Source organism: Miscanthus floridulus, chromosome 1 (genome assembly GCF_019320115.1).
Source record: "Miscanthus floridulus cultivar M001 chromosome 1, ASM1932011v1, whole genome shotgun sequence".
NCBI classification, from domain to species: Eukaryota; Viridiplantae; Streptophyta; class Magnoliopsida; order Poales; family Poaceae; genus Miscanthus; species Miscanthus floridulus.
In genome coordinates, this window is record NC_089580.1 from 162,433,993 (window position 1) to 162,504,639 (window position 70,647).

Sequence of the window (70,647 nt, forward strand, 5' to 3'; positions counted from 1 at the left end):
ACCCAAATACCTAATCATATTGGAACATTTTTTTTCTTGGCCTGTTTGGCTAGTTACCTCACCATGCCGCACCGCAGTTATGGCCGCGCCATAAGTTTGGCGATCAAATCCTTCGCCAGACCTTTGGCGTGAAAATTGAATGCAAAGCACTACGGACAAGCTGGAGCAACTACGGCACACCAACCAAAGCTATGGTTACGAAGCAAACGGTAGCCCAAGCTACGGTTGTTTAGTTTCACCCTAAATTTCCAAAAAGTATTACAGTACCTATCACATCGAATGTTTGTGGCCTATGTATGGAGTATTAAATGTAGACGAAAAAAAACTAATTGCACAGTTTGGTGGGAAATTGCGAGACGAATGTTTTGAGCCTAATTAGTCAATGATTGAACACTAATTGCCAAATAAAAACGAAAATGCTACGGTAGCCCCAAATTTCAACTCCCTGAAACTAAACACGCTTAAGTTAACGTGCCAGACTTTAGGTGCGGTAAGTTATGGCTACATATCAAACGGGCCTTGATCTTATAGAAAACATGGACCCTTGGAACAACACAATGGCTTTGATGGTTAATTGACAATATAACTATTAGAACCAACGACGCTTGCTAGGATAAATATCTCCATCAGATCTCTTATATTTAGTCTTCTATAAGTTGTTTTAGAAGAGTACCTTGTAATTAATTTATGATATAAAAGGATAATATTATAGCAGATTACATAAAATTTATCTACTATATTTCTTTGAAAATAGGGGAGATGTCCTTTATTTAGGAGAAATGTTGTTTTTCTAGAAGATCACTTAAAAATTATAGTACAAAAGATGAGATAGGAGATTTGTTATAGCATCTGCATATCTTAAAATGTTACTTTTAGGGTATATAGTTTGGATAGGATATACGAAACTCGTAGACAAAGATCAAACAATCTGACATCTCAAAAGAAGATCAAAGAACAACTCTACGCTAGGTTAGACCAGGCGAAGCCACGGACAGTGCTCGGTTCACAAGTCACGCCGCAGTGAGACGTGAGAATTGAGGGCCTATCGCCGTATCGGTGAGAGTGAGACCGCGAGTCCACTCGAACTCGATTGGCCCTTTGACCACCGAGGACCTCGTCTCGTCTCGTCGACCGGTGCGGCGCTGCGTCCCACGGACTCACGGAGCAAGCAGAGGAAGGAGAAGGGGAAGCGAGCGAATCTTTTTTTTATCTCTGGTCGGCTGCCCCTGCACCAACGATATCGACGACGGGACGTCTGACACCGAGGGAACGGGACGAGGAAAGGGGTCAGGGGCATCATCACGCCTACCGGATACCGCTTCGCTGTCCGCGCGCGGGGCGACGTCACTTCTTTACATTGCATTTTTTTTCTTTAACTTGTTATTTGTACTTATAAAATATTAGAATGAATCAATTCTCAGATTTGTCTTAATCAATGTTTTTAAGTCCAACTAAATCTATCTACAGTAAATAATATTAAGATTTATGGTACCAATTTTTTCCGTAATAGGTATCCTTTTCTGGAATCAAGAGATCATTATATAAAGAAGTCCGGGGTCTCATGAAACCAAATTGAATCACAAAACTGATCATCTAGCCAGAATATGAGCTACCACATTTCAGCATCTATTGACATGAATAAAATCGAACATAATAGATGACTTGCCTCATGCTTGATGTCATGGGATGATGGAAGCCACCAAAGAGAGTGATCCCTTCCATTTGATTGGAGCTTCGGGATCACCCAGACGCAACTAGAAGCAATTATCACCTTATTATATGGGATATTTGAGACGAAGCGGACAACATGCCTGAGAGCAATTGCCTCTGCAAGTTCAAGATCAGTGGTCCTTTGCATCCCTGCCTAGAAGCAGCCAGAAAGACATCATTGTTTTTTTAAGTTTAAAGTCACCGTTGTGGTCTCTGGTCACTAAACCAATGTCTCTCTGATTCTGTAAATAAAGCAGCATCAACATTCACCTTCACTCATCCTTTAGGCGAGCCCATTGTTTAGATTTTGCAGGGTCACACCTTTTGGAATCGATTGGTTTGTAAAGATGTAGCAGAACCATTTCAGTCTATGCTTGTATTTTGTTTGCAATACCGTAAGGATGCACCTAGAAATTACCATTTCCGACATTATTTTTGTCCTCCCAAATATGCCATATAGTGATTGTTAAGATGTGGCGTCTTTCTCCAAGGATTTTGCTAAATAATCAAATAGCCATTGCTTGGTAGAGAAGAAGTTCTTCAAACGCCTTGTTAAGCCACATCCTTGTTTCAGTTCTCTCCAAATTTCATCAACGTATTGGCAAGCAAGGAAAGCATGTTCTGGAGTTTCTTCTCCGTCACAATAAAAACAAGTGTCAGGTGCTAGGGCATGTCTCATTTTCAATGGATTTCCCGTCAGTAAGCAATTGCTTGCAAGCCTTCATAAAGCAATTTTCATCTTCAGTGAAGCTTTGATCACCCACAGTCGCTTCCACTTTTTTTGTTGTGCATATTTGGTTTTATGTTGTACCTTTCTCATTAGCACTTTCAGTAAGGTAAAAGGAACAACATATGCTAACTTTACTGTATATATATCTAATTAACATAGTAAAAACAATATACATATCTAAAAAAGACAAAACAGAGTAGTATAGTATATAAATTGGTGGATGATAATGGAGACGGGGATCCCGATCTTCCGTCAGGTGATGGTAACTATCGTTGTGGCGGAGAATGACACACCAATCCGGCTTCAGATCGAAAGATCGAATCCTGCAATCTTAGCACCACAGCTCCTCTGGTTATCAACCAAGTCACGGACCAGGTTGACCTTACCAAGAAGGCTAATCTTTGCCTGCGCAACGAAGAACACAAGCAAGAATAAGAAAGAACACAACCAAATTACAGATGAATGATTATCTCACGAAGTTGGGGTCTCATAAACCGATGAACGGCGAAACTGTTCTTGATAGAATAATCTAAGCAAAACACAAACCCTAATGATGGCGGCGGCGTATGATTATAAAGGTCTTAGGGTCGTCGCCTACCCTGGACACGTCCCCTAATGGGCCCAAACACGATACACGGTCCAACGGACCAAAAGAAGGTGTCGTAGCACCCTGGCAGATTCTGGACGCTGACTTGTTTCGACGACCCCCGTTGATTCCGAAGAGCTTTTGACGTGAAACAACTTGGATTGGCTTCCTTATCAAATTATCTTTACATCCATATGTGAATCATCGAAAACGGAGTCCGGATGCGTCCTGGGTGACCAGTTTAAGGCAGACTGGTCCTGGAGGCCGAGGTAGACTCGAATTCTTGTTGGACTGGGCCTCCGGCTTGTGTTGGACGTCCTTGCTGGTCATCATCACATCCACCACTTCCTCTAAGTCCTTTATGACTCTCTCCAATGTTCCTAAGCAAGATAACATCATTAGGTAGTAGTCTATTCTCAAAAGTATGAAAAGTATCGCTTAAGAACGAGCTCACCTCTAAATTGAGTTGTCGCTTTCGAGTCCGGATCATTGGACCTTGCATGACGATTGGAGGATCAGTGGGTACCTCTGAAGAAGTGATGTCCTCATCAGATGATGCAATGAAATACTTTGATGATTAAACAGAAAAGTTCCCTTACTTAAAACAAGATAACAAAACAGATACCGTAATCCATATGATTAGGAATACCGTAATCCATATGATTAGGAATACCGTAATCCATATGATTTGGAAAAGTGCGAAATAATAAATATAGAGTTGCTTTTGTGCTGTGTAGTTGCAATATAAATCGTGCACTCCTACTTGTAGTTCTAGTTTTGACAACAACTAGCTTGCTACTGGCTAACTCAACTGCTACACTCATGGCCAAATATTCTTAGATGACCGCGGTGAAAAATAGCTGCGTAGTGTGATGAATACCCCCGTAATAATGCAATGACCTTACTGGTAGGAAGTAGCGAGTTAACAATACGTATAGTACGCAAAAGCCATCAGATCTTAGCTGTATGTTTGATGTCATCTAATTTAGAATTTACCGTAGACATTCGTATTCTCTCACACGCTTTCCTGAAAGGTTTGACCAAGAAGAACACTAGACTTAGGTCATGTTTGTTTCTCTTATAATCCGTATTTTTTAACTTATCTTTATAGTCGTAACAATGTTTTTCTTTCATAATAAATCAGTCAGAACACTGTTTTTTTTAGCGAAACGAACTGGGCCGTCCAATAAGGCAAAAACAATATGCATAGCAGTATTTGGGAGAGTACGTTTTCCTAACAGCTTCGAATTTGAATTGTGACCGAGATCAAGAGAGGGCTTGTGAGTTGTGACACACGCGTACCTTCAGATCTCCCTTTTTCTGTTTTCTCGTTGCGTTCACCCTGCCAATTCCTTTCATCAGATATTTTTTAAAAACCGAAACCGCCGTAAGAGGCGCTGTTCACCGGATTGCGCAGCCGCAGCCAAAACAGCCGAGCACAGCAATGCGAAAGACCCGGCCCCAGCGCTGGCGGAGACCACCCCACCCCCGCACCTACCCCAGCTTCCATTGTTTTGTCTGGTTCCGCACACCTGAAGACCGAAGGAGAAGCGCCTGACCTCCTGCCCCATCATTTTCACCCCACGCCTATAAGTATCAGCTCCTCCATCCTCCTCTCCACCCCTTTTCCCCCGCCTCTCCGCCGCTTCTTCCGCGTGCCGCGTGCGGCGTGCGCCCCGCCGCCCTCTTCCCCCGGCTCCGTGTTTGTTCCTCTTCTCTTCTTCTCCCCCGAGAGAGAGAGAGAGAAACCCCACAAAAATCCCAGGACGAGAGGCTGATCGTGGAGAGACGATATCGCCACCGACGAACGGCGCCCTCTCGCTCGCCTACGCGCCGTCCATGATGCTGCGGGCGGGCGCCCTGACGAACCCGCCGCTCCTCCCCTTCGGCGGCTTCACGGATGAGGACTTCCTCGCCGCCGACGCCGCTCTCCTTGGCGGGGTTGGTGGCGCCGACCAGACCCTCCTCCTCCTGCCCTCGTGCCCCTGCCCCGGGACGAACGGCGGCGGCGGCGGCAGTAGCTCCGCCCAGGGTCTCGGAGCAGCAGCCCTGGTGTGTGAGGTCACGGCCGCCGTCGCGGCCGGATCCTTCTCGCTCGCGGGCCAGCCTACTGCGCCTGGGCAGGTTTCGTGGGAGGTCACGACTGCCGTCGCCGAGGACCGCACCACCAACTTCTCGCCCTCACCACCGTCCCCGGCGCTGCCGCTCGTGCAAACCACCTCCCAGAGGACCTCCATCTACCGCGGGGTGACCAGGTACCAGGGTGCGTGCGTGCGTGCGCGCGCATCGGTCGCAAGTGGAGTAGTAGATGATGTTCTTAGCGAGAGTAAGAGTGGTTAGGGAGTGTAATTAACGGCTATCACGTGACTAACCGCTCGCACGTGTGGGCCAGGCACAGGTGGACGGGGCGGTACGAGGCGCACCTGTGGGACAACACGTGCCGTAAGGAAGGCCAGAAGCGCAAGGGACGCCAAGGTAATTAGCCCCGCCGTCGACCAATCCTGATTCCTGCTGCGCATCTAATAATCCTCTCTGAATAGTGTTTATAATAAAGCTTGAGACGGCGATTACCGCGGCGTGGCCGGGTGCTAGCTGTGTGCTGGGCCGGGCCGGGCCGGGACGGGCGGGATTTCTCTTGTGTTTTGATGGGACGCCGCCGTCTCAGGAAAGGATGAAGTGACCAGCATCCCTGCGACCGCAAAGCCATGATGACCACAGGAGACCCACACCACTCGCGCATAGTAGTTCCCGGATTCTCTGCGGAGCCGGGGCCTTCCCTTTTGAGACTTTTGACCGTGCAGTTACTAGTAGGTGTTAGGCACATAGATATGCCTGTTTTGTTTCTCTTGTGCCTAAACGTCGGGGTAAATCAGTTTAGTTGCCGGGGTTTATGAGCGAGGATGAAATGTTGGTAGTAATCCCTTGGCGTCGGAATCATCCTGGCGCGGGCGATCGGGTACGTACATGCCAGTTCAACTTGGCAGGGTCAGTGATGCAGCTTTTGCTTTTGCTTTTGCAATTTCAGTTTTTGGCTCATGCGTCTTTCTTCGACGCCAAGTTTCCCGTTCTGTTTCGGCCGGCCCGGTGTTACGTGGACAGGATTTTGAATTTTGAAAATGGAAATGCCTGGTCACGTTGCAACGCTAGCTGGAGTGCCAACCGCCCATATTCGCCCGCAGCGACGACGTGTTTTTCAGTTGATGTTCACGGAGGCCTTGTTCCTGGTGGATAGGTTGTTAGTCACTGGCACTGCTGCAGTGCTGCTGCTGCTGCTGCTGGGGAGTGGCGAACAAGGCTTCCAATCGTTTGCAGCTGCCATAAGTGGAAAGTTTTTTATTTCTATTTTTTTGATTTATTGAAATTGAATTTGGAAGTGTCTACTCCCTCGGTCCCACAAACAATGGCAAACAAGGTTTCCAATTGTTTGCAGCATGCTCTAAGGGCCTGTTTGGTTCGCCTAGTAGCTACTAAATTTAGTAGTTTTTAGTTACTTTAGTAACTTTTCAACCAAACACTCTGACTAAAAGCTACTAAAAGGGCTTTAGTCATCTCTAGTAACTCTGAAGTTACTAAAAGTGACTAAACCGTTTAGTAGCTACTAAAGTTTAGTAGCTCGAACCAAACACCCCTTAAATCTGACTGCAGCGAAACTAGTGCTATAACTTCACAATGAATTGCCGCACTTGGTTGCTGAATTGCTGTTGTGTATGAGAAGATCACAAGATGACAATAGGAGTTTAGAGTAGAAGGTGAAAACAATTTGAAAATTTTTGTTGTTAAACTTCATGTGGGCTTACCACAGATTTTACACATGTACCATGACTCGTTTTGAAATAAGATACAAACAATACTCCCTCCATACTAAAAAAATCAAATCATTTTGGATAAGGCTTGGGTCAAATAATGGGAATATAAATCATGAATAACTTTTAAGTTGTTGAGTTTGGAAATATGAAATCCATATGTATAGATTTGTCTTGAAAAATACTTTCACAAAAATTTACATATATCACTTTTTGATAAATATCTTTATAAAAATAAGTAGTCAAAGTTATGCTTTGGAGACCGTGTTGCTGTCCAAAACGACTTTATTTTTTAGTATGAAGGGAGTACAATTTAAGCTGAAGTTGAATGCACGCTTAGTTGTTCTGGGAGCCATTTTGACTAGATTTTAAGCACGTGCCTTTTGTTTATTACCATATTGAAAAAAAGAAAGGTTTTGTCATTGCACTAGACATACATTACATGGTTCTCTTGCTCTTAATTATGCCTACCTGGTACAGTATTTCTTTTTTTTTTAAAAAAATGAAGTTGCCAGTTTGCATTCATGGATGGCAACATTTGGTCCTGTGAGTATTTGCTCAATTAGGTGCTAAGGCTCTATATATGAATAAAAATTGTGAAGTACTCCCTCCGTTCCAAACTATAGTCACTTTAGCTTCGCCCTAAGTAAAACATATCTAAATTTGATCAAGTTTTTAGAAACATATATTAACATTTATAATACCAAATGAATGCACTATCAAGAAATTTCATAGTGGATTTAATGAAACTAACGTGTTGTTGTAGATGTTAGTGCATTATTTTATAAAACTTGGTCAAACTAAAGAAATTTGACTTAGGAGTTAGGACAAACAAATTGGAATAGAGGGAGTAGTTCATACTTTTCAACTTTGCAACTGTGTATTTTCTGTTCTCTTTTCGTTCTAATTAACTAACTGTGGTTTCTCATGTCTACTCTGTTTATATCCATTATCCTGCCGACTATATGCGGATTTTCTGCAGTTTATTTGGGTACGAACAGTTACCTCTATCTTTTGTTTTCTAACTATACATTTTTAGCATATTGTTAAGTAGAAGCTTAAAATACCTGTGGTGCAGGTGGCTACGACAAAGAAGATAAGGCTGCTAGGGCATATGATATTGCAGCTCTGAAGTATTGGGGTGATAATGCTACTACTAACTTCCCTGTAAGTGTTGTACTTCTCTTCGTTTCTGAACAGTCAACACATCAGTTTTTCCAGTGTCATGAAGGTGAGTTGTGTATCAATAAATTACAAAGCAACCATCACGGTTCAGTTTGGATATTGCACATAATAAGGCATCCTGGTGCTATGTCAAGAATATACAGGCATGCATTGAAAACCATTAACATTTCACCTTTTCTTTTACAGAAAAGGAGCATAAAATTTCTTGTTTCAGCCTGCAGGTCATAAATTTCTTGTTTGCACTCTGAAAATCAACCCAGTTGTTTAGCAACATTATGATTATATACCATCTAATTTACCAAAATCAGATTCCTACACCAATACTTGTTCCATTTTGAACTTAATATGCTGGCTGTGAATTGGGCATATACATATATCATATGTTCTTTCTCCATTATATAACACAAACAAAACTTTATAGATGTACTCACATCTTTGCTCATGACATATTGACTGAAAACGGAGCACTCTTTCCAGAGAGAGAACTACATCAGAGAGATTCAGGATATGCAGAACATGAGCAGGCGTGATGTTGTAGCCTCACTGAGGAGGTATTTTTATAACTTCATACTACTGCAACTACGTGATGTCCATGGCTGCTTCCATGCGTGCTTACGTATTCAACGTGTCAATCTTCAGGAAGAGCAGTGGCTTTTCTAGAGGAGCATCAATCTACAGAGGAGTAACAAGGTAAGTTTCAGTTACAGGAGGCCATCATTGATCGATATCCTTTTTAGCGGTTGTTTTCACTTGATTTGTTTTGTCAGGCACCACCAACATGGACGCTGGCAGGCAAGAATCGGCCGTGTTGCAGGGAACAAGGATCTGTATCTTGGGACTTTCGGTAAGGGCCTGTAATTTTGATGTCGCATACCATAGATCCTCAATGAATTTAGCCTCTCTGTTTTTTTAATCAGAGCATGGCATGGAAGTACCCTTATGGACTTATGTATAGTATAGCAGTCTTGTAGCTTTCTTGAAAATAAACGGCACATGTTTCATTGTGCAAATGCAATGGTTATTTTTATGAGTGATTTGGTCTTGTCATGACTCATCTGGACTAATACCATAAACCCTGCTCCTTGCAGCAACCGAACAAGAGGCTGCAGAGGCGTACGACATCGCGGTACTGAAGTTCAGGGGCGAGAACGCCGTGACCAACTTCGAGCCCAGCCGGTACAACCTGCAAGCAATCGCTCAACGAGAAATCCCCATCCTCGGGAAGAAGCTGATTCAGAAGCCAGCTCCGGAGGCAGAAGACCAGGCCGCTCTGAGCGCTCCTTCATTCTCCCAGTCCCAGCAGTCGAGCAACAGCCTGCCACCGTATTTCCTCACCAACCTCCTCCAGCCGCTGCCGTCTCAGCCCTCACTAGCTCAGCCTCTGCCGAGCTACAACAACTTGGGGTTCGGGGAGCCCAGCTTCTACCGGCCCTGCCCCTGCCCCTGCCCCTGCCCCTGGGGTAACCCAGAGCAGAAGGTGCAGCTTGGCAGCAAGCTGGAAATCGTCAACGGTCTCATGCAGCTGGCCAACTCTGCTGCGAACTGACAGTGCTTATCTGAAATGCCGGTGTTTTGCGTGGCAACTGCGAGGAGGAACTGATGTTTTGCTTGGGTGGCTTGGGGGTAGGTTCATGGAACTGATAACCTGAAGATAGCGGGGTATAACATACATTGTGCCGTTTGTTTGTCGTTTTCTGGTGTACAAAGGCATCCAAGAGTCCAGTTATGCTAGCTAGATGCTGTATTGCTGTTAGCGGAAACAACACTGGGGGTGTGGTCTACCGGAATGGCTTTGAGGCATTCACCTCAGACGAAGTGCTAGATTGTTTTATTTTAATCAATGGGAAACATCACTGGGTGACTGCGTGTGCGGTCTCTCACGGAATGGCTTTAAGGCATTCAGGTCAGATGAAATTAACAATGGGTCATTTTCGAACATGAAGCGTTAGCACATTGTTCTGGGCCCTGCTTGGTTCACATCTAAAATCTGCCATGCTAAAGATTTGACAAGCCAAAAGTTAGATTAAAACATTGCCATATATTTAGCAAGTCAAATATAAGAGTTTGACAAGTTTTGCTAGTAAACTAAATACTAGATAAAATTATAGCTTGCCAAATCATTGACATGGCAAATTTTAGAGGCGAATCAAGCCCCTGATGTTCCACTGTCAGTTACCAATAGGTATTTGAGAAAATTGATACGGATGACAATACCCGTAGTGGCATGCTAGAGGCCGCACCTTCTTCGATTTTTGTAATTTATTTTATTATTACTATCCAAACATTTTCATGTGACACCTCTATGTGACACCCCGATGTGACACTCGTAAACTTTAACCTCTGAATTTAAATACCACCATAGTTGTAGAGCACATCGCCTGCATCCCATGATGATGCGCGCGGACCCTGGATTTAAACACCACCTTAGTTGTAAGCACATCGCCTGCATCCCATGATGATGCGCGCCCGCCGATAGCCCCTGGTTTTTTCTTTGATCCCGTCAGTATGCCAGTTGCCATCGAAGAACGCAGCTAGCAATCCAGTTCAGATCACCCGCCCGCACCCAAACTGGGCGCTAGCCATGGGCAATGATTTTGTGGTGCCAGGTTACGCTAACGGCTCTGGCTGCCGTTAGGTCACGGCCAGACCAGATTCACACACCACCATCACCATGGGCCCATGGCTGCACCAGGCAATGAACTCCAACTAGCATTCAATATTTCGTCATCATAGATTATAAACGTCAAAACAAACGATGTTCAGGGTATCAAGTATTCATGGACAACAAATTTACTGTGTCGAAACACTGAGTTCAAATTCACTCTTTGATGGTACTCGCCAGAAATTTATTCTGCTAGGAGCAAGCACATTGCTGGCAAATGACACAAGAAACTAGTCCCTACTCAACACAGCAAAATGTGAAATGACATAACCGGGAAGAGTCATCTTTACGCCTTCACTTGAGGAGGAGCATCGCCTTGGAGGGTGGGGTCAGATTTGACAGCATCCAGTGTCTTGAAGAACTCCTCAGGAAGAGCAACAGGCCGGTGCTGAGGAACATGCTTAGGAATTGGGGTGTCGTCTTCAATCACCTCACACTCATAGTCATCAGGAACACCCCACGGATCCCATTCTGCCATTCATTCAAACACAGAATCACATTAAAACAAACCGAAGCACTTTGCATCAGCCAACAAATACATATATGCTGGAATTGAAAGCCTAGAATATCAGTTTGCAGACAAGCGGCATTGCAATATAGCATCAGACACGTGTTCATAATCAAGGAATAGATGAATAGATGAGAAGTAAACCAGTGTAAGTGTTGGCCACCCAGCGTTAAAGTAACAATAACTTGCAAGTGATAAATTGAAGGTATCCTCAAACCCATGCACTCAACAGAATTTTTGAAACTAAAAAGTCTGTTCTTCAATTATCACACTGATATATAAAATTAAAGTTCTGCAGCTACATGTGCATGGCAAAGCATATACGAGCGCACTGTTGAAGCAGAAGGTATTCACAGTGTATTGCTATTACCAGCTTGATCTGCATTCTTGCTAATGCTAAAAAACTAAAAGCAGAATAAGAAATAAGATTAAAGGGCACGTAAAACACTGGGATTTATCTCAGTTATACTCTGCTAACTCAGAGACAAAAACAGACTAACTAAACCCATTACATTTTTTCTCAAAAGATATGAACATCGAAGACTGTCACCTTCATCAGAACTACCAGTCTACCACAAAATAAGAGGTTAAATGTTCCACAATAAATTTAGTGGTATAGTACAAAGGATACAGTGTGATATATATCAGAACCTAAGACATCAGTTTAATACTCTGATACACTGCTCCTAATGGGAGGAAACAGGCAGTATAGGTGGCCATTTCCAGATGCAGCACGCACCATGAGACCAGAGGCACACAAGATTCCAGTAGTATTTTCAAGTGCTGATTGCTGATCAGTCCATAAAAAGTTCACTATCATTTTTCCAGAGCCATAGACTAATGAACAATATCAGGAAGGGTTCTAGCCTTCTAGGGATCATAAGGTAACCTCACACCAACCTCCCATCTATCTACAATTCCAAAGGCTCCAAAAAATTCCAATCCTACCTCAAACTATTATCAAACGATAGCATTTGTCCTACATGACCTAACCTATTACGTGTATTGTATTATCAATGTCCCCAAATCAGCGAAGCCACCTATCACATAAAACTTACACATCAAATATATCAATTACACTAACTACTGCCTACGGATCAGAAAACCATAAAAATGGAATAAACTGTAGAGACAACGGGGGTGACAGGAAGGTAGCCAAGAATCACATACCAACCATTTTGGCGATGAGCTTGAGCTCGTCCTCGGCCTCCTCGATGAGCTCCTCGACCTGCCCGCATTCGATCCGGTCCTCGATGCGCTTCCAGTCGTCCTCCTCCTGGCAGATCTGGAGGCGGTGATTGGTGAAGGACTCAACGGCCTTGCGGTAGCCCTCGTCTTTGGGGACGGCTTCGATCTCCTTGAGCGTGCGCGTGTAGAGCCCGATGAGAACCTCCCGCGCGTTGGGCACCACCTCAAGGCCCACGATCCCCGTCGTCTCCTTCACGGGGCGCGCCGCCCTCAGCGCCGCCAGGCCGCCCCCGCCGGTCAGGATCCGCCGCAGAAACATCTCGCCGTCGTCGCTTGCGGCGGTGGTGGTAGTGGCGTCTCTGTGCTGAGGTGCGGGGAGGAGTCGGGCCGTCGGGGAGACTCGAGGGCTGCTAGATTGGGGAGAGTTGGTGTGGTTGTGTGGGCTGGACTCGCGGTTGAGTGGGCTTTCATTCTCTTTCTTCGTTCAGGTGGCGTGGGCTTTCTTTCTCTCGCTGCAATATAGATTTAGAGCCTATTTATTTCCACTAGAGATTGTGAAAAGCAGATTGTGGATTGTAAAAAACTTGGATTGTAAGAGCAACTCGAGTCTTTTTATATCTCTCTTATTTCTTATCTTAATTAATATATAAAGGAATATAGATTTTGGTAAAAAGATATCCTCCAATAACTTCTTTAATTAGATCTGTAAATAATGTTATCCTCTATTCTAGATTTCTCACTAGTGAAAGATGAAAAGCGGGACTGGCTTTCTAGAGCGCACACGAAACATAAAAAGGCTATTAGAGTGTAGAAAGATATAGAGTGATTTTTATTCAAATGATCTCTAAACAATGATTTAGAGAGTGGATTAAGAAAGACTCTTGGAGATGTTATAATACTTTGGATTGTAAAGAGCTATTGTTGTTTGGCATCGTGGATTGGGATGGTGGGATTGTTATCATTTGCTATGCAATGTCTAGAGTACTCCCGAACTTGCCTAAGTTTATATTCAGTTCTTTTATTTATTTTAGAGTGTTGTTTGTCGTTGCTTGAACTAAAAAATTAAAAATATAATTAATACATCATCCAAAAAAGCGAAGTATGTAGCATAAAAACAATACATGATCCGATAAAGATGTTTCGTCTCGAATGTAACTTTCATCTTAATCACACAAGTCAAAATTTCTATCCCAATTAACTTTATTAAAAGGATCCTCCTCCATCTATTGTTTTAAAAAATGGCAATAGAACTAATATTGTTTACTATACCCCATAATAATATATGTTCAAGGTGAAAACTAACAGAAAGTAGCAGTATTAGAAACTCTAGCTAAAACACGGTTCTTAATTACTACTTGCAATCTCATTTGGAGTGATGATTTCACTTTTTTATATCTTTGCATAGATTTATGTTGCGTCTCAAATTTTACATAAGCATAGACATTTGCATCATCTACCCATCCACATTTTTGTGGATTTTCCGTGCATATTTTGATGCATTTTTTTAATGAAAGCATGGGACGGGGCGGGGGCACTGGAGATGTTTTCGTATACCCCATTTTAGCAACAAAATATTGCAACTATTGAATATGCTCTAAGACCTTGTTTGTATAGCTTGCATGTTGTTATACTACAACTGAAACAAATAAGTTCCAAATTATAACCAGATCTTAACAGCCAACAATGATCTACTTCCCCGCTAGCTTACATATTGTAACAGTCTGCAATGCGATCCGTGATGTTCAGACAAAGTAGCAGGGTCCAAGTGCATATTGTAACAATACTAGTACCTGGGGCGCGCGCATTCGCGCGTCCGTGAGGTGTCGCGGCAACCAATTGCAGGGATCTAAAGTCAGTGTCTTTGTGCGAGATAGAAGTCTAAATATGGATATAGGATGGCGGTCCATTAGTACATCGAAGGTTAAAAGGTATCTATATTACAAGAGTATTTGCTGCTATCACAGTACATACGGGTTATATAAAAACTACAATAATTAGAGGCGGTAGTTGATAAACTTCTGGGCTAACAGACTCTGTTGGAGTAGCTGTTTTGGCGTGTGCGCTTGTCTTCAGAGGCAGCCGCTGGCGCTGTTTGTTTCCTAACTGGATTCATCAGCTTCGGAGTTGCGCTTTGGAGTAGCTGTGGTGGAGCATTGTCTGCAGAGACACAAGTTTCATAACCGCAAATTAGTAAAGAGTTGTATGTGTAAATAACTGATCGGTTGATTAAGTATTAGCATGGACTTACGGTTGTAGTAGGAGTCGTCTTCAGGTGGATGGAGATGTGGGCCTGCACAAGCAACTGCGTGATATTAGTGTTTGTGTTAGAGCGAGTAATTGATTTGTGTGCCTAATTATTTTTGTATGCAGACAATGATAGCTGGTGACTTTGTTGGGTACGAGGCATTAGCTTTTTTTAGGTTATGTGGCTGTACTTATGGGACGTGGTAGCAAGTATAAATATAAGGAGTTGTTTTTGGAGTTCATGAGCTGTGGCTGTACCATGTGGATGAGATGTGATCTCATCATCGGAGTAGGAGTATACTCCCTCCGTCCCAGAATATCTGTTGTTCTTGTTTCCCGAGAAACAACTTTAACAAAATATATATTAAAAAATATTATTATTTATGATACATAATTAGCATTATTGGAAAGATCTTTGGATCTAGTTTTTTAACAAATTTATTTAGAGACACAAATGTTGCACATATTTTGTACAAATTGAGTCAAAGTCGTGGCACGGACACCGAAAACGACAGTTAAATTGGGACGGAGGGAGTAGGTCGCGGCGGTCTGACGTATCGAGCACTAAGTCTCCTGTATGAAACAAAAGGAGAAAAAAGAGTTATTGTGATAAAGCAAGCATAGGTAGGTGGACGTACTAATTCTCGCTGCGCTGTTAATCAATAATTACCTCGAATATGAGAGATGCGTTCCTCTGGTGGAGGGTCCCTGCCTTGCATTTGCTCTGTGAGTATTTCATATTTCAGTGGCCAGATATCGATAATATCATTGGTCGCTGGTGCGTTTCTGAGACCTATGTGGGCCTGGAGGGGCAGTGCAAAGAGCTGGCCATGGACTGTTATCTCATATTGGAGGGTAGCAGATATGAAGTTTATTTCATTGATAGCGCAAAGTCTATCAAACAGTCGGTATAAGACTGAGTTGGAGCATAGGTGCGGTGGCATGCCCGAAATGTAGATGATGAGTCGCTCGTATGGTTCGTTTGTAGGGGGTATCCTTAGCGAGGTACAGATTTAATGGATTGGATCTGAGCAAATCCTGTAGTGGAACTGAGGTGGCACCGTGTTGTGGTTTCCATGGCATGAATACAAAGTTGTTATTGTTGATGCTTATGAAACAGTTGGTTAGCAGGTGGGTTTTGGCGGCTGGTGTGGGTAGGCGAAGGAAAAATCCTGGCCCATAGTAGGATATGCTTTCGAGGGCTATGGTGATTCCATGATGCTGGTAGATTGCATCTCAGCTCATAGGCATTGCATGGGAGTGAAGCTGTGTCTGGAGCAGCTACCATGATGGCATTGGCAAAAGAGTTTGTGTCAAGATCTGTCAGATCTGTGTTGTCGATGATTGTGAGATTGGAGAAAGGGCGTCTTGGCATATATATATATATATATATATATATATATATATATATATATATATATATATATATATATATATATATATAAACAGTATTAATGTAATATCTAAGAAATTTCTTGGCATATATTGAATAAAGGCCGTCTTTGTATCTATTAAAAAAAAGAAAAGGAGCACCATTGTATGCTGTCTGTAGTGTGCAGGGAAGAACTCTACAGTTAGATTCCTGTGGCTGTTCTGGTGCCTAAGCACCGATAGGTTGTTATGGTCTACCTATGAGTTGTAGTATGACTAAAATGATTTGTGGAAAATTTGGCTTCTTTGCTGGTTACGACGGTAACCATGGGTGTATGAATCGTAATCCTAGATATTAGGCTGAGCAAGGAATGAGGGTGAGGTGGAGGATGTATACCTTGTATCCGTGGTGGATAGCAGCTACGCGTCTTCTTTTGTCGGAGATAAGAGGCTCGCCGCGTCTCGTCCCCGCATCGCCGCGGCCACCAAATCGGGGCTATGGTCGGCCTGGGCAATCGCCCGCTGTGCGCTCGCCCGGTGCCGTCGCTTCGCTTCTATGTGGGGCCCGCCCTAGGTGAGGCCGCCACGTCTGCTCCTCGCGCCGCCGCGTCTGACCACCATAGCCAGGGCTGAGGCTTCCTTCCTAGGGGCTGCGAGGAGCGAGGGGCGTGGAGGAGGAGGAGGAGTAGCCGCTGCGTCGCCGCTACCGCCTCAGATGGGAGGAGGAGGAGAAGGAGCAGGGAAGGACAGTGCGGCGGTGGACGCCGAGGTCAGCACCGCCTTGGTTGTCTGCTGGGTTGGTCGAGGCGTGGATTTGGGGAAAGCGAGTGGTGGGGTGGGAGTCGTCGTCTATTTCAAATAAGGAGGTCGGGGCCTTTTTTTATGACTGGGACGGTGTGGTAGGGATGGATATTTGCTTGATGGGCCTATGCGGCTGGTGTTTTTTTCGGTCCAAATGGGTTTTGGTATAATGTTGTGTAGACTCTTTTTTTTCTCTGGTTTCACGACATGGTCAATCATATTTTTGTGGAAGAAGTGCTAAATAGCTGAGTTGAGAGAAAAAATAGCAATGGTAGCCGTCATGAAATATTAAAAAAATGATGCCATGCTTCCTTCCTTTTGTGACTTCTTAACTGGCCTTCAATCAAGATAGAGAAACACTAACATGAAGGACAACATTGCTGCAGTGTGGTGTTTATCATCTCGGTGGACGAAAACTAAAGAGATTGCATGCAGATGCCGCACCATCATTATCTGTACAAGATCATGCATGCATGCATGCAATGGTCTATCCTTAACAAACCAGGAAAAGATCATATTGTCGGTGACTGGGCTCTGGATACTGATATATACACAATGGACAATGGTTAAATATGAAAAGGTTGCTCGTACAGGGCAACACTCATCTACTGGATCATTCGAACGAATTCAACATTCAATACGTAGAAATCATGACAGTACCATGCATGTAGTCAGAACGCTGAATCTGAATCGGTGAGCCATTGCAAGAGTACCTTACAATTTCATTCAAAACAGCACCAAGGCCAGAGAATCAATTCACACCCATGCTACAACAAAGGATATATAGTCCACAAATGCAAGACCATGCGAGTCTCGGCGGAATGAACGCTTGCCATTTCAGAATTACCATGATAGACTGATAAACCTGAACAGTCTGCTCTGTTCCGAGCACGTCGTCATAGGCTATAGCAATAGGTACAGGCTGATCCCTATAGCAACAGTCACAGGCTGATTGCTATAGCAACTGAACGTCCAATTAAGAATCAGGGATTGAAGCTATAGCAACAGTCACAGGCTGATTGCTAAAGCTCCAAGCTGCAGGACAGATGAAAGTACAGGAAATAGTTAACACTACATAATATGTGGTTCAGCCTGATGTGTTTGCCATTACAGGAAGTTTACATGTTTATAACATGCCATAGTTTAAGCGGAGATAAACTGAGCTGATCATGACTACAACCATAGAATATAAAAGGAGGCTGAGAATTATACAGGGAAGAGGCTCCTATTTTAAGTTTGGAGTTGAACTATTCTAGTCTTGACGAATATTCTACCATATGAAAGAAGCCTGGGAACTGTACAGGGAATAGGCACCTTTCTAAGTTCATGTGATTACAAAGCACTGGTACACAGTTTCATACTACAGACAACAAGAGTTTGGAGCAAAAGCCTGGAGCATTCGGTTACATCATCGGCGTTACCTGTTTGGGAAAATTTTCTTTAGTTAGTGTAAATGAACAATGCAAAATTTCTTGTTGAGGCTGTTTTGTGTGTTATCTGAAGTGAATTGATGGATCGAGCCGAACTCTGTTCTCATAAATGTACTTTGCGTGTAGTCGATGTATAAGGTTGCCTTAGTGATACCAGAAAGGTATTTTAGCTGTGGGAACCATTCTTTCTAGCGCGGCCTTCAGAGAGAGACCTTGCTCTGTAATTTTTTTAAGAGTCAGTAAACGAAGAGAAGTGATATGGGTCTATAAATATGTGAAGCATATTAGTGTTTCCAGCATACTTCTTGGATTGTCTTTGACGATGAAACATCCTGTGCAACAAGTCTCTTAAGGTCGTTGATGGTTTGGTCTTCTTCATCGTTCTGAACATCATCATGCTGTAACTTGTACCATTAATATGTTAGAGCCTTGTGTCACTATGATATGTATGGAATCTTGAATTATATACATCAATGTAGCTGACCTTGTTCGTCAAATCTGGGTGGCCGAATAGGTTCCTCTGAGCACCGGGATGAACTGCCGACGATCTTACAGAGACAAAGAATGAAGTATTATTAGATAAATATATTGACTAAAGCTTGTCGTGTATGGATCATGCAAAATTGCTAGTTAGAGTATTTTTTTTAAAGCACCTGGTATCATCATCTTTACAGGTCTCTTTATCAGTGTCAAGAGCTGGTACTGGAGTCTATTTCATGTCATAGCAAGACAAATATGGCAGTATGTTTATAAACATTAGCATAATGGAATAAGCTTGTATAAAATCTGGTTACCTGTTGTGTTCCTGACTCAATCAGAAGCACCTCACTTGGATGTTGTGGACTATCGATATTTGTAGAGGCATTTGTTGGGTTCTCTTCTTCATACTGAGACATGGAAATAATGTCTGTTTCAGACTGTTTTGGTGGTCTTGCTAAAACAGCCTTGACCTGGTATTGTTTGTATTTTGTGCTCTTGCATGAATCATTAGTAAGATCAACAGAGAGCAGGAACGTGCTGTTAATGATCTTCTGTAATGGCTGAGGCAAGACATCTCATGGAGCTAATGGGTTCATCACTGATTCACAGTCTCTCTAAATCATTTTGTAGGCTTCGTCATCATAAGCAAAGAATCTAGCTTCACCTGTTTCATCTCTTCCTGTGAACGATATTAGGTACCTGTGCAATTCAGAAAACAGTGGATCTATAAGTACCTAGAGAAACAGTCTGTGTATGTGTGTATTTTAAGCAGAAGTGGTTTCAGCAATAGGTACCTAGGAACCGTAGTTGTGCCTTGACATTTTGGACATTTATAGCTTCCATTCGCCTGTTGTTCAGCCTTTTTTTACACAGTTTGCAAGACATGTACCACCAGCTGGTTGAGTTTATAATGGAGACAACGGTTACCGTGCACTTGAAGGGTCCCTGTTCATATTATAGGGTTAGTAGATAGGTGTCGAATGTTTTGACAAGGTATGTACAAAGATGTGAAAAAATGAGTGTAATATGTGTGCCACGTACCTCTTCATCAAAAGGGTCAACCTGGTTGAGTGCATCTATAGTTTTCTCTGGAAGCTCAATGTCTTTAGCTAATGAGTGAGTCTCTTCATCTGTTGGTTGATCGATGTACACCGGGGTGTTTTTGAATCTAAGAATGGCAATTTTAGTGTTGCAACATATGATGGTCTAGTTACATATGGGGTCAGGTCGACGAAGGCTGTACCTAGAGTAGAAAGGACGTGCCTCTAGAATGTTGGGGTTCAAGTAGTAGCAGCAGGCTAAACTTCCTGTTAGGCATGGTTTATCTGCGAGAGGCCAGAGGCGAACAATTTTCAGAATGAAAAAGTATGCTGGTTTACTATGGTAGATGGGCATATGCCTATGACCTTTGGTCTGGAATGTAGAAGATAAATTACCATTATTTTTAATATCCTCTCATGGTACGCATCCAACAACAAGGCAAACAATAACATTACCAGCCTCACTGTCGTATATATTGCTAATGTTGAAAGCTCTAGCACGCTCGCTCCACAGGGTAATCTTCATCATATTGTCTCTGGATGGGAATTAATTCTGGATGAATATATATTTTTACACCTGTATAGGCGGGTGGTAAGTGCAAGGTGTTGTAGTCTGTGACATAGGCAGTTACATACCTTAGATCCTTGATATAGATCTCTCTGAGCGTTTTTGCCTTTTCTTGGTTCTTTGGCACAAATGTATGCGTTGCTTCATACTTGACGAGGTAACCAATGGCATCTTAAAAATTTAGAGGTCAGCAGCACCAGTTAACAAGAAAATAACAAACTGAAAGTGAAGATAGAGTTTATCTGCAACATATTCTGGATCTACAACGAACCTGTTAAGTTGTAGACCATTCGTGTTGGTTTTATGGCTGGGAACTGAGTGATCCTATAAATGTATTCAGGAATTGTTTGTGGAGGGTTTTGAACAACCTCAACAGTCGTTTGGGCTGCCATCTCTATTATCAGATCTTTATCAACTGGCCTATAGCTTTTCTTGGCACTGTTAATGAGAAATTTCTTGATAATATAAACCTTTCCAACTTCAAAAAGAGATGCCTTGGATTTGATCAGGTCATTTGAAATCTCTGCATACATGGCGTGTCCCTGTAATTGTAAATACGTAATGAACTGATTAGATGCTATCAATATGAACATGTAATAGCAGAAGGTATAGTATTGATTCTATTTTTTGAAGGCTAACTAATTTTAAGATGGTTTTGACCAAGTCAGGAAGGTACCCGTGCGTCTGCTAGAACCATGCCAACATACAGAGGTGGTCCCTGGCCCATGTTTTCATAGTGTGTCCATTTTTTGATGACTCGAGTAGTTATGCCTTGTGCGTGGCGACCTTTCTACAGATTGCTAAGAAACCTTGGCTACTGCATGGTGTACCTAGTATGTATGAAAGAAAGTGTTATTTTTGGTATGGAGGCAGTTTTAAAATAGCAGAAATAGAAGGTTGCTCTCTTTTTCCATTTTGGATAAGCAACTACTGTTTCATTTCTTAGTTTACCAAAAAAAGTGCAGACGCTGCATTCATGTACATATTGACAGCACTACCTAAATCCCTCTGTGGAAGGATTTTCAAAAGCATCTATACAAGCCAAATTTCGGCTACGGTAGGCATGCAGGCCTATTGCAACGAACTGTACATATATAGGTACACTACTTAAATTATCATGGGCTTAACAGATGCAAACAGGAAGCAAAATACTACTGAAAGCAGGTGGAGTTTGGTAGGTGAAATGCATAGGTATGGCTGGTTTCATCTTTTATCTAGTCTAAATACTGAAGCACTTCTCTGTAGACTACATTCTTGGTCTCATTGGTAGCTTTTCCATCGTCATCTTCGATGTATATCTTCAGACCTTGCTTTGTAGTTGCACGTGATACAGCAACGTATAGCTGTCCATGTGAAAAAATAGGCTTTTTGAGGTAGACGCCAACAGCTGAGAGAGTTTGTCCCTGGCTCTTGTTGATTGTCATAGCGTAGCATACTCTGATAGGATATTATCGACGCTGTAGAACAAATGGTCATTTGTTACTTTTTAAAGTTAAGGTTATGCGAGGTATAGCAAAGGCTTGATTCGCCTGTCGCCCATTCATAATCTTAGCTTCAATTGTCCATTCTCCAACCGAAGTGACGATCAGTATTGTACCATTGCAAAGACCAGCCCTTTGGTTGAGATTGCATAGTAACATTATTGGGATTCCTGGTTTCAGAATGATTTTATGCTGTGGGAAATTATTACCACTGATTGAGTTTAAGAACTCAATTGGGTATAAGAGGTCAAATGCTTCTTGTTGAGCGGTGGATTTGTCAATAGCATCTGAGCTCAGGCATTCCTTCTCTGTACCAGGGACTAAGGGGATCATGTAATCATTAACAGTATCTGTCAGTTCATTTGTTGGAGCTAGTATAGCTCTCTATGATAAGTATATAGGGTCTTTGTATCTGGCACGAAAGTTAGGATAAACTGAGTGGACAATAGCTGCAAGTCTATCCTCATCAGGAGTCATAAGCAGTTGTTGTGGTACTATAATCTAGCTTAGTTCGTCGTCTCCGTCTCTAGCCGTGCATGGTATTTTGCCTTCACCGATGTCCAATATCCACCTACTAAATGCTGCCACCTCCTGCTGTTTAGAAGGATCATCTGGTAAACATACTAATCGCATATTCTGTTTTAGACTCAGGATTTCAACATGGGCCCATAACCAAGACCTAATGATAGTGGAGCTAATGATATCTTGTTTGGTACCACCTTCAACCACAGGTAAGATTTGTCTGAGGTCCCCTCCTAGAACAACAACTTTTCCACCAAATGGTATATGAGTAGCCTCCGGGCTTTTGGCTTTTTCAATATCTCTGAATGTGCGGTCTAAGGCCTCGAAGCATCTCCTATTAGCCATGAGGGCCTCATCCCAGATGACCAAGCTTGTGAGCTTAATAAGCTCAGAAAGCATTGTGCCCCTACTAACATCGCATACTGTATCCTCTTCTACCTCACAAGGAATTTTGAACCTTGAGTGAGCTATACGACCTCCTTGGAGCAGCAGCGCCGCTACACCCGAGGAAGCCACGGTTAGTACAATCTTATTCTTTGCTCTAAGATATCCAACCATTCTATTCCATAAGTATGTTTTACCGGTGCCTCCGTATCCTGAAACAAAGAAGAATCCAGGCTGGTTTTGTTCAACTCTCTAGACTATTGTGTTGAAAGCATTTGCCTGCTCTTTGTTGAGAGAAATAGTTGGATTATTCATATCAATGGATGGATCCGAGGGATGTGATAGTTCCTCTTCAACCAGATGATTGTGTAGAATAGGATATTCAGAATGGGTCTTTGGAGGCAGATTGTAGTCAGCTATGTTCTTACCACTCTATGAGAATAAAATGGCTAGCTCATCGAGAAGAAAATCTCTAGTTCGTGAATTAGGTACTGCATAGTTTGGATCACCGGCCATATCTCTATATTGATAGATAATATCATCAGATAGATGACGCCATACTTTTTCAAAGAAACTCTTTTCGTCACCTACCTCACAGAACAGGATCATGGTAACGAACAAGCTTCGTAGCTGTGCCGAAGTAGCCCAAGCAGCCGACTCATCAAAGGCATTATACCACTCTTGGTCATCACCAAGGAGACCATGTGATTGGCATGCCTCTTTGAAAGTGTGATGATATGTTCCATTATGAAATCTAAGGTTTTCATAGCTGGTGGCACCTTTCACTATTAGAAGCAACATGCGAAGGTAGTACCGCTCACCAGCTGATGGGTGCACATAATGGAGCCTGCCTATTTTACCAAACTTTTGCTTCCGCTTATGCCATTTCCTATCTCTTTGACCCCATAACCATCTAGAGGGAAATTGCGGATAAGTGAGCGCTCTAGCTTCAGGAAAAATTGCATTACACTTAAACCACTGAGTCCACATTGTTCTTCTCAAAAACTCTGTTGATACTAATTTCTCCATTTTGGTCCTTGCACTAAAGCTTACAAAATTTTCGTTTGGAAGGTGGACAGGCATTCTCTCTACCGCTGGGTGGTGTCTGTGGATGTCATATCCAAATATTCTCCAGCATGTATCTTGTTCACAGATATATCTGCAATTGAGGTATTCTTTTACCTCATTTATAGTGTTTGTTTCGTCATCATATGGTGCTTGCTGGCCTTTCTTAACCCTCTGTAGGTAAGCTTTGCTACAATCAGCTCCCTTGGTTACATATTTGAAGAGGTACTTGATGAAGGTCGTTTTATTGCACCATTCAACATTTATATGTGCCTGGTACTTTTTGAGCAGCAACATATTATATGGGACAACCCATCTATTATCCATCTGGAAGCCTCCTTTCTTAACAAAAAGTGCATTTGTTTGTCTCTTGTACACTGCAAAACCATTCTTGTTAACTATAGTGGCTGCCTCATATGGCCTGGGAAAATGTTTTGAGCATTTTTTCTTTTTCATGCAGGGACATTTTGGGTTGTCTTTACCACAAGGGCCATGTATCATATGTTCAGAGACAAGTGCATAGCCAAGTGGATCTATTTTTGGATCAGGTATCTCTGCAGCGACATATTTGTCAATCATTGCTGCAGTTGGACTTGATGTATCCGTGGAAGTCCATAGAATAATATGGGCATGTGGCAGTCCCCTTTTCTAGAATTCGACAGTGTGGAGCACTGCATTGGAAAAAGAGGGATCTTAAGAATTTGTAAGAAATAGTGGCTTGTTAGGAAACAACATGCAGGTAGGTACGAATGGAAAGGACTGTACTGAAGCAAGGATAGCAAGACACTATGCATAAACATGAGTGTACCTGCATTGCAGGGTCCAAAAGATGTACCAGCTTTGATATCATGTAGAAGTTCCTCTAATTTCATATTAAAGACCCTAACTATTAGATCATTCCTGTCAACTGGCTTTTGTCCAGGATCAAAGATGGCTTCAGTGATCTCAGGCCATTTAGGATTGCATGTGAAAGTAACGAAGAAATCTGGAGGACCATATTCTCGACAAATAGCAATCCCATCATGATAATTTTGTATCATGTAACGTCTGCCACCCGTGTGCGACGCCGGTAGCACGGTCATCTTCCCCATCTCGCTGCCCTCTATGGATCCTCTGTTTATTGCATCACAAATTCCTTGGATACTTTCCATTCTAATATCAGCTTGGTTTTCTACTATGTATCGTAACCTGTTTTCATCTACACAGGCCCGAGCATCCACCTTAGCTTGACTTGAGAGTGCACCATAACATAGATACGGATTTGGTTCATCTTTCCTATAATGGAACATGTAGCAGTAGTAGTCCTGCATGGTGACTTTTATATGAGCATTGGCTCTTGTCTATATGACTCCAGCATATAGAACCCCAGCTTGCCAACCGCGCTCAGCATATGGAAATAACAAAGGATATTGAAGCGCCATGAAAGCGGGATGCAGAGCAGAAATCTATTGAAGGTCTCCTGCTTGTTTCTACACAATAATATCCCGCTCAAAGGCTTCATAACTGAAATCACCAACTACTAACATAGCCAGCTGATCTGTAGTTGGTAAGCTGTACTGAGGCGAATCACCATCTCTTGGGCCAACTATGCGAATAACAAAGTCTTATGTTTCATCATCTGCCAACCGGTCCCTCACCATCCAAAACTGCTGCGCGAATGAGTTGTGTTGATCAAGCATGGTAGCTAGGGACTGAACAATAGCAGGATCTAGATCCGATCCTCTAGCGTCATGATGACCTAAAGAAGCAATTCTATTTTGCACCTCGTGTGATGTATCATACACATATAGTTGTATGAACTTGGCAGGCTCATCATCCGATGGCAGCAAAGAACCTATGCGGTGGTGAATTTGTCCACAAATCTTGAAAATCGGAGGACCTCCACCATCATTCATGGATCGGTCTATGTTTGTTCCCATCTAAGTGAAGGCAAAAAGGCAATTGTACTGCCTGATATTTTTCATAAATTTATTGGAGATAGGACCACCGTCAGATCTCGCAAGAGTTGCTAGAGGCTCAGGTCTTGGCAGGAACCATGGAATGGCGACTCTGCCTCCTTTGCAGCACTTGTTGTAGATAACTGAGCCCGAAGAACCCTGGGAGTCCTTGCCAACTCTTTCGGCGTGCCAAAAAATGGCTCGCAGTTGCAGCATTGCTGATCAGGTGGACCATAATATGATCTTCCAGGATACGAAACTGGTTCATAGATATGGAACAGGTAGATGCATAGTAAGAAGCTATTTTTTTTGGGCCTGGGCTGTGCACCGTGCTAAAAGTAAAGGCACATGTGCTGTGAAGATATGGAATCAGTACCTTTGAGGGCTTCTACGAAGGCCTCATCAAATTGGCCACACTCTAGATCAGCACTTTGCCTAGATGCAGCACCTGTACACATACTCTAGGTCTTAGGAATATGGATATGGAAGGAGATAGATAGAGAGTGTGTGTGTGTCTAGTAGGTCTAAATACCTCTCCAGACAAGGCGATGTTGGTTTAACAGTTTCCTTCTTTTGTTCCTACATGCAGCAGGATTGGATGTTTCTAGAGCACACGAAGTATTGTTTCCTGAGTAGAAGAATTGTAAGGCTAACATAGGAACATCATGAATCTAACGGTGTATGTACACATGGGGGCCTGAACAGCTGATGGCACATACGTGCTCTCGCGCGGCGGCCTGTCGATGTCAGTGTACCGGAGCTCTCTGCATGCACAGGAGCCTCCACTGCCATATATAGGCATATACTGTTAGGCTAACCAATATAGACAAATATGTAGGTCTCGGGAATTAGTTCCAGAGATCTTTTATACAAAATGGTGACTAAAACAAAGTGCATTTTACATACATGTCTGTTGTGCAACCATAGGAAGCAGCTACTCCATGTGGTTTCGCTGGCTGTGCATCTTACTATGAAGAGACATGAACAGAATATATTTTTTTTGGAGGGAAAAAAATACATGATTGACACATAATATGAGTAATATAGAGAGATGGGAGTTTTAACACGGAAAAAGGTATGAAGCAGGTACTTCGAAAAAAGGTAAATGGCCATAAATGGCATGAACAAATTAGGTGTGCAGTAAAAATTTTTGGACACAGCTATAACTCAGGAATCTGCGTCTATATGGCAGAATGTGGTAGCACGACCATGGCTTCAGTACCAAACAAGATGTAAGTAACGAAACGCGAAAACATAGTTCCACAATTGAATCTGATTTATTGCTTTAGGAAGCTGTAGTTACAATAGAAGCAAGAAATTATTACAGAGAGACAGTCTAAGAAGGCACAGCCTAGAAACACTAAAGAGCACTACCGTGTGGAATAGCCGCGACCTCATGTAACAGGAGCCGTGCACAAACTTCGAGCGTAGGCAAAAGCACATTTGGGTGTTCTGAGGCCGCTATTACCAATCTAGCAAGTTGTATACCCCTATTTGCAATTGGGAGGAGCCGCTGGGCAATAGCTCTATACATATGTAATCCATGCACACTATAATCAACAGCAGCCGAACCATATAGCCTTTGCAAAGCAACAATAGCTTGGAACGCTGCGGCCTCATACGCTAAAGCCTCATCTAAGTGTGGATGACCCCAAAAAAACAATGTGCGGCGGCTGGTGTGAAGCACACTTGATGGCAGTTCAATCTCTATACCATAAAGATGTGTCCCATCCTGTATCACCTCATGTATACAAGATATATAAGGTAAGCAACATTGCTGTGCAATATCCCTCAAAATAGCTATATATGATGAGTTGGAAGAAAACATGACGCCAATGCTGGGTTTGCCAAATAAAAAATTTGTTTTCCGAGAAAAAAACTTTTGGTGGGGATTTTGCAGATCTGAAATATTTTTTTTTGGCAAAGTCTTCGTGCGGAGCCAAAACTAAAACCAGTGTCGATATCCAGACAGCCGTAAGAAGCGACCGCGTCCTTCTAATGTGTTTGCAGAACCCAAAAGAAAGCAGACTGATATCAGTTTACTTCATCATAAGAAGCACTGGTTTGCAGAATAGGTGTGCATACAAGGATGAGCCGCTCTTACCTGAGAGCAAGCAGGAATCAAGTACAGAGGATCTTGAGGAACACCGAACAGCTATCCAACTGAGCACGACGTAGTACCTTTTGTCTAGCAGAGCGAAATAACCCAACCCAGAACAGCGATGCACGCCGAGGAACCTGTATTATCTCATAACAATAGCAAAAGCAACAGCAAATTAGGTCAATACACAAAGGGCATGAATCATAAAATAAAACGGTGCGTGCAGCAATATATGAAATAGTTTAGGCGAAACCCAATACATGACAGAAATCAGATTCTAATTTGGAGCAACACTATATAGAAAAGAGTGTCCTAATTTCCCAAAAAAAATATATATGGCCACCAAACAAACAACAAGTGAAAGATAACGTTACACTACTATCGCTTATTGCTCCCTATACGCAATAGACAGAAAAATAGCAGATTGAAACCATGTTACATAAAAGATGTTATTCTGAAATGGCTGATCCTGCATCAAACAAATAGCATTGATTCAGTCGGTAAGGAATGACATGTAACCCAAATGCATGTCTTTGCCCTACCCAAATACTGGCTAACTCAATGTTACACTACTATCGCCTATCGCTCCCTATAGGCATATCGGTTAGCAGTAAGAGCCTTAGATGTATAACAGCAAAAAACAAATTTTGAAAGCAGTCCAAATAATTTTTATGACTTATAATGTCCAGCTCATCCTCACCAGTGGCCCTTGGCTGTGTTACTCGTGTAGGAAATCAAACATAAATCATACGGTACCCCAAGTGTTGGCATGCGGCAAACAAAAGCATCAATTGGCATACAGTTGAAAAAGAAAGTAGTGAACCCATGTATAACAACAAAAAACTAATTTTGAAAGCAGTCCAAATAATTTTTATGACTTATAATGTCCAATCCGTCATCACCAGTGGCCCTCGGCTGTGTTACTCGTGTAGAAAATCAAACATAAATCAAACATGATGCCAATGCTGGTTTGCCAAATAAAAAATTTGTTTGCCGAGAAAAAAACTTTTGGTGGGAATTTTGCAGATCTAAAATATTTTTTTTTGGCAAAGCCTTCGTGCGGAGCCAAAACTAAAACCAGTGTCGATATCCAGACAGCCGTAAGAAGTGACCGCGTCCTTCTAATGTGTTTGCAGAACCCAAAAGAAAGGAGACCGATACCAGTTTACTTCATCATAAGAAGCACTGCTTTGCAGAATAGGTGTGCATACAAGGATGAGCCGCTCTTACCTGAGAGCAAGTAGGAATCAAGTACAGAGGATCTTGAGGAACACCGAACAGCTATCCAACTGAGCACGACGTAGCACCTTCTGTCTAGCAGAGTGAAATAATCCAACCCAGGACAGCGATGCACGCTGAGGAACCTGTATTATCTCATAATAATAGCAAGAGCAACATCAAATTAGGTCAATACACAAAGGGCATGAATCGTAAAATAAAACGGTGCCTGCAGCAACATATGAAATAGTTTAGGCAAAACCCAATAGATGACAGAAATCAGATTATAATTTGGAGCAACACTATACAGAAAAGACTGTCCTAATTTCCCAAAAAAAATATATATATGGTCACCAAACAAACAGCAAGTAAAAGATAACGTTACACTACTATCGCTTATTGCTCCCTATACGCAATAGACAGGAAAATAGCAGATCGAAACCATGTTACATAAAAGATGTCATTCTGAAATGGCTGATCCTGCATCAAACAAATAGCGTTGATTCAGTCAGTAAGGAACGACATGTAACCCAAAGGCATGTCTTTGCCCTACCCAAATATTGGCTAACTCAATGTTACACTACTATCGCCTATTGCTCCCTATATGCATATCGGTTAGCAGTAAGAGCCTTTGTGGCTGCGAATTCAGGAAACCTAACGCCGATGTAGTATGGTTGGACTTTTGGTTAAATAGATTATGGTTGTAACATGCACATGGAAAAGTTCAAATATATAAGGAAACAACGCGGTGTTAAGATAAAGCATTACTATGCTTACACTGAAATATTTGTACAGATACTGGTCTGAGTCAGGATTGGAGATGGCTGTGCTTTTACAAACACAAACAAAGGCATAGGCTTATGTCACTTGATTTACAGTGCAAAGCAGAGGATCTACGTTACATTAATAGGTGCTTTTGTACATTGATAGCGATGCTGTGCACAAGAGCACGGTTATTATACATGGCTAGCTTGAGACATGGGCACATCCTTGCCCTGCTGTCCAGTGAACTCTCCATCTTTGTTTTGAGTCAGAAGCTACCGGTTCATCAATCTAGGTATGTGTGTTTCTGAATGAGTTATAGTCTGTATGAAACCTGTACTGTTAAGGTAATGAGTGCTGAGGGATGATTAGTGTACCTGAATCCTATAGGTAGCACATGCAATAGGTGCTGTGACTGCAAGCAGATGGTAAGGTCTAAAAATAACACATTAAAAGGAAAAAGGAAAATTCCATATAGGAAACAGGGGAAAAACAAAAAAAAGTATGAACCTGTCAGCCAGCTTTTCTTTGAAGGTCATTATAATACTAAATGGGTGCTATACTACAGTTTCATTTTATAAAAGAAGGGACTAATAGATAGTACATCCATGTGTAGAGTAAACAAATATTTGTAACTATAATCATTAGGACTAATAATAGGGCAAGCACATCTGTATTATGTAAATATGCCATGTCAATAAGCAACAACAAATCAGTTAATATTTGGTCAACTGAACATGTGGATGTGGGAAATCTAGTCAAAATAGATGGAATATTGATTAAAGTAACTTGAAGACATATGCACAATCTGAAATCAAACATAAATCATACGGTACCCCAAGTGTTGGCATGCGGCAAACAAAAGCATCAATTGGCATACAGTTGAAAAAGAAAGCAGTGAAGCCAAGCAGCAGCATGCACTCCCAAATTTCATTCTGCTAATACCGAAATCATTTTGGATGTGCAAATGCAAATTAGAACACAGACTTTTTAATATAAAACTCAACTTGTTTCTATGTGTCAGTAGGTACCCTTCTAAAATTTTCAATACAACCCAGGCCAGCGAATATCAGTTTACTTCATCATAAGAAGCATTTGAACACCTGCTTCTTATCAGTTTACTTCAGTTTACTTCTAAATTTTCAATACAACCTTAAGAGACATTTGATGGAGCAATCTGTAACAATAAAATTTAATATAAGTAATCATTCTAAGCTTACACCGCACTATATCTTATCTCTCTCCTAGATCAAAGGGCACCGGGCATCTTTAATCTTGGATTCAATCAACACCTGCCTGCTACATACAAACTGCTAGGGTGCTCAAGTGTTGATCGCACAAACCTTTCTCCACATCAAGGTGTACGCATGGCATGGCTGCAACTACTGTACACTTAAGCAGACAGCGGCCACGCTTGAGTACACGGCGGGCGGCAGCAGTTCCAGACCAGCCGCCGACACGGCAGCCCGGAGCTGTCGGTGCTCTACGCTCATGCTAATTAGCGGGCAAGACTGCACAGGCCGCCATACGCCGACAAGCACAGATCCTAGAGCCCATAACGCTGCAGGATGCCCCCATGTCGCATCCCTCAACGCCAGACGCAAATCCTGTGGGGGAACTAACAGATCCGGCCATGGAGGCGCTGGATACGGTCATGGAGGCCCTGGATGAACCCTAGCAAAGGTGGACGAGAAGCATGCAGATCCCCGGTTGACCCAGGCGCCCGAGTGTGAAGGAGAGGAGGAGCAAGGGAGGGAGGCCGCCTTTACCTGGGGCTTGGTCGCGGCGGGTCGTCGCCGAGCCACCCGCGCCGGCCTCCATGTCGGTCGCCGGCGGCGCCTTCGCCAGCCGCGCCGCCCCGGGGCTGCGCGCCACCTGCACCCGCGACCAGCGGCGTGGCCGTAGCCGGTGCGTCGCCGTGGGAGAGAAGGAGAGGAAGGGGAGGCGCGAGCGGCGACGGGAGCGGCAGCGGGGGCGCGAGCGGCGGCGGGAGCGGCAGCGGGGGCGCGAGCGGCGAGCGGGCGGCGACGGCGTCCGTGCGAGCCGCGGGAGGAATGGGGGAGGACGGGGAAGAGATGAGGCCGACTATGTGGACCCAAAATCAGAAGCCGTGGTATATATTCGTTGGGCTGGCTCCGGAGTAGAAGCCGGACTACGCTGAGAGAATTCGTAGACGAGAAGCAGACGAGAAGCCGGTGGAAGCCACTAAGGAGCGGCGGAAGCTGATTCCAGTGAAATCCGATCCGAGCAATCACAGCCACACGATTCAAGATCAGACGGCTGGGGGAGTTTTGGGCGACGTGGATAGCCTTGCTGGCGGAGGAGCATGTTCGTAGACGAGAAGCAGACGAGAAGCCGGTGGAAGCCACTAAGGAGTGGTGGAAGCTGATTCCAGTGAAATCCGACCCGAGCAATCACAGCCACACGATTCAAGATCAGACGGTTGGGGGAGTTTTGGGCGACATGGATAGCCTTGGGCAACGTGGATAGCCTTGCTGGCAGAGGAGCATGTTCGTAGACGAGAAGCCGGTGGAAGCCACTAAGGAGCGGCAGAAGCTGATTCCAGTGAAATTCGATCCGAGCAATCACAGCCACACGATTCAAGATCAGACGGCCGGGGGAGTTTTGGGTGACGTGGATAGCCTGGTTGACGGAGGAGCATGTCCGGCTTGTATGTCTTAATGCAAGCTGATCAACAACCTACAGACAAACAATAAGGGTCTAAGGCCAGTCTTAATTAGAGTTTTATTCTCATTTAAAGTTATGACATATCAACAAATTTGTTTAGCCGGCATGATATTTATGAGAAAAGAGAGAGAGAGAGAGAGAGAGTTTTATTAGAATGAAACACATCCATCATGTTATGAACACAATGCAACTTCCACTAAAAGTGATTTGTTTTCATTCTCGCGTGCTTTCAAAGATCTGTGCGAGATGAGCAAATAACTGTTTGCAATTGCAAGGCTATGGCCCTGTTGGCGTGCCCTTAAACCCGACTTGATCCGCTTCTTTTTTCATCCAGAACAGTGTTTTCCTTTCACAGATTTCTCCAGATTCATCCAAACGAACGGGGCCTATATATTTGATGTGACAATTATAGCATCTTATAACAATTAAATGATATAGCTAGTTTATGAAACTGTGCATTGTAACGGACTGGTTTTTTTTTCACTTGTAAAGCTGGGATTTGTAGCTTTAGTTTTGCTTCCTACTACCCAATACGTATTTTACACTTCTCTCCAGCACGAACTTTGTATCAAACATATACGCTTTCTGCAAAACACGGTATATTCTTTGGCCTGTTCATTTCGCTGAAATCTGACTTATGTTTATGCTTATTGCTGATGCTTATTTATTGTAAGAGAAAAACACTATTCGTTCACCGTGTGCGTGGTTTTTAAATGCAATCATTAGTATTATTCGCACTAAAATTTCTGCCACACTCAGAATCAGAGGCTGAGCTATAGTCATCACTGGGTGCGGCCACACCCACACGAAAATAGAAAAACAATAGAAATGATCAATTTCTCACCATATTTGCACCCTCATATTATATATCCTTGCACCTACAAAGACAAACGCAACCCCCTCGGATCTGCTCTAGCTCCACTCCTGGATCCTCACGACTCTTTCCTTTCTGTATCCCGAGTTCATCAGCCAAGAAGTCTGCTGGGACGCCAGCCAAGTAGGCGAAGCGAAGGATTACGTGAGTTACGGCGCAACCGATTACACAAGTCAACACAACTGAACCCATCTATATCCTTGCACCTTTACTCGCACGTACAACGAAGATGATTAGTTCAGCTCAGCGACGGGATAAACTTCAACGTGAGGTTCCAAAAATATGGCATAAACTGCCAGCAGCAGGGCATCAGAATTTAAACGAGTAGGCTAATAACAAAGTCAACAACCTACTGATATTGACAGTTTTTCATTCCACTTCAGTTAAACCGTAGACAACTAGTAGCCCCATTTGGATTCTCCGTGAGGCACACCAAAGTTACTATTGGATCCCCTGCCAAGACAAAGCTTAATAACATCAGATCCGAATTGAAGAATCAAACAATAGTGTAACAATCGATACCATCTCATCTTGGTATTAGAATAGCAATGCATTGTGGGTTCTATTTAAAGTAAGTTCAGCTGTTCCAAATTATAGTCTGTTTTCGTTTTTCTTTAAGTCATTTTTTCTAACTTTAACCAAATTTATAGACAGATATATCAACAATTACAATATCAAAAAAATGTATTATCAATACATATTTCAAGGTTGACTTATGAAACTAATTTAATGTGCTAGATGTTGATCCATTCTCCATTGAACTTGAACAAACTTAGACTAGTTTTGACTTTGGACAAAACTAAAACAACCTATAATATGATAGGTCAGTGTTGCTAATGCAACATATAATATGCCTCTAGGTCAAGTAACAACTGCAGATATACGTTGGTTAGCATTAGTGCCAGAAACACATATTCACATCCAATGCAAACTAGTGTGTGAGCATTATTAACAACTTCCTCAGATTCCAAAACAACTGACTACATTACAAATTTAAATGGAGCAATACTACAGTACCTCAAAAACCAAAATGAGCCACTTCCTCTTCTTCTCCTTCATCTTCATCTTCATCATCCTCAGAAAATCCAAAATCTTCCAATGCTTCCTCTTCTTCCTCCTCATCGGCATCATCCATCATGTCTGAAACAGAATTTTTGTCCTTCAAACCAGTGCTGAGAACCACAGTTTGTCCTTTGGATTTCATCATATCTTTCTGCAATTTTTCCATATTCTCCTTCCTGCGTTCTTCCTCCAATCTTTCCTTTTCAGCAATCCTCTTGTCAAGATCAGCCCTGAAACTTGTCAAATACCAATTAGTAACACAAGGTCATAAACAGGAAGATCAGTATTCTAACTGTTCATATGGGGAGACAAGACCTGTAGGTTTCCATGTATTCCTTGGCGCTTGCTTCTATAGCTTCAAAAAATGTATTGACTCCAGCACCAGAAATCGCAGATACTCCAACAGAGCGCAAATTCTTGTAGAATTCGTCAAGAACCAGAGAGAGGCTTCGTGTATATGTAGCGGAGTACGATTTGTCAGATTCCAAAGCTGTCTGAAACACCTCAAAGTCTTGCATCCACTGGTCAGCAATGAAACAGGATGTCAGTGCCTGATAGTGAAAAGTCAAACTGGTTGAATGTACAGTACAATATAAGCACAAACTGGCTAATAAGGCAATTAACACTTTGAACAAAGCTTAAGGTCACAGACACAACCTTGGCAGGTTGAACCTATGAACCTATACATATTTCACAGTAAGAAAATTCTGCATGACATGCAAATTGTAACTTTGGGAAGATGTGAATGTATGGCAGGTGCAAATGCGATAGAATCAACAACAAAGTAAACAATACTGTCATAAATGGTATACATACTTCGATAGCGAACTCATGCTTGGCAACATCAACCTTGTTGAATGTCAGGACTAGAGGGAGGCGAGTTTTGTAGAGAATACTGCAGGCATAGAGCATGTTGCTCATAAAAGTAACAGGGTTTGTTGATCTGGGAGTGTCAACAACATATGCTACAACTGTTGGAAACGTCGATGCAAAAGCTTCAGTAATGATAGCTCCTGAAGCTGACCAAGTGAAGATCTCAATCTGACCAGGAGTGTCCACCAGTACATAATCCAATTGGTCCGCACGCCTTTCAATGACAGACACAACCTAAGAATGAATATTAAATGTCATATTAGCTGAAGAAAATAAAGGTAACAGGAATGTGCATTTCCCATATACCACCATAAGTACAATATAATTTTGCAGCAAAGTTAAATTATTCAGTGTGGCATCAGATAAATCCCCCGGTGCTCCTATGTGGATTGAATTGAGCACAATTTCTATGGGAGCTTGCATGGAATGGTAAGAGTTGACATGACATCCAGTGTGTTTTATTAGCACGTTTAACCAAAGTCATCATTCACAAAGCACATCAGTTCTCTGTCTTCGATCCCAAATCCTGTTAGGGCACGCACAACGGCCGTGCTGGCCGTCGTCTCCGAGTGCTAATTTTGCAATATCCCCCTCCATTCGCTACAGTAATGAGGAGAGAGAGCGAAGCCGTCGCGTCGTGAGACGACGGCGAGCGCTCGTGCTCCCAGACGGACTCGACGGCTGGCTTCGCGTTGTACCGAGCCGTCGTCTTGAGCCGATGCCGCGCGGATCTTGCTGCGAGCGCGCGAGGTGAAAGAATCACGCCAAAAATCAAAGCCGTCTTCTCTGTCCCTTCGTCCTCACCGGCAGCGCACGGAGGGCGAGCAGCGAGCAGGCGGCGCCGGCAGCGGGGAAAGGGCAGGGCGAGCAGGGCGTCGGCACCGGGGCAGGGCGGGGCGAGCAGGGTGCCGGCACCGGGGCGGGGCGGGGCGGAGCAGAGCCGCACAGCGAGGACGAGGGCGTGGCGGACCACAGCCGGACCGGCGAGGAAGAGCTGGGCCACGCGGCGGGGCAGGGCGAGCAGGGTGAATATGGCGGAGGTGAGCTTCGCAGGTGTCCATGGAAACTGAATCCAGAAATCCATCGAACAGTGCCATTCCCTAGCATCTCTTCTTCTATCGACTTGACTTGCATCCAGAAATCCATCAGTGGCTTTGTACCGACTTGACTGTTCTCTCATGCATGGATGGATCGTCAAGTTTGGGATCCGGCAACCAGGTAATCTCCTTGTAAACGTCACATGTTTAGTTGCAGCCCTGAAATTCGGCATGCACTGCAATTCTATTTTTTGGATAGCATTTGCAACTTTGCAAGATCCATGTGTTCTAAGATCATTATTTTCAGTTAGTGATGACTGAATGTTTTCAGTTACTGATAACTGGATGTTCTTTGCTACTAGCAGGGAAAATGAGGGAGCCATGGTGAGTTGTGTTTTGCTTCCAGCAAGGAAATTCTGATAGTTCTGTTAGTATAATCAGCTGATGGTCACTTGTTCTGATGGCAGCCTAGGAATTCACTTGTTCAGTTCTGATGGTTCCGATGGTTCAGCCTAGTAGTTCTGATGACAGACTATGAATTCACTTGTTCAGTTCACTAAAAATTCTACTTGTAACGTATGTTATATTTGATTTATGAAATATATTTATTACATTATATATATAATAAATGATTTATTTTGAAGGATTTGTTTTGCATCAATTAGCAACACAATGGTACATAGAAATGATATTCATGATTGATCATGGTTGCATGCCAAGCATTAAACGATTTGTAGACGGCTAAACAGACAGCAGCTGTCTGTTTAGCTATCTGTGTTGTAAATTCCAAGAACATACAGACAGCAGCTGTCTCTCTGTTGTACATGCCCTTATGTTAGTAGAATCTTAACAGTGCACAACATTCTTGTTACTACTGTTGACACATTGGATCAGCAAATTGAAATATTAGCCCTGTGTAGAAGTGCAGCTCTAAAGCTATCTAGAATTCTAAATACTATTTTGCCAAGCTGCAGGACTAACAAATTATTATTCAACTCATAGGACACAGACAAAAAGAATTATTAGCATTCTCATATAAGCAAGCACTTGGTGCCTACACACAGCATACTGGGCACTACAGTGGTGTTAGCCAAAAAAAAAAAAAAACTGTTCACAATGGTCGCCATGTTTGAATTACACACTATTTTTCACCTAACTAGTTGTTCAAAATTTCAAACCAGATGACCCCTTTTCCATTAGATTTGACTGGAAATATAGTTCAATCGAACAAAGACAGGCAAGCACAAGTGCTAAACAACCAGCATACCTGAAGACGAATGGGATACAAGTTTCCACCTCGAAAACTTGTGAACTTAGAACCGGAGAGATAACAGATAGAACTAATAAACAGACTAACAGGCCAGCAGTAATATGAAATGCTATCAAAACGACAGGAGTGATGGAAGAGATTATAGCAATCAACCTCATCGAACTTAGTGGCAAACAAGTTAAGCGAGGTGAGGATGCCACCATTGGGACCAAGGCTGTACTCCTTCATCACATCCTTATACCGCACAGTGTCACGAATATCAATGTTGGCCCCAAATGGCAGAGTCATCACCGCAGGGTCGAGGTTGACGACGTAGCCCCTCTTATTTGATCCCTGCGTATCGCATACCAGCCGGTGCATCAAGGTCGTCTTCCCCGTCCCTGAACAAGGGGACAGAACAAAACTGTCAGCTCTCAGGTCGGTTTTTGGATGTTCATGCTACTGAATGTAATTAAACAGTGGGCGAGCGAAATCGACGCACCGGCCATGCCGATGACGATGATGATCACAGGATTCTTCTTGAAATTGGTGCACCCCGGGCCGATAGAGAGGCTACCGATGGAGTCCGCGAGCTCCTCGCCCTTCCCGCTCCCCTCCTCTGCCTTCCCCTTCCCCTTCGTGTCCGTCTGCACATGCTCCACAGCAAGGGCGCAGAACAGTCACTACCATGGCCCTAAACCCAAATTTGAGGAAAGAAAAAATCCGAAAGGGGAGGGTGGCGGCGGCGGCGTGCCTGGTCCTCGAGGTCCATCTGCGTGGGCTTGCTCGAGGCGGCCGGCTCCGAGTCGACGTCCATCGGCGGTGCGGTGGTTTAGTGGAAACGGTGGTCGACAACCGGCGGGAGGAGAGGTGTAGCCGCTAAACCCTAGGCTTCACCGGGGGTCTGCTCGGACGACCGCGGAGTCTGCGGAGACGACGAACACGAGGAAAGGGAATGAACAAGAGAGGATGGTGGGAGCCAGGATGTGTTGGGCTGTAGCCTGATGTGGTTTCGAGTTGTTTCCTGACTTACCGACTTAAGACAGTGGGCTAACCGCCGTGTGGGTTAGGCCCATGCCTCTACGAGATTGTTTGTGTGGGCTGATGCAGCCCATGCTACGGCGCTGGTATTAGGCTATTTCGAGTTTCATTTCGCGGTTTTTAAACTCTACCTCTGTTCTCATAGCATAGGCAATGGCCTTACCTTGGAGGCAAAAAGATTTGCAAAAATTCTACATTACACTGTCATCAAGTATTCCTCAGATAACCAAAACCTGGTCACTCTCCTCATTCCTCAATTCAAAGTCAGGTCACAATAATATCACATTGGAGATTAGTACCTCTGATAGAAGATTTCTAATCTCTCAACACAGCAGTGGATTGCAGGATATTCAAAATGCCAAGAAGCCAGAACTGCACCGCTCACTCATTAGCACATCAGGCAAAAAAAAAAAAATGATACAAGGCCCTATACTTCCTTCACATGTCCAAACCCCTGCACACCCCTAAATGCCCAGTGCAACAGGCCCTCTCTAATGTACCCTGGATTCCCTTGGACCTAATTCATGTATGTTGTACTTGATGTTTATAATGCTTAATGAAGTTCCTTAACAAAAAAATAGATGTTTGAAATGATCAATGAAACAAGATCTTCCATGCATAGTTTCATTTAGTTCCATAAGGTAGCCAAAACATTTAATTACAATGCACGAGATTGAGATAGTCCGATGAAATAAAACTCTCTATCCCTTTATGCTAGTTTCAGTGTGTTTTATAGTGCTAGAACATTATACACCTAGTTTCATCCTATTGAAATCCATCTCATCTCTCTACATAAATTTCTCGCATGTCAATATTTTTGTGTATGTGATATCTTATCTAATGAGATTGAAACCTCTACAAAACCACCACTAAGAATAGCCTAAAAGTTAACGAGACGATTGACCGTATGTACCATCGGAAAATTCATTGTGACTCCTATACTAGCTTTTAAACTTTTTTCTGCCCCCGTGCAACTTTCGTCGATAACTATTAACTTTCTAACAGGGTATCAGAGGGAAGGAATAAATTAAAGGCTAGTATAGTATAGAAGGTAGTGGAACATTTGCCATGATAGCTCCAGAACAAATAAATTTATAATATTGTCACATATAATCAGATAAATACAAAATTTATATGAAAATTGTAGAGATCAATAAGATCTAAATCTTTGTAGTTCACGACATTTTCATTTCAGATCGTTTATGAGCAGTGGTGGATCCAGAAACGGACCAAGAGGGGGGGGGGGCTAAATAATAGAAGACTTAAAATGGTACTAGCAAAGTAGTCATAAACTAATAGATTTTACAAAGAACATAAATGATGATATGGATTCAAAGTGCTCAAAATATCAATAAGAATAGAAAGGGGATGGGCTGTCAGCTTGGTTGGGCTGTGGAGAGGGCTGTTGGGCCAAGTTTGAAGACCTGCTCCTTGGTTTTTCGGCCCAAGAGGGGGGCTGCAGCCCCACGAGCCCCCCCCCCCCCCCCCCCCACCCCCCCACACACACACACACACCCCACCCCCTATTTTCTTTCTCAAAAGAAAAAAAAACAGCCCCCCACCCCGCCACCCTGGATCCGCCCCTGTTTAGGAGCGCACTCACATATTATGAAATTCAATTTTTTAAATTTTCAAATGATTTTGGATGCAAATACACCGTATGTCAAAGTTCTAGTGCTCGACGGGATCTAAAACTTCGCACTCACATATTATGAAATTCAATTTTTTAAATTTTCAAATGATTTTGGATGCAAATACACCGGATGTCAAAGTTCTAGTGCTCGACGGATCTAAAACTTTGTAGTTGAAAATTTCTCGTTAACATAATTTAGAAGCCAAAATATTTAATATAAGATTTTTTAATGTGTCGTTTAGTTTTTTAGGCAATTCCCTCTATACCACTCAGGGAGTTAACAGATGGAAGTGGCATCATGAGGAAGAAAATTTAAAAGCTAGTATAAGATCAGTCGCAACATAAACTTTTTAATAATTTGTCTCGAAGTTAATATACAGTGACCGCACATAACGGTGTCCGTCACTTTAACCTCGGCCTTGTTCACTTTGCAAATTTTTTGAACCCGATAAATAGTACCACTTTCGTCTTATTTGACAAATATTGTCCAATCGTGGACAAACTAGGCTCAAAAGATTCATCTCGTGATTTCCAACTAAACTGTGTAATTAGTTATTTTTTTTACCTACATTTAATACTCCATGCAAGCGGCTAAAAATTGATGTGATGAAGAGAGAGTGAAAAAACTTGGAATTTGAATGGCATCTAAACGAGGCCCTCAACAAAAGTGGCGGGCTTCGTCTTACACCCATCACTTTTTACACAAGTGATGATGGGTGGCTGTCCGTTCATTATTGATCCTTTTAGACGGCCTACGGCCACATACTGTGTACGTGTACGATGACTATCGCTTCATGAGTTAACGGCGTACGCCAGTCGCTATTTAGCTGGTATTTTTTCGAGATGGTATCCTATGGCATATTTTTCATTAAGAAGAAGTAGAGTGTTACAAGTCACATAGGACTCACAGTGGTCCTTCTTTGCTGCTGTTGTCGTATCAGCTTCCTTGGCATATGCTTGGCCGCCGAGCCAATTGGTTCTTTCTATGGCAGATGCTTTGCCGCCTTTGTTGTTGGAAGCTCGCCTCGTCACCATCGCGGTTTGACTACACTTTAGGTTACCAGTGTGTTGTTGTCATTCTTTCATAGGCTCAGTCTGTTAGGGTCTTGAGGCTGAGGTGCCCCCCCCAAGCAAAGCATCCACCAAAGAAGCCGATACGACAACAACGACAAATATCCGCGAGAGAGGAACCACGGCGGCCAAGCATCCGTCGGAAAGAGACGCGCATTGGTAGCGGCAAAATATTCGCTACCACCGCATCAAGCGAACCAGCAAACTGCAGCGGCAAAGTATCTGCTCAGCGAAAACACACCAGCAACAAAGTATCCGCCAGAGAAGCGACAAGGGAAGCGCCAAGCATCGCCGAAGAAGCGACCACACTATATGACAGACACAGGCGTTGAAGGACATGAGGTGTGCACAGGCACAACCAAAAAGATCCATCGCCAACCGGACGAACTGCAGGAGCACTAACGACACGGACGACCATGCGCAACACCGAGGAGGAAGGCAACCCCACGCGCGCCATGACATGGAACTTCAGAGGCAACGCCTCCAAGGAGGATTGCGATGCAGATAGTGCCGCCATTGCCTTCCCAGAAGGAGCTTGGTTTTCACCTAGAAGATCCACGCCGGCAGGAGAGGGAGGTGCAATGACAGATGCCTTCAAGAAGGAAAACGGCGCCCCAAGGGCGTCACCATCGTCGGCCAGACAGCTAGGCCTTCGCCTAGCACCACACCACCAAGACGCAGACCACGAGCAGGAGTGCAGTGGCCATCGCAGTCACAAGACGGTCACGAGCTAGACAACCGGCACGCAGAGGCGGTGGGGGGGGGGGGGGGGCGAGCCGGCCGCCGCCCAGGGCCGACAACCAGTCGCGCAGACGCCAAGCCCTGCCATGCATCCAACCCGTCCAGCCACCGGGAGCCCGGGTGAGCCTGATGGCCGCCGCCGCCGCCGCCCCGGCTACAGCCGAGCGCGGGCGCTGGGAAGCGCACACAAGGTAGCCGCCGTGCCCTAACCGCCATGGCTAGGAACCTGCCGCCAAGTCTCTCCAAGGCGCAGGAAGGCATGGGAGGTTAGATCCGGCACCGGGAAGAATAGATCGCGTGGAGGCATGGCTGGATCTGGCCTCCAGTGACCGGCAGCAAGCACACCGGCAGTGGAGAAGTCGATGGGGTCGAAATTGGAGGGGTGGATATAGAAGGGCGGGGAAGGAGAACGAGGTGCGGATGGCCACCCCTTTTGAAGAGCCGCCGTTCACCTGAGAGCGGCGGCGGCGGCCAGGGAGCAACCGGCGGTGGGGAAGAGTTGCGGTAGAGGCCAGACGCCCCCAAGTCGCCTCACGAAGGAGACGACGCGGGGTCGGGGAAGGGAAAGCCATTCAACTGTTTACTCCTTATTGATTATGCTTTGCCGGCCGTACTCATGCATGAGTAGTGCTATTTAGCTAGTCTTATCTTTACCTATAAAAGAAATTTAGCAGTACCTCTTAGGATTAATAAAGTCATTATAGATGTATCGATGTTCATGAGCAATATAAAACTCACTATACCGAGTTAAGGACCGACTACCCACGACGTGAGAAAGAGAGAGAGAGAGAGAGAGAGAGAGAGAGTTTGAGCACCGGGTCCCACAGAGAGAGAGAGAGAGAGTTTGAGCACCGGGTCCCACCATTGTGCGGGACGATGCCAAGTTACAAAAACTTCTACTCGAGAAAAGTTACCTGCCTCGATGCTGAGCCGCCTGGGCAATTAAACAAATATTTTTGTACAAGGGCAGAACTTGAGAAAGAAAGGAAATACTTTCACTTATTAGATCCCACTTGTACTACCAGCATCGATGCAAATATTGCATCTCTGATCCGATTGTTGGCATCGATGAAACTTGGCAGGGGAATCTCTTTGGCACCGACTATGCTGTGGCTAGTCTAAAACTGGGTGTACAAAAATACATGTTCACATATATACATGAGATTAACAAAGTCACTATAGATATATCATTGTTCACGAGCAATATAAGCACATGGTGCTAAGTCAAGGACCCGGACTGGGTATGGTTATAAAAAATACACGGCATATATGTAATGTATAGTATAATATAAAGCAAGAATTTCATGTAGGAATACAAGTACGAATAAATCAAATAACATATCCCGTAAATCTTGAATGAACATAATTTAAAGCAAGAATTGATCAAACAATTCGTATGAAAAAATTGTATTATATATATACTAGTATGTTCCTGTCGATGGACAAATCCTAAATCATGGACACATAATCGAAGAGCTGACAACTCCTCGTCACTCATCGGAGAGCTTGTCGAGCAACATCCGCATCACCTTGACCTGCACCTGCAAGTCCTCGATGTAGGTCGCCGTGTCTTGGAACAGCTCGCCGAGCCCGCATGGCTCGCGGCAGACTGGCACCAGCCTCCGTAGCTCCCTCACCTGCTTCACCAGTCTAGAATCCTCCACCATGTCCCTCTCGCTAATCGCCGGCGGCGCCAGCGGTCGTGTCGCCTTGCTCCTGCTATCTCCTCTCATCCTCGATCGATCGTCCAGCACCTGCCTTCGCCGCTGGCGGCAGCTGGAAGGGAAGAGCGCTGAGGATGAGCTGATCGATCGAGGAGGAGGGAGTGGTCTTCTTGGACGGAACAAGGCAATAAGGCACGTCGTCACCCGGGCAAAGGCAATGAGTGCGCACGCATATATAGCCGCAATCTTTGTTGTTTACACCATGGATGGATAGGGATAGATGATCGCGAGAACATGGGCGCGCGCACAACACCCAATCATGTGTGCCGGGCGGCCGGTGCGGCTTCCAGATGCGCATGTCCGAACCGTCACCGCGAACCACACACAAAGGGTGCGCGCGCGGCTTATTCTAATGGCGCCGTTGCTGCGGTTGGCGGGACACGGACCGGCGATGCAAACGCAGCGCGGTGATTCTGTATTGCCGCCCGCGCGCCCGCCGACGACGACGCACAGCCGGCGGCGCGCGCGCGGCTTCGCGGAAAGCCTTGCGTCGTCATGCCGATCGATCGATCAACCAAGCAATGCAGATGACCGAACATGCACGTTGGTAGTAGGTGTCACGGGCTAGCTGATCGATGTGTACGCTTTTGGTGGCTAGGATTGATAGATCAATCAGGCTACTAGAGCGATGAATAGGTAGAGCGAGCGTGCGTGCATGGGTGTGTGGTCTGTTTGGCGCTGGCGCGTTGTTGCAGCTGGGAGCGAGCACATGCAACCACATGCACGATGCCGCCATTGCCATCCAACAAACCGGAACGCCAGCTGCAACAGATGCACCCGTCGCTATTATATCGGCCGATCCCTTCTCTGTACATGTGTGTGTTGCATGAAGGCGTGCATGCATGCTTGCTATGAGATGTCGCTTGCATTGCTTTGCTTGCCTATAGCTTCGTCCATGCCCTTTTGTCACTGCAACACCCTGGATTATTCTCTCGTCTGCACCTTTCCGTTGCCCGTAGCCATCAGCAATCTAATCTGCATATTTTAGCACGTTAGGAAGGCTTGGGAGAGACTCCTAATCACGCACTAATTAATCAGCCCTTGCACCGTCATTCCAGCTCAATGCGCATGCGTGGTGTAGTGCATTTTCAGCCAATAGGTTCCTTAGCTTCCCTTGCACAGAGAGACGTGTGCGTGGTTGGTTAGCCGGCAAACTTAATTTGGCCGTGCATTATTGGATACATCGATGACACGTTCGTGCTAACCATCTGTCAAGTTGTAAATTAAGGACGCTGATGATTAACGTTATTTTCCGATCACTAATTTATTGACTATATATTAGCAGGGGTTTGCACCGAACGAAGCTGCGTTCACACACAGATCGATGTCAATGCTGCAACACTCGGTGCTGTGTTTGTTGTTTCCATACTGCACATCCATCTCTGAAGTTTCAATTAACAAATTTGCAGTGCAATTCTTTTCCTTTTATTTATGAAGTTAAGTCTACCACACAATATTGGACTATACGGCGGCTAAGGCATTGTCACCCTGATAAGCAGAACTTTTGCATTGATATAGCAGGGTGATGCGAAGGATTTCAGCACCAAAAGGTAAAATAATAAACTTCATAATGCGTAAACACTTTTTAACGACGTCTTCTCTAATGAGTTACACTAATGCTGAATGCATGTTACTCTCAGTGTGATGATATACATATATTATTCTAGTATATTATTATTACACGTACCCTTGTTGGGGTGTGTGTGTGTGTGTGTGTGTGTGTGTGTGTGTGGGGGGGGGGGGGGGGGGGGGGGGGGGGGGGGGGGGAGAGAGAGAGAGAGATGCATGCCGCATGTGTGCTTCCCTGGAAGAAACCGTGATCAAGTGGGTAGCAATCGTACGTTATGCTCGGCCAGTGACGCCTGTACACGCGCGCGCAAGCTTGTCAATCCCTGTGTAAACAAATACACACACAAAAGATATGCATATATATAAGTACCTAGATTCTCACTAATCGCTGCTAGGATAAGCTAGGATGTGCATGCTGGGGTTCATCTTCTTCTAGCTCCCTCATATAGTCATATATATAGTTTAATTGGAGTTCAGTTAGGGGGAATCAAACAAACAATTGTATTGGCTGTCCGGTCTTTTTTTTTTTCAGCCGGAGCACTGTTTTTTCTCACCAAATTCCAATATGAACAGTGTTTTAGCTGCTACAGTAGAAATTCAATGTCAGCCGACCCCTCTCGTAGCTTTTGAATCATGTCCCCACGTGCTTGATGCATACATCCAAGGCTAGGGCTAGCTGCGAACCGCAAAGTGACTGTTGGAGTGGCCCGCACGCATCCACGTATCGTGTCCTCCAGCCCATTGTGTTGTTTAAGAGGGGAGACAGAGAAGCATTAGGCCGGCCTAACCATCATTAGCCTTCAAACAAATTATTGGGTGTCATCGAGAACTAGAATAATCCTCTCTAACCAAGAACCATAGCTAGCTTAGCAGTACTCTTTTTTTCTGTTAATATAAGAGCCTCCTGCTGAAGGGTTACAATTACAATTTATGCATGCTTTGATGGGCCAGGCCTAGCTAAGCAGCTTTCACTGTGAATATATGCGCATATATAGTCGTATATACTGCACCTAGGTTGGACATTATGCATACATCCAAGGCTAGGGCTAGCTGCGAACCGCAAAGTGACTGTTGGAGTGGCCCGCACGCATCCACGTATCGTGTCCTCCAGCCCATTGTGTTGTTTAAGAGGGGAGACAGAGAAGCATTAGGCCGGCCTAACCATCATTAGCCTTCAAACAAATTATTGGGTGTCATCGAGAACTAGAATAATCCTCTCTAACCAAGAACCATAGCTAGCTTAGCAGTACTCTTTTTTTCTGTTAATATAAGAGCCTCCTGCTGAAGGGTTACAATTACAATTTATGCATGCTTTGATGGGCCAGGCCTAGCTAAGCAGCTTTCACTGTGAATATATGCGCATATATAGTCGTATATACTGCACCTAGGTTGGACATTAAGCCCTTGTTTAGTTCGCGAAAAGTTTTCTAAAAAAGTACTATAATACCCATCACATCGAATCTTGCGATACGTGTATCGAGCATTAAATGTAGACGAAAAAAAACTAATTGCACAGTTTGGTTGGAAATTGCGAGACGAACGTTTTGAGCCTAATTAGTCCATGATTGGACACTAATTGTCAAATAAAAACGAAAGTGTTACAGTAGCCAAATTTCTAACTTTTCGCGAAATAAACAAGGGCTAGTTTGTTGACTTGTGGACCCGTGGTTGTCATGCATGACGCGGCTCATGAGGTGAGCTCAGTGAAGGGTTGTAGTTGTCTAGTTGAGTATATCGGTCAGTTGACAATGGGGTCGGATAAGCTTGGAGCCATCTGTTAGGTACATTTTCTTCAGAATACAGGTCAAAGAACTGAAGGCTAGTGACATCCCCAACCTTTGCGAGATACTTGTTCGGCTATGCTGTGTTGGAATATAAATGGGCTTGACCCAATTGAAAATATTCAATTATTTATTTTAAATAAATCTCAGAGGTCTATTGATGTATGCATATAGCAAATAGAAGATACCCAATTTAGTGACGCGGAAACAGACGCTTCAATGTGTGATCACATACGTGTGTAGTTGAAACATGTCTCTCATGTGTTGGCCCTAAAACTCAGATCTTTTGTGGGTACATATCGTAGACACGGTTCAAGAAAATGTGTCTATAATCTATACCTACGACGTGTCTGCAGTGTAGGTGCTTGTCACATATGAGGGCAACCAAGTCCATGTCCCTTGATGAGGGCGTGGACCCGAGAAACTAGTAACTTTGACATAGCATTGCTCCTTTACATCCACCCTCCTCCCACCCCTCCGCTCCCCGTGGACCTCGAATCAGATCTTGCCATCTCTCATCTTCATTCCCCTCGACCCCTCTGCTCCCCACCTCACATCCATCTCGACACGTTCCATGGCTACCGCTGCCACCTCCTCTCACTTGACCTTCGCCTCCACTGTAGGCTTGACGCCCTCACCGTTACATCCTCCTCCCTCTGTGCCTCCAAGAAGGTGGAGGGTTTGGGTGCTAGCGGCGGTGAGAGCTGCCGCGCCAATGCGGTGCACAGTGGTTGCATATATGAAAACACGTCTCCTTGTAATAATCTCTTTAGTCTTGCGTTGTTACCGTACAGTAATATTGGGTGGAAGATCGCTAGTCTTATGGATCAAAAGAGCAACAGCACACGAGAGACGAAACACATGGGTCCTGACCGGCCCCTGGCCCCCTGCCCCCAGTCCACATGAACAGTGCGAAGCTACCCAGTAGGGATTATTCTGGTGAGTGGAGTGATCATGGCACACAACTAGTTTATCGTGTTCGACGCCAAAGGCCCAGGACGCATCAATCTCGGCACTGCTCCACCTGAAAATGACAAGGAATCTAGTTAAACAGAGTAACCGTGTCCTCTCCGATGTGGACACCTCCCGATTGTACACATGGTTTCGCTCGTTCTCGATCAGGAAACAATAAAATACACGCACGCTGTTCTTTATTTAACTCAGACAGCAGACGTCGCCAAGTGCTCGTCCTGGACTCCTGGGCAGTCAGTCGTCCCAGAAATCCGTGGATGTGCACGGGGACTATACACGTCGACAGGATGCAGGAGCATGCATGGCCTCCAGGCTCCTGCTGGCTCAGCCTAATAATATAACGTGCGCGTCTCGATCGATCGATCAACTCCAATGGCAGCTAGTGCGTGCGGGCGTGTGTGGGGGTGAGGGTGGCCTCTTTTTGTGCTGTGCGGGCGTACGTGGCCGGCCGCTAGCTTTAGTTTTTACTTTTACCTGCTGAGAGGCGGCCGGCCGCGAGCCAGCCGTCTATCAATCGACAATCGCCATCGCTCACGCACGCACACCATTGCAAAGTGACAGCGTCGCGTGCGCGCAGTGCAGGCAACTTTCTCATGTGTAAAGGCCACACTGTTCGGGAAAGGGAATCTGCTCCTCTTTGGTGCGTGGTGTCTGCCTCCGACGGGCGGGCCTCTCATCAGACATAGGCGGTGTTTAGACACAGGATACTAATAACCGCGAGATGAATTTATTAAGCCTAGTTAACCATCATTAGCACATGTGTTACTGTAGTATTTTATTGTCAAATCATGAACTAATTAGGCTTAAAAGATTCGTCTCGTAAAGTAGTTGTAATCTGTGTAATTAGTTATTTTTAGTCTATATTTAATACTATATGTATGTGTTGAAACATTTGATGTGACAGGCTATAAAGTTTTGGCGGAGAAACCCGAGGAGGGCATACTGGTCCGGTTGTTGCTGGCGCCTGGCGGGCTTGAACATATGTCGCTTGAGACTCTGCCGGACTGCAACCTTGATGCTTTCTGTTTCTCATGCCTTGTCCTAGTATTGAGTTAAAGTGACACGATAACAACTTGAATTAAAGAGGGAAACGTGTGATAAGCTTCGATCAGCACAGTAGTTATGGCAGAATAGCAATAAACTTTTTTTTTTCTCTTATCGAGAGCCGGCCAAGAGGATGCATGGAGTTGTGCGGTCATGCGGAACTTTTGACCTGACCGGTGTACATTTTGGTTTCATCAAAACAGACTTTAGTTGGGCTTCTTGGCCGGTTGTGTTCTGCTAGCTAGGGCCCGGGTCCGAGCCCGACCCAGCTTCCTAATGTTAGCACGCAGTTCCGACCCAACGAGCGATGGATTTCCTCTCTTGCTTGCTCCCAGCAAAATCCTGCAGGTACGACCACGACAAGCAGCAGCTACCGCCGTACTACGCTTTCAGCGCGACGCCGTCCGTCCGGGCCCCAACAAAAGCGCGCTCCCAATACCGGATCGTGGGGGCGCCAGCCGCAACGTACACGCATGTGCCGACGCCGTGCAAAGTCGCGCAAGCGCAGCCTATGGACAGCACTGCCTCTGCCTGCCTCCGTCCGTCTCGCTCCGATCCGTCCATTATTGGTGGTCCAGGCAGCACGCAGCACGCAGCACCGCAGCAGCAGAGTCCCGCCCCGCCCCGCGCGCACGAGACTCCACTGCGGAAGAAAGAACCAAAGCCGATCGATCCATCCAACGACGGGCTCGCCCGCCTACCCGGCTGGCGGTCGACAGGCCACATGCGCAAGCTGCTGCTGCCACCGTGGGCTTCAGCGCTGGCCGCCGGCTGGGGCGCGCGGCTCTGCGGCAGCATGCATGCGGGCATGCACGGCCACCGCCGGGCGGGTACGCCACATGCATGCGCGCGCCAGCGCCAGGGCCAGGCAGGCACGGGCAGGGAAGGGGCCGGACTGCCGGAGCAGGCGTGCGCGCGCGCGCCCGTACGCGTCGCGTGCATGCGCAGGGGGAGGAGCTGGATCGATGCGCTCCTGGTACGTCTCGTGGGCGTGGCGTGGGCCGCCCCGCGCGCCCGGTCCACCACCACCCAATCTCATCGTCATGCAATGATGCAAACTGCAAAGCGCGCGCCTGGCGAAACTGCTTGATTAATTGGCAGGGGGCTGTGGCTCAGCTAGCTAGTGTGCATGTAAGTCACTCGTTTTCAGTCACCTGACTTAACGGGTATGAGCTTATAAGTCATCTACAACCAAACATACATGACTTATAAGTCACTAGTTTTCAGTCACCTGACTTAATAAGTCAGGTAAATCACCTGACTTATGGAAACCAAACAGAGCCTAACAAGACGAATATATACGATGCATGCATGGGTGGTACGTAGTATTCCGTGAGATGGACACTGCGTGTGTGGCTGAATACAGTTAATACCTCTGTGTGGTTGTAACCATGCACATGGTGACATGGAGATGGAGCCATGGATGCGCTACCGCGCGCGCTTGTATAACCTGTACAGAAGTAGGATGATTGGTGAGCACGGCCGGACACCGGCAGAAGCTCAGTGTCATTTCTCGGGTGATCTAGGAAACCACGCCGCTGCATGCATGCATGCATGCATGAGTGCATCTGACGATGACGCTGCTGCAATTCTTGTGACCTGACGTGCCCTCCCACTCGAAACACTAGGCAGAGATCGACAGGTACTTCCGGATGCCGGACGGCCGGCCACTGTCGGCAGGCCAGCCCCTCCGATTCCGATCCAAACGACCAAATCCCCGCTGGCCGCTGCCAAGGTTGCATGGCTCCTCTAGTCCTTGTGCGCATTTCGCATGTCTTTCCGAGCACAGTCTGAGCGCCTGATCCCCACCTCGCGCCCGTCCCCTCGGCCAGCAGCTCCCGCAGCTCTGCACATGCATGCAGGGCTAGAGGAGTTCCTTTTCCACGGAACCGTGTTGTTGGACTTGGACCTCGGCGTTGTGGCACTCCCTCTCTTCACTTGATCTCAGGCTCTCTCGCTTCTTTTAAGTGGCATTGTTTATAGCAACTACTAAACGGACTTCTCGTCCCGCGCGTATGCTAGCAGTACAATAGCACGAACGTGCAGGCAGCAGTGGCTGCGGTGGTGGAGCAAAAGACTTCGCCAGTTAGGTCATGTTGGGTGCATATATATTCATCTCAATCCACATGTGTTAACGTGGATTTAGTAGAATTAGACAAAATTTTATTTCATTCCACTCTAACACATGTGGATTGAAGTGAATACACGTACGTCCAAACAAAGCCTTATGGGGTCAAAATGTCATTTGTTGTTACATGTGATACTGTGTAACACCCCTGGTGTTATGAGTTCGTTTAACACCGCCCTTTAGGTCTAAGTCAAATTTTCGTAACGAGTTTATCAGAATTTTTGATTTAAAATTTACTTGATGTGCTAAGTGAATCCGGTGACTCAGTTTTGTGGACTCGAATAAACGTCCAAGTTAAATTATTCAGTGCGTAAAAATATTTAGGAATGTCGAACGATAATTCTGGTAAATAAATAGCGAACGGTTTGTTCTATTAGATTAAGCATGAAAAGCGACTGTTATAAATAAAATAAAATCAATTAATAAATCGAACGATATATATATATATATATATATATATATATATATATATATACACACACACACACACACACACACTCATGGGTTTATTTTGATAAGCATGAACTAGCGAGAGAAAGAGCGCAGCAGTTTCGTTTATTTTTCTAGCGTACACCGTACTCGTTGTAGGGTAATTATTCACTATCTCATTCCCGTCGTGGCTCTGCATCCTCGGCGCGTCGTTTTACCTGCGTCACTGGCCTTGTCATGCCCACGCCCGCTAAGCGCCACCGTTCGACTGCTCGTTTCATCACGTCATCTCTGCTGCCATGAATACCGCTGTCTGCCTTGCCTGTCTCTGCGCCCGTGGTCTTGTTCGTGCCAACCGGCACGCCCTGTCGGCCACGTTGGGTCAGGACGTCCTGCCGTCGTGTTTAGGAAGTACGCCGCGCGCGTCTCCTTGCTTGTTCTGCTTGGCGTGTTCTTTGCTCTCTGCTGTCTGCCGTGGCTGACGGGCAAAACTTCAAGTCCCGTCGCGCCAAGGTAAGTCAGGCTGGGTCACCTCCGTGTCGGCAGCGTTACTCCCCCCCTCTCTCTCCCTTTCTTTTTCTACAGCCGAGAGGTAGCGTCCCATCTCTGGTTCGTCCGTAGCGCGTTGGCCTTTTCCCCCTCCCTCCCTTTTGCTCTGCCGCTGAGGATTAGCTGCTATTGCCGCACTCCGAAGTGCTCGCTGTCGAAGGCTGAGCTGCCACTGCCGCGCCGTCCCTGCTGCTCCATGGCGTCGCCCCCCTCCTCTGCTTTGTCTCACGCGAGCTCCCGCCTTGGCCGAGGCTGCCGTCGCTGCGCTACTCGCCCGCCCGTCGCCGGTCCTCCCCGCATGACCGCGCGCGAGCGCCGCCCCTCCTTTCCCCGCTGTTAACCGCGCTGTCCCACGCCGCACTTCCCTACCGCAGCACCGCCGTGGCCTCACGCCCGTACCCACAGCACCGGCGCTCCTGAGCCGCCCGGCCGAGCAACCCGTTTGGGCCGCACCCGCAGCGCCCGAGTCACCTTGGCCTGCTCCCCCATCCCGTCCGCGCCGGAGCCGGTCCTTCCCCCGCGCTAGCGCACACGCCGTCGTGCCTTCCTTCCCCGCTGCTCGGCCACCGTGCGCGGGGGCGCAACCGAGCCCCTGGCCCACGCTGCTGTCTTACGCATGCACCCACCATGGCTGCGCCTTCCACCGCCGCAGCGCTGCCCTCCTAGGCGCGCCGCACCACCGTCGTGCCCACTCCGTAGTTCGTCGCCCGGCTCTCCTTCGCGAGCACGCGCGTGTTCCACCGGCATCCCCTCTTCTTCCTCACCGCCTCCAGCGCCGCCGTTGCCGCCTCCCCTACCGCGGCCGGTGTGCCGCCTTCATGGCTCGCGCGGGCAGGCTTCTAGGGCCCGGCTCGGCTCTTGCAGCGGTCAGCCCAAGGCTGCGTGGATCCCCGTGTGGCTCATCGGTGGGTGGTCCGCCGCCTCCGTGCCTTCCCCGGCCCCATCACGCAGTTCCCGCCATCGGCCGGCGCTCTGCTCTGCTCTATGCTCTGTTTTGAGAAGGTGAGGAAACGCAAATAGGGTTATTTACTGGGTTCATTTCGAAAAAAGCGCTAGACTCATCAGTTTATGAGTAAAGGCTTAGTTGATTTAGAGGGAGTTCAGGGGTTTTCCTACAAGTTGGCCATTGCCTGGGCCTCTGGCCGCGCTCGTCCGCTCGTGGGTCGGCCTGCTCGTCACCGCACCGGGCCGCTGCCTGCTCGCTGGTCCATCCGCGCCTCTACCCGCGTTGGGCCGACGCCTGCGCCGCTTGGGCCAGCTTGTTGCCACGAGCGCCTATGGGCCGCTGGCCACGCGCCTCGCTGGGCCTCTGGCCGCGTGCGCCCTGTGCCCCGCCTAGGTCGTTGTCCATGCGTCCCCGCCTGGGCCTGCTTGCCGCTGATCCTGGCCAAGCGGGCTGCTCGGCCAGTAGTGGCCGCCGGCCCCTTTTTCATGTTTAAGGTGTTTTCTAATTTAAAGCTGAAGTAACCTTGTAAAATTCATAGAAAATCACAAAAAAATCATAAAAATGCCAAACCAGTTTTGTTGAGTTTCTAAAATTATGATATATCTAATAGTGTATTTTGTTCGCATAGGTTTAGTGTGTTTTTAGGATTTCTCTAATTAGTTTAACATGCTTAATATTGTTAAAATGAGAACTTGTAGGAATTTCTGGGATAAATCGGTGATAGTGTTAATTCTAAAAATTTGATAGTAAACTACTAATATTATTAGCTGCTTACTATAATTTTTGTAGCTCCAGAATAATTAGTTTGCTAGATAGATAATAATGCTCTATTTTGAATAATGATTAAATCAATAGAATGGAATAAAGAAACAATTTGAGTTTGTATAACTAAAATATTTATTGGGAAATAACGCCTTATTCGACAACATGGATATGTGGCCTAAGTACGGTCGTTGTTAGGACTAGCTTGTTATTGTGAGAGGCGTAAATTGTATTTTTCGAGTCACGGTTATAATCGATTAATTATGTTTTCGCATTGCATCGCATTGCATATCATATAGGCACGATGATGGATCAACGGATCAATTGAAGGATGATTGGGAATCCGAAGATGGTGTAATGGTATTCTCTCCAGGAGATGATGCAATGGGCTTCCTATTCAGTTGATGGTGGATGATCTGAAGATGCAAATACTAACTTTTTAGTATATATCTTACCCAGGCAAGCCCCGGTGCATAACCCCTACTTTTCTGTAGTTTAAATTATATTTGTGAATTAAGTTTTAAGGAGTTGAATGAAACCCACTTGCATATATATATATCTTTATCCTATGAGTCTCAGGATCGTGTAGATTGCTATGCTACAGGACTTCGGTAGAAGTCGAGTGATGGCTGTCACTCATGAGATATAGGGAAATATATTACTGTATTATTATCACTTGGAATATATAAATGGTGGAAAGGAAAAATGGTGATCGGACAGGGATATGGTTTGGGTATTGGTGGGTGTAAGAGGTTGTGTCGCCATGGACGCGGGGCATGGCTTGGTTACACTGCTTTCCCTGTCTGTGTTGGTTAAGGACCGATCGTTGCATAAGCTATCGAGGCAAGTCACAGATCTATTGTCCCCAGCACATACTTGGGTATGGGCGCTTGGAAGACTTGTTGCTCTCTTGTCGTGGGTTCCGACTCTTTCCGGACCGACTTGAAAGGATCAAGATGCCCAAGAGGAGGGGTGAATTGGACTAATTCTAAATTTCTTTACAATAATTAAGTCATATGGTTAGCCCAATTAACCCCTTGTGCCTAGAAAGTGTATCTATTGATCTACCGCACTAAAGTTTAGCAACCTATGTTGCAATCCTACTCTAGCATGGCAATTCTATGAATGTAAATGACAAGAATTGAATTGCTCAAAGTAAATGCTCAAAGTAAATAGAGAAGGAGGAACATGGCGATGTTTTGCCGAGGTATCGGAGAGTCGCCACTCCCCACTAGTCCTCGTTGGAGCACCCGCACAAGGGTGTAGCTCTCCCTTGATCCGCGCAAGGATCAAGTGCTCTCTACGGGTTGATTCTTTGATACTCCATCGCGGTGAATCACCCGCAACCGCTCACAACTTGAGTTGGGTCATCCACAAGCTCCACCTGATGATCACCAAACTCCCAATCACCACCAAGCCATCTAGGTGATGGCGATCACCAAGAGTAAAAAGCACAAACTCTCACTTGACCACGACAAGCCTAATAAGAAGGATGGATGCATACTTTGCTACTCTTGATCTCACTAATGAGGGCTCTCGTTGGGATTCTCAAATCTCAATCACCTCACTAGGACCTTGCTCTTCTTGGCACTCTCAAAGGTGTTTCTCAACTGTTGGAATGAGCAAAAGTACCCCCACACACGAATAGAGGAAGTATTTATAAGCATGGCTAAAAAATGAACCGTTATGTGCCTCTGCGGGGTGACCGGACGCTCTGGTCATGTTGACCGGATGCACTGGTCAATTCACCCTAAATTCCAGTGATCAAGTGGTGACCGGACGCAGCGTCCGGTCGAGATTTGTCCTCTCTAGAACCTTACTAGAGTCGATCGGACGCTGGGACTCTACGTCCGGTCACTTCACCTCTCAGCGTCCGGTCACTTCCAAATGACTTCACCTTGATCAAATGAACTGACCGGACTCTGCGCCAGCGTCCGGTCACATAGAAGCCAGTGCCCGGTCAGTATTGGACCCTCCATTCACTTCCAACTCTCGATCATACGTGAATGAAGTTTGCTCCAATGGATCTAAGGGCTATTTTGGAGCTACCTAGTGCTAGATTTAGCAAGTGTGCACCACACCTAACTCACTAGACTCACCTAGGTCAAGCTACCTTCTATACCCCCCTTAATAGTACGACCAAAGGAAAAATAAAGTCCTAAACTACTCTAAGTGTCTCTTCAACACCAAACGACACTTAGAACTAGTCCATCCTTAACCTTGTCGTCCATCCTTTGAAAACCGAAATGATTTCCATCGTAGGGGCATGACCACCATGATTGCCCAATCGATCTCCATTACCATGACCTAACTTAATTGCCTCTGCAAAACACACGTTAGTCACAATAATAATGTATTGTCATTAATCACCGAAATCCAACTAGGGGCCTAGATGCTTTCAATCTCCCCCTTTTTAGTGATTGATGACAATACCGCCTCGAGTATGTGAAAGAGTTGAGGTTTTTAACATGCTTGGTTCATATAAGTTTTTGACAATGAGAACAAAAGAGTTAGGCAAGCTTATATGACCCAAGCCAACATAATGTACTCTAAAGATATGAAATAAGCATGAGTACAAGTAATAAAGCTCATTTGCATCGGAGTAAAATGCGGAAGCAAAGCAAATGAGCATAGCACAAGTGATATGACATATAAATAATTCAAAGTAGAGAGCACACATGTCATATATCACGATCACATAGATATCACTATCACATAAATATAGTTTGATGCATAAAAGTAAACACATGAATACATAATGCATAATAGTGTATCACACATAAAAACTAAATATAATAGATAATCTAATATATAAACTAAGCTCCCCCTAGATATGTCGCTCCCCCTAAGATGAACATACTCGATCCCTCTCCCCCTTTGGCGTCAAACACCAAAACCTAAGGGTCGGTCGATGGGGCTGCAGCGGACAAGTTGGGCACTGAGGTACGAGGAGCGAGCTAGAACTATGTGCCATCATCATCTGACCCTAAGCTCTGAGCTGTCTGACCCTCTGGAGCTGGAAGCGATGCTAAAGCAGTCTGGGTCGAATCAGGAACTGGAGCAGCCGTAGATTGTTTAGGTATCACTGAAGTAGGCAGCTCTAATGATGCAACAGAAGAAGGGAGCGTCTCTGTAGTCCTGGTAATAGGTGCAACTATAGAAGGACCTAGAACATGCAAATATGGTGGAGTAGGCTGCCCTATCAACTCACTGAAAGTCACTCCAAGACTCCTGGAGACTGAGGTATCTGGCACTATCAGCGAGGAAGTCTGAGCCGGTGTGAAGCCTATCTGAAGAGGTGTGAACTGTGAGGCTAACACCGATGAGGCAAACCACTAGAACACTTGCTCGGTAGGTGAAGCAAACTATGTTGGAGGCTATCCTTGACTCTGAAGCCCACTAGGCTGTAAAGCTAGAGTCATAGAAGTGGTGGTAGTCCGACCAAGCTAGGGTGAAGGTTATGGTGGTGGAACCCCAATAGTTGTCACAACATGCTGCATAAACCCAAGTAGTTGCTGCTGCATGAGAAGCTACTGCTGATGCATGGCTTGCTGCTGCTGCTGTATGGCCTACTGCTGCCGCTGAAACTCATCCTACCGAGTCTGAAACTATGCAAAAGTGGCGGCGATCTCCTAAGCCTAGCGAGCTTGATCCTACCTTATCCGCTCAAGTATGGCAAGTAGAGTGGGGTCTGTCTATGGTGTAGGTGGAGCTGAATTGGAGCTACCGGCCTCATGGTCATGTCGACGTGGAGGCATCTAAGGAATGTCCCGATAGCCCTCATCTGAGCTGTCACTGGGGTAGCTCTCGACCATCCCCTCCTGCTGAGTATCAAGCTACTCCTCCTCTATAGCTGCTATGCCCCTAATAGTATCATCCTGCTGGGCTGCAGTCTCTAGCACCTCTAGATGATGGTGCGGCTAGCTAGGTGCACTCAATGTACTATGGCGGATCATCTGAGTCAGGTTGTATGCAGGGAACTCGGTAGTAGCACCACTGTACTCTGCTAGTATCTCAGACGGTCTCACTGTAACTATCATGTGAATGAGAAATGTGATCTAGTGAACATAGGGCAACTGACGGTGACCTCTAAACCCCTGAGCAATAGTATCCTCCATCTCTAATAGAAGGAGATCCCAAATGTCAAACATAGTCTGCTGGATTAGGGAGTTTAGAAGCCATAGTTGTATGTGAGTAAAGCCCTCGTGATACCCCATCCTCAGAAGTAGTGTCCTCCTCATAATAGAATCAAGTACTTTGGCAGTAGGAGTAAGATCACTAGGTGTCCTGCTCGACCCCTTGCTAAAAGGCTCTATGAAGCACTGGCGGACTAGATCTGTAGGGGGCACAAGACTGCCGTGAGGGCGTCTGGGAGGCATTGTCTGTCCATAGCAAACCTCATGTAGCCAGATGGGCTCCTCCTGAAGCCTAAGAATCTCTCTGACCCTAGTGCTCATTAGCCTATAATCTCTGCCTCTGAATGTAAAGTGTATAAATCTGTGTTGTGGGTCAATCCAGAGTGAAGCATAGAATTGATGGACCAAAGATGGAACATATAAGCCTGTCCATCCAAGTAAAACTATTAGCCCTGGCAGGTAAGATAGGTAAGGACGAATATGCTCTCCAGCTGCTGCTATAATGGTCTCAATATTGCACACCCTCTGAGATTTGAATACTGCCCCACTGTTAAGATATGCATTATAAAAATCTTTCTACAGAGGTGTGTAGAAACCCTCTAAAGCACGCTCATCTTGCCTTGGTGGAAACCACTGCTCAAAGTCCATAAATCTAAGCTGCTAAACCTACTTGGCCATGGCGGCTCTCAAATCCAAGTGGATCACTAGAGGCAAACCCTGTGGTCTAGGCGGTGGACGTGAACCCTCCGCTGTGTCTCTAACCTCGGAGTGACTAGAGCATTTGTATGACCAGAGCGGCGAAGTTGTGGCTGAGGTGCCTGCTCTGTCTCCTTGATCTGCTCTCCCTCCTGAGTCTGCTCTGCTGGCTGTGGCTCTTGCTGTGACTCCCCCTGAGGCTGACTCTCATCTAAGACAACTCGCCATCCCACAACCATGACAGTCCTAGCTGGACCACTATGATGGCACTCAACCTACTCTAGTGTAGCCCTCGTAGATGGAGAGAGCTGATCTACGATCTGGACTCCACTCCTAGCACCTTCTGCCTCTGCACGCTCTGCTACTGCTGCAACTATGGCTGCTCTAGTTGTATCTGTATCTGGATACTTCTGCTTCTTTGTTGCAAGATTCTTCATCGCCTTGCCTTTTGTATCTACAGGCTAGCGAGGCGGGGGCCTCGGATCCTCATCACCGGACCACCTCCAACATTCTTGACATGAGCCATCTGATGGATCTAAAAAGAACAACTATCACTGACGAAGATCAACTGCCAACTATCACTTCCGAGGCTTGGCCTTGATCCGTACTCGCAAGCTTAGCCCCGAGTTGACTGACAACTACAAATAGGACCACAACGGCATCGACTCACTGCACAATAGAATAGATAGGATATATAAATAATTTTAATTATTCATCTAGAGATACAAAACCCTAAGGAGCAATCAATTAGGTACAAAATTGGAGATGAGGGCTTGCTACCTGACGAACTGGCGAAACAATGAGAAGAGGAACAGATCGGGGAACCACCGAGTCAGCGATAGGAGATTAGGGTTACAGTGACAGCTCTAAGGTGCTGGACGGTGGCACTGGATGGAGATTGTGGTCTCCAGCGAGGTTGCAATGCGAGCGCTAGGGCACGACGGTGGCACTGGAGCAGGACATGGTGGCGTTGGGCACAACGGCGTTGGGCACGATGGTGTTGGAGAGTGGCAGCTAGGGCACGACGACGCTAGAGTAGGGCGTAGGCGTGGTGGCAGTGCTTGCGTGCCTGTGTGGGAGCGACGTAGAGTGGAGCATGAGAGGCGTCGCTGGAGGATGGTGCGGTGGCTCGGAATGGCGATGACAGTGTGGCGAGCTTGCGGAGGCGATGGCTAGGGTTCAGCGTGGATGCGTCGTGGATGCGGCGCTACGTTATATGGGGGTCCCTCGTGAGATAGAAAAGGAAATGGAGAAGTAGTCCTGAAAACGCATGTTTCCTACTCACCGGACGCTCCGGTGGCAGCGACTGGATGCAGCCACCCAGCATCCGGTCGATTCTAGAGAGGTCCAAAATCCCTGGAATCATGACCGGATGCGTCCGGTGAACCTCGACCAGACACAGCCAAAGTTCGGTGCAAGCTATCTTCATCGTCTTCGATCGACCAGACGCTGGAACGCCATCTAACTGTATGCTAGGAGAACACTGTTTCATCGTCCGATCACTCCTTCGTAGCATGTTCACCTCCTATGAACTGACCGGACGCTGGACATCAGAGTCCGGTGCAGCGTCCGATCACTCTTTTTCCAGCAAATCTTCAAAGTCCTTCGTGCTGCATGTTCGCAATCAAGGCCCAACTTCAATAAGATTCAAATAAACACTAGTTAGGACTGATGTGAGTGACATCTCTCAAACCCTCAAAATTTTCAAAATATTTTACCTTAGGCTATAATTCTTTTTAAGAAAATAGGCAATAAGAGATCAATTGAAGATAAACGACAAAGCAACATTCATGCATATGCAATGCAATACTTGAAATTAAATCTAGTTGCTTGTCAAGTTTGATCCAAGGTTAAGCTTCTTCACACGCTTTACGGTGGTTATCTTAACCATGTTAGACAAGCCCTATATGCATTAGCATTACCATAAAAAGTAACATGTTGTATATTAAGACAAACTCATTTTTTAGTGAAGTTACTAAAATCAAGAACATTAAGACAAAAAGTCACCTCATCTAGCGGTTTAGTGAAGATATCCGCCAATTGATCATCGGTCCTTACACCTTCTAGTGAAATATCATTCTTTGCAATATGATCTCTAAGAAAGTGATGACAGATATCTATGTGCTTGGTGCGAGAGTGTTGAACCGAATTATTTGCAAGTTTTACCGCACTTTCATTATCGTACAAAAGAGGTACTTTTTCTAGAACTACACCATAGTCTAGCAAAGTTTGTTTCATATAAAGTATTTGTGCACAACAAGCACCCGTGGCAATGTATTCCGCTTTGACAGTGGACAAGGCCACACTATTTTGCTTCTTGGAGGACCAAGACACAAGTGATCCACTAAGCAAATGGCACCCTCTAGATGTGCTTTTTCTATCAACTTTGCAACCGGAATAATCCAAATCAGAATAGCCGACTAATTCAAATATAGCTCCATTAGGATACCAAAGGCCAATGCTTGGTGTGTGCTTAAGATACCTAAGGATTCTTTTTATGGCAATCAAATGAGTTTCCTTAGGATTAGCTTGAAATCTAGCACACATACACACACTAAACATGATGTCAGGCCAAGATGCGGTTAAATATAACAAGCTACCAATCATAGAGCGGTAGAGAGTTTGATCAACCGTGTTACCTCCCTCATCTAGGTTGAGATATCCATTAGTTGGCATTGGAGTCTTGATTGGCTTACATTCATCTATCTTGAATCTCTTGAGAAGATCATTTGTATATTTTTCTTGAGAGATGAAAATCCCTTCTCTCATTTGCTTAACTTGAAAGCCAAGAAAGAATGTAAGCTCACCAATCATTGACATCTCGAACTCCTTCGACATCAATTCACCAAACTCTTTGCAAGAATCTTCATTTGATGATCCGAAGATGATATCATCAACATACACTTGACAAATGAAGATATGCCCATCAAGCTTCTTGGTAAATAGTGTGGTGTCAACCTTCCCAATGGTGAAGCCCTTCTCAATGAGAAAGTCCCGAAGGCGCTCATACCAAGCTCTTGGGGCTTGCTTAAGCCCATATAATCCCTTGGACAACCTATAAACATGATTAGGATATCTAGGGTCTTCAAACCCAGGAGGTTGATCAACATAGACTAGTTTATTAATAAAGCCATTAAAAATGCACTTTTCACATCCATTTGATATAATTTCATTTTATGATGTGATGTATATGCAAGGAGGATATGAATGGCTTCTAGTCTTGCAACCGGTGCAAAGGTCTCTCCAAAATCCAAACCTTCAACTTGAGAGAACCCCTTTGCAACTAGTCTAGCCTTGTTCCTCACAACTACGCCTTGATCATCTTGCTTGTTGCGAAAGACCCATTTTGTTTCAATGACTCTTGCACCTTTTGGTCGCTCTTCAAGAGTCTAAACTTCATTGCGGGTGAAGTTGTTTAACTCTTCATGCATGGCATTTATCCAATCTGGATCTTTAAGAGCTTCTTCTACCTTTGTAGGCTCAAAACAAGAGACAAAAGAGTGATGAGCAATAAATGAAGCAAGTTTTTGTGAGCGAGTCATCACACCCTTTGATGGACTCCCTATGATGAGATCTTGTGGATGATCTTGTAGTAGAGGTATATTTCTTCTATTGACCACTTGCATAGAAGGTTGTGGAGCATCAACATCTTATGCTTGTACTACCATTTGATTATGAGAGACATGAGTGTCTTTATTTTCTACTCTCTCATCTTTGTCACCATCTTGTGGCACACTTGATGAAGAAAGTGGTCACTCACTTGTACATCATCTTCATCATATTTAGGCTTGATGTCTCCAAACGGAATGTTCTTCATAGCCTCCCTTAATGGCTCATCACCTACATCATCAAGATTCTCATGTGTTACTTGGGAGCCATTAGATTCATCAAATTCCACATCCTATGTTTCTTCAACCAAGCCGATGGCACGATTAAATACTCTATATGCTTTAGACTTTGATGAGCAACCAACAAGAAAACCAATATCACAACATCTTTGAAACTTCCCTAGGTGTTGCCGCTTCTTGTAGATGCAGCATTTGCAACCAAACACCCTAAAGAAAGAGACGTCTGGCTTCTTTCTATTGAGCAACTCATAAGGTGTCTTGCCAAGGAACTTTTGAAGGAATAGGCGGTTGGATGCATAGCATGCGGTGTTGATAGCTTCCACTCATAGAGCTTCGAGGGTGTTGTACTCATCTAGCATTGTTCTTGCAAGAGTGATCAATGTCCGGTTCTTTCTCTCAACTACACCATTTTGTTGAGGAGTATATGTTGCGGAGACCTCATGCTTGATTCTAACTTCATCACAATAAGCTTCTATGTTTGTGTTGTCAAATTCTTTCCCATTGTCACTTCTAATCTTCTTGAGCTTCACTTCAAATTCATTTTGTGCTCTCATGGCAAATTTTTTGAAGCAAGATGCAACTTTAGATTTGTCATGAAGGAAGAATACCCATGTGCATCTTGAATAGTCATCAATAATCATAAGACAATAAAGATTTCCTCCCAAACTCTTGTATGTTATTGGTCCAAATATGTCCATGTGAAGGAGTTCTAGCACCCTTATGGTTGACATGAAAGCTTTTGTTGGATGAGTATTTGCAACTTGCTTGCCGGCTTGACATGCACTACAAAGCTTGTCCTTCTCAAACTTCACATCCTTCAACCCTCTCATCAAATCATTCTTCATTAGCTTCTTGAGTGAGCTCATTCCAATATGAGCAAGTCTTCTATGCCATAGCCACCCAAGTGTTGTTTTGGTGAATAGGTATGTTTTCAAGTTAGCATCTTCGAAGGTGAAATCTACTAAGTATAGGTTATTGTATCTAAATTCTTTGAATATCACTTGATCATCATCCTTCTTAGATACAACAACTTCCTTCTCGGTGAACAAGCATTGGAAGCCAAGATCACACAATTGTCCAACGGATAGCAAGTTGAAGCTTAATGAAGCAATATATAGCATATTTGAGATAGAATGATCATTTGATATTGCCACTTTGCCCAATCCTTTAACCTTGCCCTTTGAATTATCTTCAAATATGATTCTTTCTTGTCCATCTACTTCTTCATCTAGTGAGGTGAACATACAAGGATCATCGGTCATATGTTGTGTGTAACCACTATCAATAACCCAATGACTTTCATCGGTCTTGTAGTTCACCTACACACAAGAGATCAAGCTTTAGAAACCCAAACTTATTGAGGGCCCTTCACCTTCTCAACAAGTGACTTTGCAACCCAAATTTCTTAGGCCTATTCTTGTTGTGAGGTCCTAAGAACATGACTTTCATTTTCCCACTAGAATTCTTTCTAAGCATGTAGTGAGCATTGAAGGCAAAAGGTCTAGCATGCTTGGGCAAGGGTTGTGGTGGTAGAGTTTGGCACTCATGGGCAAAGTGACCTTCTTGTCCACACTCAAAACATCTCTTTGGCTTTGGCTTTGACTTGTGTTGTTGTTGAGCTTGAGCCTTCTTCTCTTGGTTTGCCAAAAACCCAATGCCACTTCTATCCATCTTCATGACGGTGTACATAAGTAGCTCACTTTGTAGATGCTTGCCTCTTGTGAACTTGCTTAATCCAATCTTGAGATGCTCTTTCTCCAATTTGAGCTTCTTGTTTTCTTCCTTGAGAGCATCATTGTTTTTCTCTTCCTTGAGCTTCTTGTTCTCTTCTTTGAGCTTCTCATTCTCAAGGATCAAATCACAATCATGATGAAGAGTTTCTAGCATAATAGTGTTGTGGCTTTTGATCACTTCAAGATCTTTCTTGAGCTTTTCATTATCATTCTTGAGCTTGACAAACTCATCATAATCATCGGCCTCAACCACTTGCTTGCCCTAGCTACTAGAACTTTGCTCAATGCTCTCAATGATGAAATCATCACATGATGTAGCTATATCAATCTTAACAACATCGTTAGTAGCATCATGTGGCTCATTGGATAAGAATTCTTGAGCAATAACAAGATTATCATGATTAATCTTAACAGTAATATATTCTTCTTTTAGCTTGTTGTGGCTAGTGATGAGCTCGTTATGTGTCCTCTCAAGTTTATCATGTTTATCTTTAAGCTCTTTCTTAGAAGATTTGAGCTCCTTGAGTTTGGATGATATAGCATCATTTGCTTCTCTAAGCTCAATACTAGCCTTTTTCGTCATATCACATTTTGCTAAAAGTGAATCATTCTTAGCTTCTAGCTTTTCATTCTAAGCTCTAGTCTTTATAATGATCTTAGTGTATTGTTTTAGCAATCTAGCAAGATCATCATAAGAAGGTGATTCATATTCATCATCATCACTATCGCTATCATCATTACTAGCATGTTCATCACCACTACTATCATCATCATTTGATACCTTGCATTCACCCTTGGCCATAAGGCATAGGTGTGTAGAGGATGATGGCGGTGGTGGTGGTGAAGATGATGAAGAGTCAATAACAATGGCGGCCACCTTCTTGTTGTCACTATCATCGTCGGATGAGCCACTAGATGAATCAATGTCCTTGAGCCAATCAATGATGATGTATGCCTTTCCACTCTTCTTCTTCTTATGGAAGTCCTTCTTGCCATCTCTCTTCTTGAATGGCTTCTTTTTCTTCTTCTCATCTTCTTCTTCATTACCTGAGTCATCTTTCTTGCCCTTGTACTTGTTCTTGAACTTGTCTTTCTTGGGCTTGGTGCATTGGTGTGCTAGATGACCAAGTTCTCCACAATTGTAGCAATCCATCTTAGAGATTAGCTTCGTTCTAGAGCTAGTGAAGAAGTTCTTCTTCTTGCCATCGAACTTGATGCCACTCTTGTTGAGATTCTTTAGCATCTTAGTGGTTTTTCTCACCATGAGAGCAAGACTTGCATCATTAACTTCATCATCACTTGAGCTCTCATACTCAAGTCTTGCTTTGCCCTTCTCTTGGCTAGCTTTGAATGCTAAGTCCTTGTCTTTCTTCTTGGTAGAGGATGAGCCATCTTGTGGCATGATGTGCATATACATCTTATGAGCATTTATCTTTCCTAAGATTTGTGTCGGTATAGCATTGGAAAGATCACCTTGATGAAGCACGGTCATAATATGCCCATATTTGTCAATGGGGAGGACACTCAAAATCTTTCTTACAATATCGGATTATTGCATTTGAGTGAGTCCAAGCCCATTGACTTTCTCTACAAGAATATTCAAGCGTGAATACATTTCATTAGTATATTCTTTAGGAAGCATCTCAAAAGAGTTAAGCTTTTTCATAACAAGATGATAGCATTCCCCACGCTCACTCTTTATTCCCTCATGGAGCGCACAAACGTCCAACCATAGTGCATGGGCATCTTTGTGGTTCCTCACCCGGTTAAACACATCTTTGCAAAGGCCTCTAAAGATAGTGTTTTGAGCCTTTGCATTCCATTTCTCATAATTCACCTCATCGCCTTGTAGGTGTATAGCATCCTAAGGTTTTGGGAAGCCATATGAGGTGGCTCTAAGTATTCCAACATCTAGAGCTTCTAAGTACGCCTTCATGTGAATTTTCCAATATGGAAAATCATCCCCCTCAAAGATAGGAGGAGGTCCATCCCCGTGAGGCATCTTTCTCTAGGCGGTTAAGCCTAAATACATGAGCACGAGGATCTTATACCAATTGAAAGGATCAAGATGCCCAAGAGGGGGGTGAATTGGGCTAATTCTAAATTTCTTTGCAATAATTAAGTCCTATTGTTAGCCTAATTAACCCCTTGTGCCTAGAAAGTGTATCTATTGATCTACTGCACAAAAGTTTAGCAACCTATGTTCTAATCGTACTCTAGCATGGCAATTCTATGAATGTAAATGACAACAATTGAATTGCTCAAAGTAAATAGAGAAGGAGGAACGCGACGATGTTTTGCTGAGGTATTGGAGAGTCGCCACTCCCCACTAGTCCTCGTTGGAGCACCCATGCAAGGGTGTAGCTCCCCCTTGATCTGCGCAAGGATCAAGTGCTCTCTACGAGTTGATTCTTCGACACTTCATCACGATGAATCACCCACAACCGCTCACAACTTGAGTTGGGTCATTCATAAGCTCCGCCGGATGATCACCAAACTCCCAATCACCACCAAGCCGTCTAGGTGATGGCGATCACCAAGAGTAACAAGCACGAACTCTCACTTGACCATGACAAGCCTAATAAGAAGGATGGATGCACACTTTGCTACTCTTGATCTCACTAATGAGGGCTCTCTTTGGGATTCTCAAATCTCAATCACCTCACTAGGACCTTGCTCTTCTTGGCACTCTCAAAGGTGTTTCTTAGCTGTTAGAATGAGCAAAAGTACCCCCCACACACGAATAGAGGAAGTATGTATAAGCATGGCTAAAAAATGAACTGTTATGTGCCTCTGCGGGGTGACCGGACGCTTCGGTCATGTTGACGGACGCACCGGTCAGTTCACCTCGAATTCCAGTGATCAAGTGGTGATCGGACGCTGGACAACGTCCGATCAGCACTGACTGGACATGTCTGGTCGAGATTTTCCCTCTCTAGAACCTTACTGGAGTCGACCGAACACTAGGACTCAATGTCCGGTCACATCACCTCTCAGCGTCCGATCACTTCAAGACGACTTCACCTTGATCAAATGAATTGACCGGACCCTAAGCCAGCGTCCGGTCAGTATTTGACCCTCCATTCACTTCCAACTCTTGATCATACGTGAATGAAGCTTGCTCCAATGGATCTAAGGGCTTTTAGGAGCTACCTAGTGCTAGTTTAAGCAAGTGTGCACCACACCTAACTCACTAGACTCACCTAGGTCAAGCTACACGTCCATATCCCCCTTAATAGTATGATCAAAGGAAAAATAAAGTCCTAAACTATTCTAAGTGCCTTTTCAGCACCAAACAACACTTAGAACTAGTCTATCCTTAACCTTGTCGTCCATCCTTTGAAAACCGAAATGATTTCTATCGTAGGGGCATGACCACCATGATTGCCCAAATGATCTCCATTACCATGACCTAACTTGATTGACTCTACAGAACACACGTTAGTCACAGTAATCATGTATTGTCATTAATCACCAAAACCCAACTAGGGGGCTAGATGCTTTCACTACTGCTAGGGTTATTTTTTGGTGGAGGAGGTCCTTGCACCGCACTAAGTCCAGGACTCAGGGGTGAGGGCTTGGAGTCCTAGTTTGGACGGGGACCTCAGACCCTAGGATAGGAGGGTGATGGGTTGGTCCTACTTGTGCCTTGGGTACAAGCAGAGCGTGTGTTTTTGGGGCACCCAACTGGGCACATTGGTTCACGAATCATCGCCGATTCAGTACGGCTTGTCTTATGCCTAGCACCGTAATAAGAACTAAAAGATGAAAGATAGAATGAAAAAAGGAAATCTGATTGCTTATCACCTGCTTGAAAGTAGCACAGGTGCTTACATAGAATGGTTAGTTAATGAACCAATGCGGCTATTAATAAAAATCAAATATAAGGACGCACACTTAGTAATGCTTCCTGCAAATGCAATAAACCCACAAGCCAGATAGCCTTGTATATCCTTGGAGTCTTTTCTTTCCTCCTATCGGGTAAGTCTTGCTGAGTACAATTGAGTACTCAGGGTTTTATTCCCCCTGTTGCAGGTGATAGGTGGATGCTAGAGCTGACTCTTATGTGTGGATTCCTCCTGGTGGGCTCAGAGAAGATTTCCTTTACGTCATGATCATAGTTTTTATTTATAACTCTCACCAAACATTTTATAAAGGAAAGTTTTATAATCTATTGTTATAGCTTGCATATCAATGCTTCATCATGCCATAAATCAATAATTATTTTCACTGTAATTCTGATCACATGTTTTTATTCCACTGTTACATTAAATTGCTCATAACTCTGATAATATGATTACATTCCACAATTATAATAATAATAATAAATATTATACTCTGATGTTGTATCAAAAGTGATGTAAGAAATGGTTAAGAATGATGCAAGCTTTATTCTCTTATTTGTGATCCTAATGTAAAAATGTGTATTTTTGGGTTCTCCCCTAGGGGTGGAACCGAGTAATTTAGTGTCCTTCCTTGAGTGCTTAGTGTCTAATGGAAGATGAGCACTCATGGGAGGCATTAGATTAGGCGGTTATGCCATAGGTGGTATTAGAGCGCAAATGAGGAAATAAGGCTTCAAAAACCTTTTCTAAACTAAAATTTGACAACAAATTCTTTTCAAAAAGTAGGGCGTTTGTTTGCGAAGTTATATAAGTAGCCCTATTACTATGGTTATGTATCCAGGATAGATGGCACTCTGCTGACTTTGGTAGGATTAATCAATTTTTCTGCAGGTACACTGACTCGAGCATAGTTCAATAGTATCGACTAGTTATAGGGAGAGAACGATGTGTCAAAAATCTAAGAATGGTTGCCCTATATGTTGGCAATGGTGGAAGGACATATAGGACGTGCATTCATGCATATCTAGTTTGTGCATTTTAGTGCAATATGGCTTGCAGATACGCCATCCATAGGTGTCACGCGTGTCGTATTGTGCATGACTAACTCGTTCCTATTCTAGAGTTAGGTCTGCACTATGGCTTCGTGCTCCGTGTTCACCCATGGTTCACGCTGGTTGTGACCCATGTCTTTCCATACCTCCTTTCTGCGCTCTTGTTGGACCTTTGCCCTACAGTCGTACTAGTCAGTAATGGCCTCGAACATCGCTCGCCTCGAACGCGTGGAATTTTGGTTGATTCATTCATAGTGAACCTTGTGGGAACCTTGGTGGACCTCGCCAGGGCCACTGAACGCTCTGCCTTTATAAGTAGAGCATGGCTTAGCCATTGGTATCACCACTCGATGCACTTTAGCTCGCTTAACTTTTCCTTTGAGCTAGCTTTTCGCTTAGCCTTACCACCAACGCCAGAAATGGCAGGAGCCTAGGTTAGTAGTTGCTGCCCGAATATTGAGGGTTTTCCCAGAATCATGCATGCCACCCTACAAAAGCTTGGAGTCAAAGATCGTCCTGAGTATGAGGGTGATGAGTATAAGGAGCGTGGCACCGAGCGGGTTTAGCTTCATCGACACCTACCAGGTTATGGCCCACAAAGCCTTGCGGTACCTCTACCAGATCTATGAGGAGCCCATTGCCCATACCCCCATGAGGTTCTTTCCACCTTTGGACAAGAATCGACGGGCATGGAGGGCTCGCATGGAGGCCTTGCAAGGGTGGGATGCGCATGAACATAGTCCTACCATGGTGCACGTGACCATGTACCTAATTGCTCTAGATGAGCAGTATGACCGGCAAGCCTTGGAACTGAGGATCTGCCTCCGATGAGCCGAGGAAGCCAAGATCTTCACCCGGATGCTTGAGGTGCAACTCGCTGAAGCGCATGCCAGTGCTGCAGCTGCTGAAAGTCGGGAGACTACCATGTTGGAAGCTATGAAGGAGGCTAAAGATCGACATGTCCATCAGTTGCGTAAGGCCTATCTTGTCACCAGGGCCAAGTAGAGGACGTTGGCTGCTGAAAGGCAAGATGTCCCAATCTTGGAAGGGATCCCTGTCCACCCACCAGAAAGAAGGAGAACCGATGTTGCAGTGCCGCCAGCACCGCCACCCTTGGAAATGTCAGAAGAAGAGCCCTTGATTCCTCTCACTCAGCCATTGCCGTGAGAAGATGCAGGTCCATAGCCAGGGCAGTAGAAGAATCCGTCAAGCCTAGGAATGAAGATGCATGGTCTTGAGTAGATTAGTCGTCTTGGGATTGATGTAACCGTAGTAGTGGTGCTCTTCGTAGCTGTCCTCCGGTGTTGTACTCTTGCCGTTGTTGTCGTCCATAGCGTTGAGATCGTCTGCCGTAGGAAAGGTGAATGATGTACTAGGAATGGGAGACT

The 70,647-nt window shown here is 44.8% G+C and overlaps 5 protein-coding genes and 1 long non-coding RNA gene across 7 annotated transcripts; 1 reads left to right on the top strand and 5 right to left on the bottom strand.

Moving 5' to 3' along the window:
- The first annotated feature begins 4,470 nt into the window (after window positions 1–4,470).
- LOC136466465 (AP2-like ethylene-responsive transcription factor PLT2) lies at window positions 4,471–9,850 on the top strand. Its single transcript, XM_066464886.1, has 9 exons — window positions 4,471–4,537; window positions 4,627–5,281; window positions 5,419–5,501; window positions 7,812–7,820; window positions 7,908–7,996; window positions 8,492–8,565; window positions 8,654–8,704; window positions 8,782–8,858; window positions 9,103–9,850. The coding sequence occupies exons 1-9, from the start codon at window positions 4,471–4,473 to the stop codon at window positions 9,558–9,560; spliced, it is 1,563 nt and encodes a 520-aa protein (XP_066320983.1). The 3' UTR covers window positions 9,561–9,850.
- Window positions 9,851–10,721: 871 nt separating this feature from the next.
- Window positions 10,722–33,447, bottom strand: LOC136546122 (probable NADH dehydrogenase [ubiquinone] 1 alpha subcomplex subunit 5, mitochondrial). Its single transcript, XM_066538099.1, has 3 exons — window positions 33,309–33,447; window positions 12,355–12,884; window positions 10,722–11,147 (listed from the first exon to the last, which is right to left on the bottom strand). The coding sequence occupies exons 2-3, from the start codon at window positions 12,689–12,691 to the stop codon at window positions 10,963–10,965; spliced, it is 522 nt and encodes a 173-aa protein (XP_066394196.1). The 5' UTR covers window positions 12,692–12,884; window positions 33,309–33,447; the 3' UTR covers window positions 10,722–10,962.
- On the bottom strand, window positions 18,503–19,393 carry LOC136466473 (uncharacterized). The gene is made up of 4 exons (XM_066464894.1): window positions 19,013–19,393; window positions 18,872–18,927; window positions 18,703–18,766; window positions 18,503–18,616 (listed from the first exon to the last, which is right to left on the bottom strand). The coding sequence occupies exons 1-4, from the start codon at window positions 19,112–19,114 to the stop codon at window positions 18,503–18,505; spliced, it is 336 nt and encodes a 111-aa protein (XP_066320991.1). The 5' UTR covers window positions 19,115–19,393.
- Window positions 19,937–20,846, bottom strand: LOC136546094 (replication protein A 70 kDa DNA-binding subunit B-like). The gene is made up of 4 exons (XM_066538071.1): window positions 20,578–20,846; window positions 20,375–20,477; window positions 20,135–20,274; window positions 19,937–20,023 (listed from the first exon to the last, which is right to left on the bottom strand). Exons 1-3 carry the CDS (start codon window positions 20,837–20,839, stop codon window positions 20,154–20,156), a joined length of 486 nt encoding a protein of 161 aa, XP_066394168.1. The 5' UTR covers window positions 20,840–20,846; the 3' UTR covers window positions 19,937–20,023; window positions 20,135–20,153.
- LOC136546102 (uncharacterized) lies at window positions 21,004–31,757 on the bottom strand. Of its 2 annotated transcripts, none has more exons than XR_010781262.1 (4): window positions 31,546–31,757; window positions 29,027–29,160; window positions 27,800–27,933; window positions 21,004–21,136 (listed from the first exon to the last, which is right to left on the bottom strand). It is a non-coding gene; the product is annotated as an uncharacterized lncRNA (long non-coding RNA). The 2 variants fall into 2 exon arrangements; XR_010781261.1 differs by lacking the exon at window positions 21,004–21,136 and adding an exon at window positions 26,585–27,690.
- Window positions 33,448–33,648: 201 nt separating the features above from the next.
- Window positions 33,649–38,539, bottom strand: LOC136546111 (GPN-loop GTPase QQT2-like). The gene is made up of 7 exons (XM_066538086.1): window positions 38,314–38,539; window positions 38,062–38,206; window positions 37,734–37,960; window positions 35,217–35,507; window positions 34,716–34,921; window positions 34,356–34,630; window positions 33,649–33,791 (listed from the first exon to the last, which is right to left on the bottom strand). The coding sequence occupies exons 1-6, from the start codon at window positions 38,374–38,376 to the stop codon at window positions 34,357–34,359; spliced, it is 1,206 nt and encodes a 401-aa protein (XP_066394183.1). The 5' UTR covers window positions 38,377–38,539; the 3' UTR covers window positions 33,649–33,791; window position 34,356.
- Window positions 38,540–70,647: the final 32,108 nt, after the last annotated feature.

Excerpts from the sequence above, each read along its gene's own strand:
- LOC136466465 (XM_066464886.1), top strand. The coding sequence starts at position 4,471 with ATGCGAAAGACCCGGCCCCAGCGCTGGCGGAGACCACCCCACCCCCGC. Across the intron at positions 4,538-4,626 it reads CACCTACCCCAGCTTCCATT|CTCCTCCATCCTCCTCTCCA; the intron begins GTTTTGTCTGGT and ends TATAAGTATCAG. Across the intron at positions 8,705-8,781 it reads ATCTACAGAGGAGTAACAAG|GCACCACCAACATGGACGCT; the intron begins GTAAGTTTCAGT and ends TTGTTTTGTCAG.
- LOC136546122 (XM_066538099.1), bottom strand. The coding sequence starts at position 12,691 with ATGTTTCTGCGGCGGATCCTGACCGGCGGGGGCGGCCTGGCGGCGCTG. Across the intron at positions 11,148-12,354 it reads GCTCATCGCCAAAATGGTTG|AATGGGATCCGTGGGGTGTT; the intron begins GTATGTGATTCT and ends AATGAATGGCAG.
- LOC136466473 (XM_066464894.1), bottom strand. The coding sequence starts at position 19,114 with ATGTCTCAGTATGAAGAAGAGAACCCAACAAATGCCTCTACAAATATC. Across the intron at positions 18,767-18,871 it reads TGTAAAGATGATGATACCAG|ATCGTCGGCAGTTCATCCCG; the intron begins GTGCTTTAAAAA and ends TGTCTCTGTAAG. Across the intron at positions 18,617-18,702 it reads ACCCAGATTTGACGAACAAG|CATGATGATGTTCAGAACGA; the intron begins GTCAGCTACATT and ends TACAAGTTACAG.
- LOC136546094 (XM_066538071.1), bottom strand. The coding sequence starts at position 20,839 with ATGTATGCAGAGATTTCAAATGACCTGATCAAATCCAAGGCATCTCTT. Across the intron at positions 20,478-20,577 it reads AATGGTCTACAACTTAACAG|ATGCCATTGGTTACCTCGTC; the intron begins GTTCGTTGTAGA and ends TAAATTTTTAAG. Across the intron at positions 20,275-20,374 it reads ATCTATATCAAGGATCTAAG|AGACAATATGATGAAGATTA; the intron begins GTATGTAACTGC and ends ATTCCCATCCAG.
- LOC136546111 (XM_066538086.1), bottom strand. The coding sequence starts at position 38,376 with ATGGACGTCGACTCGGAGCCGGCCGCCTCGAGCAAGCCCACGCAGATG. Across the intron at positions 38,207-38,313 it reads AGATGGACCTCGAGGACCAG|ACGGACACGAAGGGGAAGGG; the intron begins GCACGCCGCCGC and ends GAGCATGTGCAG. Across the intron at positions 34,922-35,216 it reads AGCATGAGTTCGCTATCGAA|TGGATGCAAGACTTTGAGGT; the intron begins GTATGTATACCA and ends ATTGCTGACCAG.